General features: G+C 41.5%; 4 protein-coding genes and 1 long non-coding RNA gene across 7 annotated transcripts in view; all 5 read left to right on the top strand.

Moving 5' to 3' along the window:
* Nucleotides 1-5,796: 5,796 nt before the first annotated feature.
* Nucleotides 5,797-6,994, top strand: LOC122032539. Its single transcript, XM_042591849.1, has 3 exons — nt 5,797-6,177; nt 6,301-6,425; nt 6,731-6,994. The coding sequence occupies exons 1-3, from the start codon at nt 5,892-5,894 to the stop codon at nt 6,848-6,850; spliced, it is 531 nt and encodes a 176-aa protein (XP_042447783.1). The 5' UTR covers nt 5,797-5,891; the 3' UTR covers nt 6,851-6,994.
* A 4,445-nt stretch (nt 6,995-11,439) lies between these two features.
* Nucleotides 11,440-12,565, top strand: LOC122032106 (cysteine-rich and transmembrane domain-containing protein WIH2-like). Its single transcript, XM_042591353.1, has 3 exons — nt 11,440-11,654; nt 11,761-11,917; nt 12,373-12,565. Exons 1-3 carry the CDS (start codon nt 11,603-11,605, stop codon nt 12,416-12,418), a joined length of 255 nt encoding a protein of 84 aa, XP_042447287.1. The 5' UTR covers nt 11,440-11,602; the 3' UTR covers nt 12,419-12,565.
* Nucleotides 12,566-18,138: 5,573 nt separating this feature from the next.
* Nucleotides 18,139-20,149, top strand: LOC122032851 (F-box protein At3g12350-like). The gene is made up of 2 exons (XM_042592167.1): nt 18,139-19,207; nt 19,661-20,149. The coding sequence occupies exons 1-2, from the start codon at nt 18,329-18,331 to the stop codon at nt 20,123-20,125; spliced, it is 1,344 nt and encodes a 447-aa protein (XP_042448101.1). The 5' UTR covers nt 18,139-18,328; the 3' UTR covers nt 20,126-20,149.
* A 2,179-nt stretch (nt 20,150-22,328) lies between these two features.
* LOC122032172 lies at nt 22,329-24,996 on the top strand. Of its 3 annotated transcripts, none has more exons than XR_006125977.1 (5): nt 22,329-22,395; nt 22,489-22,534; nt 22,657-22,761; nt 24,264-24,401; nt 24,470-24,996. It is a non-coding gene; the product is annotated as an uncharacterized LOC122032172 (long non-coding RNA). The 3 variants fall into 3 exon arrangements; XR_006125978.1 differs by having other exon boundaries at nt 24,570-24,996; XR_006125976.1 differs by having other exon boundaries at nt 24,264-24,996.
* A 42,202-nt stretch (nt 24,997-67,198) lies between these two features.
* LOC122031965 (eukaryotic translation initiation factor 3 subunit E-like) overlaps nt 67,199-72,089 on the top strand; it is a 7,617-nt gene continuing 2,726 nt past the window's right edge. The window contains exons 1-5 of the mRNA XM_042591196.1: nt 67,199-67,510; nt 67,587-67,741; nt 67,921-68,148; nt 68,240-68,361; nt 69,630-69,849. Of these exons, the coding sequence (XP_042447130.1) occupies nt 67,303-67,510; nt 67,587-67,741; nt 67,921-68,148; nt 68,240-68,361; nt 69,630-69,849 (933 nt within the window). The 5' untranslated portion in view covers nt 67,199-67,302. The remainder of the gene's footprint in view (nt 67,511-67,586; nt 67,742-67,920; nt 68,149-68,239; nt 68,362-69,629; nt 69,850-72,089) is intronic.

Genomic DNA, 72,089 nt, shown 5'->3' on the forward strand with positions numbered 1-72,089 from the left:
TCATTTCACTCATCATCATCTTTAGATTGGCACTATCGCATTGCCTTTTGTTCTTTCCTCACTGCAGATAGCTGATATATTTACCAAGGCTCATTCCACTTCACGCTTCTAATTTTTATCTGACAAATTCTCAATGCTTCTGGCTGTAGCATCATGAGTTTGAGGGGATATTAGATTATATAATTAGAATTATTTATTTATAACCTTGAGAGTAATTTAGTCTTTTACCTTTTTAATTTAACGTTTAAGTTTTTTTGATAATTCATTATATAAGACTTTGTACTCTTTATTTCTTAAATTTTTCTTTTATTCATCAATAAAGACGATTACGTTTCTTTCACATTACTTTCTACACTTTTTTACTTTTTGCCTTATATAATATAGTATAATGGCTTGAAATTAATTAAACCAAGGACATGATATAATTAAACTATTTTTTAAAACAATATTAATTAGATTTAAACTCTCAACTTTCAACTAAAAATATTTTTACTCGATTTCTAATTTTTAATGATCTTCATATCTTAAATAAAAACTTTCAAAAAAATAAATGATAAAAATGTTAATGCAATATTAGTTTTGATTTTCTTTTATCGAAGTAATCAACATAAATAGAAAACATTGTATTTGTAATTTATTACATACTTAAAAAATTAATAGAGGAATAAAATTAATTTTGTGTTCTCAAATTTATAAACAAGTAAATCCTTTGAATTACGCATTAATTTACTAATAATTAACTCGGTAATATTAAATATGGGATGATTATTTGATCGTAAGAAAATTTTTCATCCACTATTAAAATAAATTGGAGAAGTACACATATAGATCAATCTTGATAGACAATATTTTTAGTCCTCAGGACGTAGCACAGCTGGGATGCATGATTTTATGATCGAGAGTTCCAGGGTTCAATCATCGAGATGTCATTATCCGAGGTTAGCATTCTGACTATACGTGTGAGATTCCATATTTTTTGATAGATAATATTTTCAGATCCGCTCCTCGTTAAAAAAAAAATTAATAAAATAATTAGTTGACTAATGATTTTAGCCGGCATTAAGTTTAATATGATTAATAATAATAATAAATAATAAATAATGTAAACAAAATTACAGGGTTCTAATAAGATGTCTAGTTGTCACTCACACATTTAATAAGAGCAATGAAGCCTAGATGAGTATTCAGTTAAAATCATCTAGCCTAATCAAATTGGTTTTTTCCGAATAAATTAAACCGATCAAATTTTTTAAAAAAATGGATCTATATAATAGCAATTAATTGGTTAAAAATCAAATTAACTATTTAAAAAAACAATTGTTTTAAATAAAATTCAATTTCAATCATAAAAAATAATGTTAAAAATTAAACTTAGTTAAAAAAATCGGTTAATTCGGTCTATTAGATTTCACTAAATAAAAAAATTTAAAACTGAAATCGAATCCAATTAACTGATTTTTTAGGATAAAATCATATTTTTAAATAAATCAAACTCAATTTTAAAATTCAGTCAGTATGTTTGATTTAATTAGATTTTTACTTACCCCTAATGAATCTCCTAGGAAAAGTAATATGATTAGGCCTTTCAATGACAAATCAGATAAATAAAGTCCAAGTTAGACTTAGCTACAAGATATTTTAAGGGATTTTCTTCTCAATAAATAACAAATATAAGAATATTGATGGTTTAAGTATTCATATGTACCGAATTAAAATTCTCGATTTAATTAAATTTTTACTTACCCTTAATGAATCTCCAAGGAGAAGTATTATGATTATGTCTTTTCAATGACAAATCAGATATATACAGTTCAAGTTAGACTTAGCTACAAGATATTATAAATAATTTTCTTCTCAATAAATAACAAATATAAGAATATTGATGGTTTAAGTATTCATATGTGTTTTTTTAATTACTCTGAACTAATAAAAAAATTTTATGGAGTTGAATCAGTTATTCATAAGATTAATAAGACTTAGATATAAGTCATCAATTTATTCAAAAAATAAGAGCAATGAAAATGAATAAGATATCTCAACTAAATTTATTAAATTAAGAAGTGATAACTTGTCTTCTAGACAGATAATGTAATTTATGATCACATGACATCAAGCAGGCACATGAGATGTTTCAAAATCATTTTTGTAAATGACACATATGCTAGCCTATTGAACAAGGATTCTCTTCAAGCACTATACCTCCCCGGCCTATCTATTGAACATCAGACTCCCTAACCCAATTTTTAAAATAAAATTTTGCAATAATCAATTTTTTAAATTCAATCAATTCCATTGATTAATTTAAATTAACTAAACTTTTGATCACCCTAATCACAAATAATTAACTAGTCACTTTAATTATTTGGTGCAAGCTACACAAAACTAATATTAATTAGATTTAAACTCTAACTTTCAACAAAAAATATTTTTAATCGATTTTTAATTTTTAATGAGCTTCATATCTTAAATAAAAACTTTCAAAAAAAGAAATGATAAAAATGCTAATGCAATATTAGTTTTGATTTTTTTTTATTGAATTAACCAACATAAATAGAAAACATTATATTCGTAATTTATTATAGACTTAAAAAAATTACTGGAGGGATAAAATTAATTTTGTGTTAAGAAATTTATAAACAAGTAAATCTTTTGAATTAAACATTAGTTCACTCCCGATGATATTAAATCAGGATAATTAATATATTAAATCAGGATGATTAATTCTATTGTACCGAAATTTTTCATCACTGAATAAATTAGGGAAGGACATCAATCTTGGTAAATAATATTTTCAGATCCGCTATTCATTAAAAAAACTTATCAATAAAATAATTAGTTTACTAATGATTTTATCTGACATTACATTCGAGATGATTATTAAAAATAATAATAATAATAATAATAATAATAAATCGATTGTATATAAAATTAAAAGGTTGTAATGTGATGTTACACTCCTATATTTAATAAGAGCAATGAAGCCTAGATGAGTATTTAGTTAAAATTATCTAGTTATTCAATTAAAATCATCTAGCCTAATTGAATTAATTTTTTTTAATAAATTAAACGGATCAAATTTAAAAAAATAATTAATTAAACCTATAAAATATCAATTAATCGATAAAAATCAAATTAATCAATTTTTTATAAAAAAATAAATTGTTTTAAATAAAATTCAATTTCGATATAAAAAAATGTTAAAAATTCAATTTAGTAAAAAAAAACGTTTAATTCGATCTATTCAGTTTAACTGAATAAAAAATTTTTAAAACGGAAACTGAACCAAATTAATTAATTTTTTAGAAAAAAATTAAATCTTTAAATAAACCGAACTGAATTTTAAAATTCGTTTAGTTTGTTCAGTTTAATTAAATTTTTACTTACTCCTAATGAAACTCTGGGGAGAAGTATTGTGGTTAGGCCTTCCAATGATAGATCAGACATATAGAGTTCAAGTTAAACTCAGTTGCAGTGTATTATGGGGGATTTTCTTTTCCATAGATAGTGAGTCTAAGAATGTTGGTTGTTTAAGTCTCCACATATGCTTTTTCGATTTACCCCGAACTAATGAAAATTTTTTATGAAGTTAAATCGGTCATTCCTAAAATTAGTAAGGCTTAGATATATGATACGGTGTATAACGGTGGGATCTGATAAAGTTGGGCAATTAAAAGTCAAAAGGATGTGACAGTCAGAAGTTAAGGTGACAGGACAGTCAACAGGTATGGAAAGAGGAAGTAAGACCGGGTGATGGCGTCAGCAACCTGATTCCCGATCAGGTACTCACAGACCGGAACTTCAGACTTGAGACACCTGGGTAGACAATCGGGATGAATACCTGACCTGAATTTGACAGGTTGGGCTTCCACGGCTTAGTAATTGTACTTAAGCCTAGTGCTCTTAGTAAGCTAAACTCGTGATTAGCTCTTGGGCGATCTCTCCACGACTCCCGGTCCCTCAAGGTTTAGGCCAGGCATTATACCCGACTGGTCATCTTGAGCTGCCCTATTCATACCCGATCGTGATAGAAGGCGCTACATGACAACAAGGTCAGGGTATCATAGTCGCCTGTCAGATAATAACTGTTGTATGTCAGGGAATATTCCAACGGTCTGCAGCCACCTGCGAATGGAACCTTCCTTCAATCTATAGGAGGAGGATGTCACGTGTCCTCCATCACCCGACAAGTCCTAACACCCGACATTATATTCTCTAACATTAGTTATGCTCCGGAAGGTACACACTGTGAGATTCTTTTCCTTACGCAGGTACACTCTCTCGCACATTCGCACTTGTCTTCTACTTTCTTTCTCCTTCGTACATTGTTATTCTGGGGAAAAAGTACCTGACTTGAACGTCGGAGGACCTACTCCAGTACTCCGGGGACTTTTTCCTTGATTTCTGGCCTCTAACGTTCGTGTGCTTGTCTGAGTGTGTGCAGAACTCAGGTACAGCCGACTCAATCATTGTCGTCCATCAGCACCACCTGGGAGTCCATTTTCGGAAGCACCTACGAGAAAGGCGTCTCAGTCGCCCCTCCGTCAACGCTTGCAACAGTTCATCCGACCTTTATCTGACTCAGATTCCGGATATTATCAATATACATTATCAATTTTAAAGAATAAAAGAATAATGGAAACGAATAAGATATCTAAACTAAACTTATGGATTAAGGAATGATAACTAAACCTTAAACCTTAAATCTTAAACCCTAAACTTATGGAATTAAGGAATGATAACTTGTCTTCCAGACAGAAAGAGTGTAATATATGATCACAGGACATCAAGCAGGCCACCTGAGATGTTTTACATCGCCGGCCTAACTATGAACATCTCCAAGGCTCCCTAACCTTATTTTTAAAATAAAATTTTGAAATAATCAAATTTTAAATTCAATCGATTCCATTGATTAATCTAAATTAACTGAATTTTGATCACCCTAATCACAAATAATTAACTAGTCACTTTAATTATTTAGTGCATCAACATAGCTACACAAAACTATACTTGTCGACAATTAGGATCCAGCCAGCCAGCCAAAAAAGGCCACGGCTTATAAGTCATCAACAGGGACAATTGATAAAAATGAAACGTAAGGAATCTGTTATACATCAGTTTGGCTAAACAATTGACTTCACTAAAGTTAAGAAGGTTGGCGAGAAACCACATTGTAATTACAGCCTAAAAACGTAACTAACTCAATCTGCAATCCGACACAAGCTCCTCCAAGTTTTCACAAATTCCACAATTTCCTATTCTTTAAAATATTTTTCACATGGCCGGTATTATATAATTGAGTTACAAATCCGGACGATTTCCTGCTTAATTTCGTTAAGTATATGCCAAGAATTGATTTGCTGGTTTGGTTAATTAGTTCGGAGGAAGGTATGGCTTGTTCAATGGTAGGCAGACCAACACGGTTTCTTGGCCTGAGATCTCGGTTTTTGCCAATATTTGCTTACCTCAGTCGACAACGACCAGACCAGCTGAACAAATCCGCCATCCGCATGATACTAATGATTACATGCTCTTCAGAGTCCATCTCTAAATTTCTAAATTATACGAAGAAAAGTAAATCAGTGAAAGAAATTTTTCTCCCCGATACATCTGCGCTGTTACGGTTGGAAGCCCCATGCAGGTCCGTTCGCAAGCCCACGCGTCAATTAAATCACTCGCGGGTTTTCGACGTCTGTTTGTGCGTTCGGACCTCCCGTTTGACCACTTTAAGTCGAGGCTTCCTCGACCTCACGCTCCCTCCATCCCACAGAACACGCCCTTTCTTCTTAATTCTCTCCGATATATATATATATATATATATATATTCTCGCCTATTCTTATATCCGTTAATATTCGTATAGTCTACGGACGACTGAAAACTGATCTATTTGGCCATGGGCAATTGCCAGACGACTGACGTGGTCGCCGTCATGATCCAGCACCCGGACGGGAGGACGGAGAAAGCCAACTGCCCGCTCTCCGCCAGCCACGTCATGGCCGCGAACCCCGGCCACTACGTCGCCGTCATCATCACCCTCATCTCACAGCGGCGCTCCTCCTCCTCCTCCGCCTCCGCAACAGCTGATGACCGAGGGGAGAAGGTGGTCCGGTACCTCAAGCTGCTCGGCCCGGACGAGCCTCTTCAGCTCGGCCATTTCTACCGCCTCGTCAGCTTCGAAGGTACATCTGATCATGTTCATATATGCTCAGCTGACTTATTGAAAGTTGAAATTGCAAATTAATACAATTTAACGACGACGACGACGAACATCGGTCAACGTTCGTCAACCGTGCTAATTACAGATGTGCTGCGCGAGTTCGGGACGAAGAGGCGAGTACGGCTCAGTAAGCTGCTGTCCAAGAAGAAGGAGATCATCAAGAAATCGTGCGACGGCGAAGCCAATGCTTCAGCTGCCTCGTCGTCTCCGGTGAGTTGTGATATTCTCAATATATGCGAGGGTAATTTAGGCATTTTCTTTGTCGTTTCGTGCAACTGTGGAATTCCTAACCGGGAATTCCGCGTCCGGTCGACCCATGCTCTCCCCCTCTCCTTTTCCGCACGTCATCGTCTAAAACTATTTTATGACGGCCGAACGAACAGAAAATTAAAGGGCACATAAACTAAGCGACTGTTTTGCTCTTAGTTTACTTAACGTATGATTAATTAATTTTGCGTCTTATTATAACTAATAAGAAATGAGTTAATTATGATAAGTAATTGTGTTATGATCAGGAAGCAGAATTAGAAGAGGAGGGAATGCAGAGACTAGGAATATTCCATTGCACGGGGAGCGCAAAGCAGGGTCAATGGAGGCCAACCTTGCAAACCATTTATGAGATAGCGAAACTTTAATTAATCTAGTAGATATAATATGGGGCCAAGTTTGGCTTAATTAAGTCGCTGTGGTTTGCAGTAATTTGGTTTCACGTGTATCATGTATGAGCATATACGAATATGCACAGTGTTTTGATATATATATATATATATGGACTATGGTGCCAGGTTTTTAATTTCGTTGTATATTTTTTTACTTAATCATGGTTTACTTTAAAATATTTGGATTGTATATCATATGAAGAACATCGATGTAGTCATCAGATTTGGAACAAGATCGGACAATTTGGGTAGGAAAAAAAATATAAATAACAAGAAATATCTTCTATGCTAATAGTTCGTGATACAGGGTAATCAGCGAACGTCACGTAGCTAAGAAGGTTAAGACTACATTTGATAGAAGGTGATATGTCATTGTAATATAATCAAAATTTTATTATAATATTGATTATTTTATTTGATACCGTTTTAAAATTGTAATTATAATATAATATGGATTACAAAAGTTAAGAAAGTTTTGTAATCTGTATTAAAAGATCAACATCATATAATCTAATTACATTATGAGATTATTGTTTAACTAAATTTTAAATACCAAATATACCCCTTGATCCCGTCCAGAAGTTGAGTCGGATGGAGACGGGCCTCGATGGACTGGAAGTTGATGGAAGGTCGCCAAAGCGTTAGATCTATCTGGTACCCTCCTGGAAAGGTTCACACGGGTGGCTGACGAAGGAAGATGACGTTGCTGCTCTGCGCACACTCAGACGAGCCCACGAGCCGTTAGAGACCAGAAACCAGGGAAAAAGTCCCCGGGTCAGGCCCTCCGACGCTCAAGTCAGGTACTTTTTCCCCAGAAAACACAGAGAAAGGACGAAAAGTAAGACTGGTGAGAAATGACAAGTGAGCGTACCTGCACAAGGGACAAAGCATCCCCTTTTATACTGCAACGGATGTCTCTGAGATCTGGCGAGTGTCAGGAAATGTCGCCTGTCAGGCTTTGTCTAGCGGTGATTGACACGTGGCTCTTCCTAATAGGCTGGTGGCAAAATCGAATGCGTAGCGAGCCCCAACTGTTAGCATATTCCTTGACACATTGATTGTTCTCTGACATTCTCTGATAAGCGGTTACGATTCCTTGACTTGTTTGTCCTGTAGTGCCTAAACGCTGGGTCTGTATCCTGACCTGCTTCGATATATCCACTACTATCCATGGCTTGTACGTTCCGACCTGCCCGACCGGTCTATTTACCAATCTGCATTTGTCTACTGTAATCCATGGCTTGCACGTTCCGACTTGCCTGACCGGTCTATTTCCTAACCTGCATTTGTCTACTGTAATCCATGGCTTGCACGTTCCGACCTGCCCAACCGGTCGGCTTCCTGACCTACATTTGTCTACTGTAATCCATGACTTGCACGTTCTGACCTGCCCGACCGGTCTGCTTCCTGACCTGCATACTGTTATCCATGGTTTGCACGTCCCGACCTGTACGCTAGGTCTATTTCCCGACCTGCTTCTATTTACTGTTATCCATGGCCTGTACATCCCGACCTGCATGCTAGGTCTATGTCCAAACTTGTTTACTGTTATCCATGGCTTGTACGTCCCGACCTGTACGCCCGGTCTGTTTATTCTACGCCCAGAGCCTTCTTTCCTTTACCTTGGCTTGTGGGTTGTCCTTAACTATACCTGGCCTGTGGGCCCTGTCCTTGACCGCTATCCAGGCTAGCCCTTGTTCGACTTATACTCCCATCCTTGGACCGCCCTATCAGCTGAGACTTGGCCCCTAGCCCTGCAAGCTTGACTTCTGACCAGCCACGGAGGCTGGACTTCTGACCTCCACGTAAGCTTGACTTTTGACATCCACGCAAGCTTGACTTCTGACCTCCACGCAAGCTTGACTTCTGACCTCCATGTAAGCCTGACTTTTGACCGGCCATGGTGGCTTGACTTCTGCCCATCCTAAGGTCTTGACTCCTAACCATATCATCTTACAGACCCCCACGAACATGCACCGTATCACCCCTACTATATTTTTGGCGTCAATCGGTCATCGACGTCGTTTCCGTCGCTGGCCATGGGGTGTCGCTGTCGGTCGCCGCCTTTGGGTACCGTTAGCCGCCGCCGGCCTCGGTCGCCACCTGCTACCGCCGGTCATTAACATCATTGTCGCCACCTCCGGGCACCATCTGTCACTGCCATCAGTCGCCACCTCCAGCTCCGGCAGAGGTGTGGCGGTTGCTGCCATCGGCTATCGCCTCCGGCAAAGGTCGCAGGATATTTGTGATATTTTATAATAATACGATTTAAATCCTTATAAAAAATATTAAATTTCAAACAAAATAATATAATCATTGATCCAGCAGTAAGGGCGGGGGACCCCCTTTGTGGCGAGCTAATGACACGTGGAGGTCAGAAGTCAAAAGGGTCAGCACAAGGTTCGGCCGCTCAGAGAGGGGGTTGGTCGACCGGCCGAACGTGTCCGAGTGGAATCAAAGACAACCCGACGGGGAGTCGGGTTTTCGACGCTCATGGTGAACAGGGTCGCCGGGCCGAGCAGGCAGTCCACTCCGCCGAGGCGTAAAGCATCAAGACTGTGAAGGAACAGTCTCAGCCGAGCACGCGATGGAGTGAAATCTTCCCGGTTGGATCGATACCTACGTCCGGTCGGACCACTGCCGGCTGAGCGGATGGACGGTCGGCTCGAGGAAAGAAGAGACAAGGACAAAGAGACATTGGGGAACATCTTCTGACAACAGACATGTTCGACGACCAAGCCATACGCAGAATCCTATGACGGAAGGTTTTGCTGTCCCATCAAAGATGTGCTCGGACTGTAGCAGTATGGAGTCAGGCATGCTCCTCTGGTAAGCCCATACTAGGGCATGGTACAGGACATGTGTATGCCTCGGTAAGTGTGCATAAGCCTCCCCACAGCTCTATATAAAAGCCCTCAGACTTCGCCGGAGGGGCACAATCACGCGATTTTTCTGGTCTTGGGAGCCACTTCATAGTTTTCCTCTTGCCTGACTTGAGCGTCGGAGGGTCATCGTCGGAAACCCCTTCCCGGCCCGACTTCTTTGCAGGTTCGCCGGAGATTCATACGGCCGGTCAGAGCTCCACGTCACCAGTTCGGAGAGCGCCACGTGCCCAGCGTCCATCGACTCAACGTTCGGACAGGATCAATCATCCTTGTAATAAAAAATTACATACATTACATTACCAGACATAATAATGTAATCAAGATTACATTACAAATTAGATTACATTACAAGTTAGATTACATTATGCTTAACTAAACACAGCCTAATAGTTTTGCCAATGTGACAATCAAAAGTCAAAGCAATTGTATGCTGGTTCCAAGGATTCCCGACTCTCGACTTGGGTACAGATGCCTAACTCATGTTCCAATCCGACTTTCGATGTCTGACTCAAATTCCAAGCACCCTTGGCTAAATAGAAATAGCTTTAACTATAATGAATTAAAACGATGAACTATTAAAACGTGGACAACGTAGACATTATCATGAGAAAGTTGAAAAAACACAACTATTCACTTCTAAACAAATGTATAATAATCATCATTTATCTCATAAAATGTGATAATGATTACAAGAAATGAATGACATGAGAATAATATGGTGGATAGTAATGATTCTATAAAAGATAGTCAATCCTCGTGAGAAAAGATATGTAGATATATAACACATCAAATCCTAATTCCTTTACGCACGCTCCCTCTCTTTTTTAAATACTTAAATTCTTGAGTATCGAAGTAACTACGCTTCTTGACATAGTTCCTTCCAGACTTATAGTACAAAAAACTTTACAAGATGATGTGATTTAATTATACCATAATCAACATCAATACGAACATAAATACGCAAATATATATGCCCATGTTTTTCGATTTAGAATATAAAATTATCTCCATCTATATTGACACGATTATTTAGGGGAAAAATATCACTAAGTAAGCATACTGAAAAAATATTTTAATATAATATTTTTATTATTATTAAATTAAATTAATCTTACTTTATATTTATATATTTATATTGTAGCAATTATAGTTATAAGTCAAATAATATCGAAAATAAACCTATTTTTAAATATAAAATAGAATCAAACATATTTTTAATTATTAATTTTTTAAAGAAATAGGGCGTCAATGATAAAAATAATTTTTAAATTTAAAAATCCTTGAAAAATGGTCTCAACCCATTAAGACCACCACGACCCACCCACACTCCACAATTTCAAATCCCCCTTCTTAGGGGCATCTCCAATGTAAAATTTTTAAAGAGGTTTGAAAAATAAAAAAATTGAACACAAAATTTTAACTATTGTGGATGAAAGGTTTGAGTTTTGTATTTTAAAAACAGTAGTAAATTTATTTTTTTTGAAATTGATATAATATGTATGTAATCATGTAGTTATATGTTATTAATTAGATCATTTAAAATTTATTTAAAATTTTAATTATTAAAATTATTTTAATAGGTTTTTAGAATATTGATGTGACATGATGAAATATATTAAACTCATAAAAACAGTTTTTATAAAATTTAACCATCGAAATGCCCTAAGGATCCCACACTGAATCATGTGCCTTCACGGCCATTTGTCACCTAATCGCGCGTGGCAAAGGTAGGACGTTCCGTTTCCCCACCTCTACTTCCCCTCTTTAACCCTCTCCAGACGTCGTCTTCTCGACTGTTCCACCATCTCTCCCTCCCGCCGCCGCAGATCAAAGGTTCAACGATATGAGCTACTACAACCACCAGCAGCCCCCTGCCGGCGTCCCCCCTCCGCAAGGTACATTTCCGTCTCTATTCATCTATAGATCTCTCAATCGGGTTTCCGAACCAGTTGTCTGAAGGTTGCGGTTAATTTCTTCTCGTCGTCGATTGTGGATGATTAGGCTATCCTCCGGAAGGATACCCTAAGGACGCCTACCCGCCGCCGGGTTACCCGCCGCAGGGATACCCACCTCCCGGCTACCCGCAGCAGGGGTACCCGCCGCAAGGATACCCTCCGCCCCAGCAACAGAGCAGCGGCCCTTCCTTCGTGGAGGGATGGTAACGATCTCGACCTTAATCTTTGCATTTCAGATTCCGTTTGTTCTCCTTGAGCATATCCGTTAAGGATCGGTCGAGGTTTATCTTTGTGCGATCTTCCCACGGACACCAGATCCGCCTATCCGCCGGCCGCTGCGATCTTGATCAGATCCACTCGGTCTCACGGTGGAGGTAGTGGCTGCGTTGGGGAATCCGCGCTATGGTGAACCAGGTTGGTGCGGTTGTGGTGGCGTGTCGGTGCTGTCTCTGTATTCCATGAATAGCGTTCGGTTTTCGTCGCACGTTTCATTAAATTTGTCTATAGAAATATTACTCCTCCGTTTGATTTTTCAATAGAACTGGTATTCAATCTTCGAATTTGGCTGTAGCTTCGAAGGTATTTTAGTGAAGAACTACTTCTATTAAACTAACACATTTCTAATCACTTTTTTCTATCGGTTGTGTGATTGTCGCAGTTTGGCCGCTCTTTGTTGCTGCTGCCTCCTGGATGCTTGCTTTTGATTTGGGAATTTGAATTTGGAACTCGCAAGTCTAGTCCTGTTATCTTCTTTTCTTCAACAAACCCTTTGCTACCTTCTAATTGAATCATTTTGGTAACTGTAAACCTCGGATGTTAGAACCCAATTTCAATTGGTTTTCTTCTTCTCATCGCATTTCATATATTTTTATATTCCAGTTGTTTTAAGAGAATACGTACTTGGATAGTTATTGAATCAAACGTTTTCAGGCTCCAAAGATAAAAGTACTGCAATTTAACTGTAGTGATGCTTTGATCCGTTATTTAACTCCAACCGCATGCTTCTTTCGAGCAGATTGATTGAAGCAATGTACATTAACTACTTAGAAAGCAACTGTTAATAACCTTAACAATTTAAATTTGTAGATTGTAAACATACTGTGGCGAGTCATGATTGTTTCAATATATTGTTTGAAATTGAATTATGTTATCTAATCATGTTGGAACATAACCATCTTTACCATTAACAATACAGTTTTAACAAATAATTTTATTTTTTGAAAACTTTTGGAGATGTTAAATTTTCTAAACAACAGCCCATGCATTTTCTTTTGGAATGGCCAAAGTTTTTCCATAGGCTTATAAATGCTATTTGCTATAGTATGTTGTAACAAACACTCTTTTAAATTGACCCCGTCTCAATCATTATCGAGGCTCTGGGTAAAAATTGATTAAAATATTTATTTTAAAAAATATATAAATTTATAAAATAAACTTTTATATAAAATTTAGTTTTTAAAATTGTTTTAAGATATAAAGTTATTAATTAAAATTTATATAATGTTAAAATTATTTAATATTTTTTAAGATATTATTGAACTAAATAAGGTTTTGTTTATTTTAATTTAAAAAACGGTTAAAGCTGTATTGATTATGAGACATTATCTAAGCTATATTGTTAGTAACATTTTACAAATTATGTATTAAAAAATAATAATTTTTTATATTTTTTTGTAATTTCTTCAACGGAGCATCTAACTTTCTAAATTGATAAAAAGGTATATCACATAATTATAAAATGGTGTACTAATATATCTAATTTTTATATTTTACTCCTTCTGGCAATTATATTTTCATGCTACCTATCTCTCTCCCGCACTTTCTACTCGTGGAAAATTAATCAAATCTCTTTTCTCTCACCTAACAAATTTGATTCAAATTAAATTTTTTCAAAATCTAGATCACCACTAGAAAAGTTAAAAATAACAATAGAGAGTATATTTGAACTCCTTATAATTTTAGAAATTTAAAGGACCTGAAATGATTGTGATCTAAGGTCTCTAAATCGATCAGTAGATTTCAATCAAAATCTACTGATCGACAGACCTCATATTACAATCATTTTAAGTCATATGGATTTCTAAAATTACAAGTAGTCTAAGGGTAAATTAGAGATTTTGAAAAAAAAATATTTTTTTTCTGTTGAGCTTGATATCTCCTCATATCAGGTATGAGGAAAAAAATTTAAAACGAAGAAAAAATTATATTTTTCAAAACGGACCACTCCTAAGAAAGTAAAAAATAGTAATGGAGAACATATTTAGACTTCTTATAATTATAAAAAATCACATGATTTGAAATAGTTGAATCTAATGTCTCTCGGTCGATCAGTGTGTTTCGATCCAAATATACTCTCTATTATTATTTTTGACTTTCTTAGTGGTGGATCAGAAAATTTGAAACAAAACTAAATCACTCTCTTTTTTTATTTTTTTATTTTTTCTTTTTTCTTTTTTTGTTGAGCCTCTCATAACATATATGAGAAAAAGATTTTTTTTTCAAAACCTCTAGAGCATCCTAGAAAGTCAAAAATAATAATGGAGAATATATTTGGACTCCTTATCATTTTAAAAATTCATAGAATTTGAAATGGTTACAATCTGAGGTCTCTAGATCGATTAGTGGATTTTAGTGGAAATCCACTACTTGACCTAGAGACCTCATATTGTAATTATTTCAGGTACTATAAATTTTTAAAATTGCAAGTAGTTTAAATATGTTCTACATTGTTATTTTTAACTTCTTTAGTGTTGAACTAGAGGTTTTGAAAAAACTAGATATTTCTTGTTCTCTTTTTGTTTTCTATTAGATGATATTAGACTCAAATTATGCTTGATATCTCCTTATATCAGGCCCAACGTGAGATTGACCTCTCATAACAATAATAGGTATGAGAAAAAAAATAAAAAAACATGATGGAATAAAAGATATTTTTTTAAAATCAACGAATCGTCAAAGCAAAAAATAATAATAGAGAGTATATTTGGTTTCCTTATAATTTTAAAAATTTATAATATCTGAAATGGTTAACTCTAATATTTCTAGAGCAATGGGTCTCTCCTTCTCTAATATTGAGTTAACCGGATAAAAAATTAAAATCGGATAAAATTGTACAATTATTGAAAAGTTGATTTTATTATGTTGAAATTAAAATGACTGATATTTTATAGTTTGATTTGTTCGGATTTATGCTAAAAGTTAAGTTAGTTTAGAAAAATTTTAATTTGCTTAGTTTCAATTAAATTTCAGTAAATTAAATTTTAAACTGATTGTTTAATCTTAAATATAGTAACACAGACTAACTTGAAAATGTATATATGAAAAAAAAAACCATAATACTCTGGTATTTCCACTTATAACATTATTATTCACTTGGAACAAAATTATTTTGTTCCATATTATATTGACAGCTTCTCTCGTAATCATACCACCAACATCATTCGATTCAGTATAAATGATGACGTAAGGTGGAACGTATTTGAATGGTACTATAAGCAAACTGACCGTCACTTCCAAATTGGCATTGGCTAGCCTTTTCATATTGGAGTGCATAGTTGCATCTTGCACGAACGATGTAGTCAAGACTCTTCCGTGACAGCTTCCTCCGGATTTGATTTTGATTTTAAAATCTGATTAAATTGAATTAATCAAAATTAAAAAACCTAATTAGTAAATTTCTTAGTAAATGAATTAACATATAAATTCTTAATTAATCGGTAAGTCTTTCATGATATTATTATTATTGAAAATTTTGATATTTTATTTTAATTAATTTAATTTGATTTGACTCAGTTAATCGAATATTTAACCCTATAAAATAGACATGTAGTTATTTGAAGAAAAGACAAACACAGCTATCTAAAACCTATGATATTTCAATTATCTCAAAATATATATATATATATATATATATATATATATATATATATAAAGTAAGTGCTCTCGGCCACTATATATAAAATAAAAGTAGAAGACTAATATTCAACAAGAATATTTCAGTAATCTTTATTCTTTTCCAGAATGCAACAACATAATATATGAAGAATAGATTAACTACTTTGCTTCAATATAATTTTTCTATCAAATTGTTGGGTAACGTGGGCTAGTTAACATTAAGTATGAGTTGCAACCCCACTTATAACAGTTTTATTCTGAGAAGGACGGCGAGGAGTCGATGATCCTAATGAATGAAATTGTAATTGTTGCCATATGGACAACTGACTCCTCTTGGAGTATCAGCAACAGAATTCAGTCCGTTATGGATTATGACGTAAGGACATAAGGTGGGACGGATTTCAATCTAGCCATCAGCAAAATGACAACTACCGAATAAGTTGATTATTTTAGAAACTTAATTTTACTTTTTAAAAGTATTAATTATTTTAATTAATTCGATTGGATTTTAAAACTTCTAATTTGAATAAATCCAATAAATCAAATATTAAAATTAACCAAATATAAAGATAAAATATATAATTATTAAAAATTTGATTATTTTAATTGAAAATTAAATTAATCTTTATTTTCTCGATTATGTTTGTTCAACTTTTATTGAAAAATTCGGTTGTTGAATTAGTTTGAAAAAAAATGATTTATTCGATTTTAATTAAATAGATTGAGTCGGTTCAATTTTAAACCTATTATTCAGCTCTGGGCACTAATTTGATTTCTGCAGTATGTTTGCCGTATTTTTATCATTCATACAACTGTTTTAAAAAAAAATATTAATACAATTAAATATCTTTAACAATATTTATATAAAAATCTATTTTTTAAAACAATATTCTAAAAAAATTAAGGTCTTAATGTTTTTTTTTTATCTAGGCCCTCTACGGATCGGCTGTTATCTTCTTTTCGTCAACAAACCCTTTTTACCGTCCTGCTGAGCCTCAGATGTTAGGATCCAATTTCAATTAAGAGAACACTACTTGGATAGTTATTGAACCAAAAGTTTTTAGGCTGGGAAGGAAGTCAAGGAAAAAATGAAGTAATCTAACTGTAGTGATGCTTTGATCGGTTATTTAACTCCAACCGCATGCTTCTTTTGAGTAGATTGATTTAAACAACGCACATTAACTACATAGAAACAAACTGTTAATAAACTTGACGATTAAAATTTGCAGATTGTAAAGATTTGCGAACAGTAGTGTCCAGTATGTAAACCTACTGTGATGGCTTAGTGTTTGTAGTTGAGAAGATATTCTAGGATTTTAGTGAATTAAGTTAGCTCTAGATTTGCAAAGCTGGCCATAATAAACACCTAGTTTAGTAACGCATGCATATGAGCCAAACACGAGGCCTTAGCATGGAGATGACCTCATAACAGAACACATTGCCTATCGTCTCCGGTGGCGGATCCAGAAATTCAAATATAGAAGGACGATCGTGATTTGAACTGAGCGAGATTAATTTTTACGTAAAATAAGGAACGATAACCCTTACCTCTACCGGTGGAATCCCATAATTGATAATACTAGGAGTTCCACAGTCGGTTGGGGGGAGGGGAGGTGAGCGCCGATGCCGTCCCCCGCTGCATCTGTCTCTAATCATCTCTAAAATTAATTAAATAATTAGATTAAAAAATAATTTTTACAAAATAGATTTTTTTTTTAACTTTCAGAGATGTTAAATTCTCTAAACACCCCGTGCATACCTCTTGGAAGGATAGATCAGAGAACGGATCCTTTATATTTACAGTCGAATCATGGTCCCGATTTAGTCGTAATTAGTTGTAATTCCTCCTTAGATTTACCGTTTCCATGTTATAATTTAGGTCAGGTCGGATGGCTAGATGTCGTCGCCAATGAGCAAGTGGTTAGGCAGTCTGGCGTCAAGCCGGGGGGGGAGTCTCTGGATGACCTTCGGCCACTTACCATGATCCAAACTATAACATAAGGAGATAGTGAACTCAGGAATGGATCACAACTAATTATGGCCGATCACGACCACAATCGTAATTGTAAGCGGTTCATCCTCTGTTCCATTTTTTTTAGCCCAGGAGATTTGGACACTTATAAAAAAGTGGACTAAGGGATGAACCACTTGCTATTACTATCATATCTTGGCCGTAATCTAATCGTAATTGATTGCAATCACTCTTTGGATTCACCATCTCCCCGCTCGGCGCAAGGCTACCTGCCATTTGTCCACTGTGACGACTTCCAGTCATCCGTTTACATCCAAACTATAAGAAGGACACTGAACCTAAAAAAGAATCACTATCCATTACTACTGGATCACAACTATAATCTAATCAAATGGTTCATCCCTGAATATATTTTGTTGGGACCAGAGGATCCGCTCCCGATTTATAAATCCTATTTGCGACGATATGTTTGAAGAAACACTCTTTTTAAGTTGTTTGCCGTGCAAGTTCTTAGTAAACTTCGCCCCCACGATTGCTATCTTAAGAGTCAAACCCGAGCAAGTGCGTGCGAACCCATCGGACGATCGATAGCTGCAGACTGACAGGGAGCTCTGTCCCATTTAACAATCAAAGCTTGCCGTTTATATCGGTCTCCCGAATCAGTTAAAGTTCTTGCGCTTTTCTTCCCCAAATCCACAGCTTCCTTCGCCTTCCAATCCGTAACCCTAATCCCGACTCGCCCAAGATCATGGCTTCATCGCCTCCGGATTCGGAGATGTCCTTCTCCGACTTCCCGGAAGATGTCCAGATCAACATCCTCTCGTTCCTCTCCCCCTCCGAGGTCTCCGCCTTCGCCTGCACCTCCCGCCGCTTCGCCGCCCTCTGCGGCGTCTCCGACCCCGACAGCGCCCTCTGGCTCGCCATGTGCGAGCGCCGCTGGGGCTCATGCACCAGCCTCCGCTCCTGGTCCTCCTCGCCCGCCGCCTCCTTCTCCCGTCTCTACAAAGAGCTGGATCGATGGGAGAGCCTTATTGGTTTCTGGCGCAGGATTGGCCGTGGCGGACCGCACCTCGTCTTCTTCGAATGGGGTCCGTCCTACATTGCTGGATCGCGGATCTTCCCCGCGCCTGATGCCTGCGGCGAAGGATATGGCGTTCTCAAGGTGCCCTTCCTCTGGTTGGGTCTTTCCCGGTGCGGCGAAGCGATCAGTTTGCTCCACCCGGGCGGTTGCTCAGATTCGTCCGCGGATCTGTTGGGCACGGTTCCGGATTCCTCGGTCTCACCCTCGGGCTTCTCCGATCGCGACTTGGTTCCCGTGAGCATTAACTTCATGGGTTGCAGCCATTTCGTTGTGGAAGACGGTCACTGCTGCGCTGATGGTAGGACAGAAGATTCGACTGGGTTTCTGGAGGAGATCGAAGCGACATCGCCTCCGGACAGGTTGATGTCAGAGATCTATAAGCACTTCGCTAATCGGACGAGTCCTAGTGGTGATAGGGCAATGAGAAGGCAGAGGAAGAAGGAAAGGGGGCGCTTTGGGAGGCAGCATTATTTGGAGCCGGAGCATTTCGTGAAGATCAATAACTACTATCCCACTCCAGACCGACCTTTGCAGGGCTTGTGGAAGGTGTTTCCTTCTTGTTCCTTCTCTCTTTGTGAAAGTTTTCATTTTTATTCGAGATTGGAGCTTATCATGCGTAGCTTGTTGCAACAAAAAATTATGCAAATAATGTTGGAATCATACTTTTAGTGAATACCTTTGCTTGGAATTACAATCTCGACGTAGAAAATTTTGTGATGTTATCTGACCAGCAGTGATGTGATATTTAAGTCTTTTAGATTTTTTTGGCTGCGTTGCTATATGCCCAAATCCAATTTAGTCGCTTACTTCCACAAGACAAATGCACTAGGCAACAACTCTGGTGCTAGCAAAGAGAAGAAATGACATTTATATTTCGAAGAGTTTACATCTTCTGTGGTATTAGATTTCTTTTCTTTGAAGTGATACTTCAAAATAAAATAGCTGCTTGCTTTTATTGTGATCAGTGTAAGCTTTCCTAAACAAAATTTCCTCCAGCAGGGGATCTCTGAGGACATGCTACTTGAGTTCTACCTTGTCTCCTATGATGACATTGGTGGTATCACATGTCGGAGAGTGAGCGAAGGGGAACAATTCTCTGGTTATTCTCCTGTCTTCTGGACTTCAAACACTACATTTCTCGAGTCACCATTTTCTAAGGAGGAACAAGATCTGTATGGAAATCGTGAACACATACATCTCGTGGCTTCAAACCCGAGAAACGTAGTGAGTGCAGCTGTCTTACGGATTCTTTGCATTAGCTCTTCTTATGACTTGTCAATTCCAAGCTCATCAGCTTCTACGGGTGATTCTAAAAATGTAGAAGGTAGAGTATGGGAATATGATGATGGAACTTTTGGGTTTGGATTTTTTCGAAATAATTATGTTGTTGACTTGAAGCATATTGCTTTAAGTGGGTCTCTACTTGATACTGTAGAATATTTCTCCAACCATTCAAGTTTATAATCCATTTCTGAGTTACTTGTTATACAAACTATACCGTAAGCTAAATATTTACAGTCCTGTGACTCTCCATATTGTGCCATGTTAATGTTTTAAGTTACACACAGCTGCTGATTTAGCAACAATGCCTGTGCTGACTGCTGAGCATAATGAAAGAAAAGGATTATATAGTAAGTTAACTGGTACTTTTACTTTCTTAAACAACAACATTGGCATAGACACAGTATTAAAGGGTATGAATTTAGATAGTCAGCAATAGGAATGCTCTAATATCTATAATTCGATTGAGCTCAGTTTTTTTTTCCTTTTGTTATTATAGTTATTGTTTTGTCTGTCTATGTATTTAATGTCTAACGTTCTATAGAACTCAGCTTTTCTCTTTTTTTGTGTTTCCTTTTTTTGTTGCTGTGTGTATGCGGTGAAGTTAGAGTCCTGATGAATTAAAATTCTAATCAAATTCTAATGACTCTGCCAATGGCTAACTAATACTCATAAGAATGTCTGATATAGAACACCTGTGGAAATTGTGAGATTGAAACAAGTTACAAGAGGTCTTAGACATCAAAGATACACTTCGCATATTGTTGTGCACTTGTCTTTGGTATATTTGAAGATTGTAATGCAACCTCATCAAACTGTTATTGTGCTGGCGGGTACATGTAGAGGGCAGCGTAATCTTCCTGAGTAACTTTTGAGAATGCCAACCAGATATGCAGGATATGTTTTTTTTTTTAAGATTTGGCCTAGAAGATCCGCTTTTTGAACATCAATTCTGCGGATAACTGGTGATATTGGAGAGGTAATATGGGTTTTTTTTTGACTAAACATATAATCCTATTGTGTATGTATTTTAAGGTTTACTTCTTTGTGTAATCCTTTTGTAAATATCTCTTCAAGTTTTCATCAAAGATTCACCCAAAAATAGTTCGATTGAGACTTTGTTACCATAATGTCTGTTATATTCCTTGATTTATTTTTTTTTACGATATGGCAATTCCTAGTAACGCAATCAGAGTGACTGAAACTTCTAGTTCAACAGTAAGCAGAGAAACTTTCTGTCTCCTTGGATAATGGTGTTAATCTGCCTAGTGTGGCTCACTCTGTAGGAGATAAATCTTAATACAACCAGAAGCAACCAAAGAAAAATGTGGGCAGGAAAATGCATTTCAATACATAGACCGAGGTTATTGCTAATAAAATGCGAAGGAACCGTTGAAAAATCAATCTCTCGGTAAGTTTGATCTCAAAAATGTTGAAAAAATAATTTGCATCATATGGACCAAACCATAAATAAGGACCTACAATGTGTTTTTATTTTGATCGTAAGATGTTATTAGATGTTATATTATACCCCATTTAGAGTGGGCTTAGACAAGGTTATGTTTCTATTGAAAGTGTTAGTTTATGAATTTGAACAGTAAACTTAATGGAAGTCTCCTAAAATTACTTTACTTACCATTAAACTAAGAACGCCAAATTTAACCATTTAACAAAGAACTTAAATTATTGCTAGGGGTGGTACACGGTATGACATACTGAATTTTTTATATGATATTGTATATCGTACGTTTCAATATGAAAATATTGACCGATACTATATTAAAATTTGGTATGCTAAAGTTTTATTATACTGGATTTTTGATATGATATAAATTTTATATAGTTTAGATTAAAATATTGGTATTAGTACGATATATATTATATCGAAATATTAAATCTCATATTGAACAGTTTAATATAATATAATATCGTACTAAAATTTTTGATAAACCTTATATTGAACAGTTTAATATAATATAATATCGTACTAAAATTTTTAATATATGTTAATATCGTACTAAATTTTTTTATAAACGTTAATATCAATGTATATTGATATGATATGTAAGATCATAAGATCGATTTTCAAGATATGCAAAATTTTACATGACTTACTTTCTTTCTAAATCGCAAAAGATAATCTTGAAAGGGCTAGCTCGAGGAGAATTATCACTTTTTGTTATAAAGTAACGACGAGTAATTTCATTCGCGGCAGCATTACCCACAAAAACACAGTTAGAGAGCCGCACCTTTTTTACATGGTGGGCGTGCCTTAATGGGTTTCCACAGATGCCTCCTAATGGATCGAATGGATTTACTCTGGTGTTCGACCCATCTGATTCACGACCCGTTTTACATATCATATTATTAAGTTTCTATATTTTTAAGGTAGCAACCTCGCAGAAACCAGAGCAAAACCACGGTAGCACCAAAGCTGCAGGAATGGCTGTCGGGTAGGATTCCTTGCTTTTTCTTTTCACATGTTGTACCTTGTTTTTTCCTTCGATTTCTTAGCTTTGACACTTTTTCGGACATTTTTCTTTCAGTAAGAACAAGAGGATCTCAAAAGGGCAAAAGGAGGGAAGAAGAAACGTAATTTTAACTTCATTTCTCTCGTTCTTTTTTATTTATTTATTTTGGTCTAGGTCGGATGCAATTCCTGTTAATTCCGTTTTTTGTTTGATATGGATAACATGGTCGATTGATTGTTTCAGGGTAGATCCTTTCGCTAAGAAGGGCTGGTATGATATCAAAGCGCCTTCAGTATTCAGCGTCAGGAACGTTGGGAAAACACTTGTATCGAGGACGCAGGAACCAAGGTCTGTTACCATGAAAGAATGCTATGCAATCTTCTTGTTGGATATTTTTTCAATTCCGTGACCTGATATTAGCTTACTTCAGTTTTCACTTAGGTTTATCTTTATTAGCGTCATTGCGTGTTGTTGCTGAAGTGGCAGTGCTGCATTGAGAAAAATTTTCTCTAGAGAGTTAGACCCAACCCAAGTTTTTCAGGTCAAGCAAAATTTAGATAATGCCAGTTATCAGTTTTTAAGCCACCATCAAAGCAGTTAGTAATTGTAATTTTACAAATTTGCTTTTGCAATCTAAAATCAAAATAATCCAAATCTGTGGGTCTGTTCAGAGTGGGATGGATACTATATCTTTGGAACATTGTCTTTTGCCCAAGCAGATAGTCACCCTGATGTTAATCCCTTCAACATTAGAATTACTTGCCGTGCAGGATGAGGATAACAAAAGGCTTTTGTGCCCTATTCTAACCCATGCTTGATTGTCCGGCTCATCTTCCATGATCCCCATTACGCAGTATGGAGAAGATAATCATGCCCCTATTTTGTTCTAGTGATAGTGAAAGGGTGAATTGCTGCCATAGAGCACCCTTTCTACATTCCTAAATACAGGCTTCTTAGGGATCTAAGTAAGGTTTGACCATTCTGATGCAGATGCAGTTCTATGTACCCCACGGTTAAATTTTAGTTACTTCATGGTTATTTTGTTTCTTGATTCACATGGCATATTTTAATCTTTATTTTTTCAATTTCTCATTTCACATAGGTTAGTTCTGTTAATTGTTTTACTAGAGTGTCTATATAGTCTGTATTAAAATCAAAATGTCTATATTCTAAATGGTTAGTTGTATTTATCCAGTTACACGACAGCTTGACTTGGTTCTTCGAGAATTATCACTACTGGAATTTCGACCGCTCTCTGGTTTTACACTTTTTTTCCCTAACATCCATGGTTGTTATACATGCATCTTGTGTAAAGTTTAGTTTTTGTATGTGAATTTTCGTTCTAGGAGTCATGTACAAATGGGTAACACAAATAAAAATATAGCGACCCTTGTTCTGGCTAAAACAGAATGCATCTTGTTGCCATCGGCTGAATCTTGAATCTCATATCTCTAATTAGTTTGTATTGTTGAGGTTGGATATCGACAATGCTGCTACTGCCAGTTGCTTTTTCCATGGATAAAATTAGTTACTAATCCTTGTGACTGTGTATAACTAAGCTGTTTATGGACTAGCCAAGTTCCTTCTGATTAGCACTCTGAGCTTTTTACTCTAATAGTGCAAAATTTTAGGGCTACAAACTAGTTAGTCCTGCCATTTAGCAATTGAATTGATTTGTTATCCATACTCCTATCAATTTCTTTTATTTATTTCAATGTAGTTTGATGATCGTATCAAACCTCCTTGTTGATGCTTTTATAGTTGTCTTTTAGATGCATGTGCAACTGAGATTTGTTTTTACCCAGCTACCTTGTTGCTCATCGTAATATATTCTTTATTCTTGTTTTCAGATTGTCTCTGAGGGCCTCAACCACAGAGTGTTTGAGGGTTCTTTAGTGGACCTTCAGAATGATGAGGACCAGACTTACAGTAAGATTCGACTTCGTGCAGAGGATGTACAAGGAAAGAATGTCCTGACTAATTTTTGGGTATGCCTCTTACATCTTGGCAAACAATCATGTTCTCTTGGTGTTTAACCTGGTTTCTTTTGATCCAGGGAATGAATGTCACTACTGATAAACTTAGATTCTCTTGGCAAACAATCTCTTTGAATTTAACTAGAAATATCGTAATGACAACTATATTGCAATGTAAAGGATGTTACACGTCTTCCATGACCTTTGATGGGTCGTCGCTGATCACTATATCGAACTCCATGGATCATGAGAACAGTTGCTTTCAGATCCCGAGGCAGGAGACGATGGAGAGGACGGCGCAACGCACGGAGGCGGCGGCGGCATCGAAGACCGTCGACAATCTCCTCTCATGCAACGCCCAGACGGTGCTGAGGCATTCTACCGTGGCCAGCAGGACGCCCATCAGTCTCTCCTTTTCGGAAGTGGGGAAAGGAAGGAATGGCCGCACGCCTCGTCAGAACGCAGAACGGCAATAAACGAAAGCACTAGGGAGATAAAGCTGGCGTCGCTTTGAGCGGAGAATTATTACGAGACGCCAATCACGAGCCGATTTTGAGACAGCCGATGCAAACCTAACCAGTTAAATAGAGAATTATTATCTGAGAAAGTTTCAATTTGTCTATAAAATTTTTTGATAGAATTTTTTTAAAACAAAAATTGAATAATCTTTTTTAAAACTTTCTAATTATTTCTAAAATTTAAAAATTAAATGAATTATTTTCTAAAATTGTAATAAATTATAAAAATTAATAATTAGATAATTTTAAATAAATATAATTTGTTTTTTACTTTGTTATTCGACTCATTAAAAACAACTTAATGGTTTCAGGGCTTTTATTTATTTTATTTTTTTATTTAATTATTGTACTATTATGTTAAGTTATTTTTTTATCTGCAATAATAGAAGTATAGATTTACAAATTAGTATGCCTTTTATAAATTTATTACTTTTAAAATAATAAAACTCAATGCTTCCACCAAGCTGTAGACCAGATTTGAATTTATATGCTAATGGATAGTAATCAGATTTATCCTGAGTTAAATATTGTTAACTTTTGGGGCATATGATAGTAATCAAATTTATCATTAGTAATGAGATTATCTTTTCTTAGTAGTAACCAGATTTATCATTAGTAATGAGATTATTTTTTCTTGAGCTTTAGCTCAGAATTATTTTCATCCTTAGACAATTCTACTAGGCAATATAACTGAGACCTATCGAGCAATATGATTAAATTCTACCGAGTAATATAACAAAATTCCACCGAGAAATATGGATAATCTCCTGAGCAATTACATTCTTTGCTGTACAATAATATATTTGATACATTATGCTATAGTAAATACTACATATCAAATATTTTGGAAATCATATTTATATCCCGAGCAATACATTTCCATATGCTATAGTTTGCTACAGTAGTACTCTAGTCCAGCATTGCTACAATGTTACGGAAAATTATATTTATTTCCTTAGCAATAATTCTCATCATGGAAATAATATTTATCTATGCTACAATGATGATACGGTGCCAACTCTGTTATAGTATTCTGGAAATCAAAATGTCTCCTCTCAAGCAATGACATTCATAATAAAATGCTACAATATCAACACTATAGTAATGTTATAATAATGTGAAGCTATAATGTTCTTAATATTTGATCCTATCTAAAAATTAGAGAGATAACATGCTCGACAGGTGACGATGTGATTGACTGACAGAAGACTTTTCAAATGAGAGAAAGATGATGAACTGGAATAGGAAGAGAACTCCAAGGATCTTTCTCTTCTATGCACGCCCAAGACAGAACGTCAATGTCCAAAAATCAAGAAAGGGATCCTTAGCGAAGACCCTCCAACACTCAAGTCAGTACGATGTTCGAGCAGACAAATGGAGAGATGAATAGTAGGATATGTGCGCATAAGACTGTCGTAAGACGTGCGTGTGCGTACCTAGTCAATGGAGATGCCCCCCTTTTATATACCACCTCTCACAACTTTCACAATCATGAGATGACAGAGAATGTCAGAGGTTGTCGAGTAAAAGAAGACATACAGCGTGGGCAATGTACAATAACTGTCCGAGGAATCTTCCATTATCCATATGTGTACCTTTTTTATCTTTTGTAACTTACGCCATTAATGAAGCTAATGAAGGAATATGCAGTTATAAGTTGTTGGTTGATGAGAAGTGTAATCACCTTGAAGAAGATTCTAGTAAATGCTCACATTATAATAGAGGAATATTATCTAACAAATGGTTATTATTCTGACAGATTGTTGTGATTTTTTGACCATGTTGTCTGCTGAGTGTATCCTGACCAGATTTTTAAATCGGTTGACTGTAATCCATTCTTCCTTAAGATGCTCAGTTATGTACTGGATGGTGTTAGAGATATGTTTTAGAAGTAATATGAAACTAACTCCTCTAGGTCCGATCGATTCTTTAGACGATTGACCATATACTAGGATACTTGTCTTTAAGACAGTGGTGTAGCCAGTATACAACACAAAATATATAATAAAAGTCATATATTAATAAAAGTCATATTATCTCCCAACCGATTACAAAATAAGATTTTGATTATTTTCATTGTTGAAAACACTCTCTCTACAGTTGCAATTGTAACAGGTAATAGCAATGCTAAGCAATGCTAATTTCAAAAGTAAATATATCAAATGATACAACCAATGTTTTTTTAATTGAATCATCGTTTTAGCAAGCTGGCTAATCCCCACAACCTTAGAGACTTGATTATTGTTGTGCCCAAAAGATGTCCAGATATCTCCACAATGACATGATATTATCCACTTTGGACATAGACCCTCATGGTTTTGCTCTTGGGCTCTCCCCAAAATGCCTCATGCCAATGGAGATATCCTACTTTGATTGAACCCCAACAATCCTCCCCTCAAACGAAGGACCGCAATTACTCTCATAGTCCGGGCCTCCCTGTGAGCATCTGGTCACCCTGATCTGCTCTGCGCCTCCCCGCGAGTATCCGATCACCCTGACTAGTTTTTAGCCGGAGTCCCCCTGTAAGAGGCTGGATCTAGTCAATCTTTACCTATTTCGAGCCTATTCGGGAGCATCCGGTTACCCAGACCTGCTTCGGCCCTCCCTGCAAGCATCCGATCACTCTGACCTGCTCCAGCCCTCCCCGCAAGCATCTGGTCACCTTAACCTACTTCGGGTTCCCCGTGAACATTCGGTCACTCTGACCTATTTCGAGTCTCCCCGCGATCATTCAGTCACCCTGACTTACTTCAGGTCTCCTTGCAAGCATCCGATCGCCCTGACCTACTCCGGGCACACCCTCGACTTCGTTCAAGACCACCACACATTGTATCGGGTCTGGACCATGGCTCTAATACCATTTGTTGTGCAAAAGGATATCCACATATATTCACATGACATGATATTGTCCACTTTGGGCCTAGACCCTCATGACTTTGCTCTTGGACTCTCCTCAAAAGGTCTCATGCCAATGGAGATATCATACATCTTGTTAACCATATGATTTTATCAAATCTTTCCAATATGGGACTTTGATTGAACCCCAACAATTGTTACTCCGCATATTAAAAATAAATTTATCAAGTTGATGCTCAAGATGCATTAACTCCATCGAGGAAAAATTGGATGGATAAAACTGAGCAAAATGAAATAATTTTCATCATAAGCAGAGAATGAATTTGATAGATCAAGGCAAGCCATATATAATAACAACTCTGTATTCACCTCGTTAAAGCGACTATTCAACTCTTGAAGTTGTAAATTTATTACTTTATAAAATATTTCAACGTGTTAATAGTGAAGATTTGTCCTTTCTTGAATATTTCGTCGTGATCTTCTATTAAAGACAAACAAGTCTTTCATGTGAGGGGTGATTATCTCATATTTAACACAAAATAAAGAAACTTCATTCGGTAACAAATCCCAACCATCATATCTCATGGTTTGCAGTTGATGTTTGCTTGATCTTACAAGCATCATACCATTTACGATGTCTTGATCTTTTTTTTACAAAGCTTGTGACAAATCATTCATGACTCTCAAGATATTTTTCATTAAGTGTGTCTGAAATATAAATTCATATTTTTTAATCAATTTCAACATATTATTTGTTTGAGCCCTTTGTTTGTAATCTTTTCCCTCCCCTTCGACAAATAAAAGGACATCAATAATCGAAGGATACAAGCATATCAAGCTTAATAATGTATTAAGATGAACCATAACGTGTGCTCCTAGCTCTTTTTAATGTTTTCTCTTGATTCATACCTCGTCTAGTGAAGATATCACCATTGCCAATTCCTTTAATAACTTTTTTAAATTGCTTTTTACAACGTATGTCTCTTCACTTGCATAACGCTTTAATAATATTGTTCAATTGTACAATCATATAAAAAAAAAAGTAGAAATCCTCATGTGATTTTTAGCAACGACTACAAGCGTGAGTTATAGTTGATGTGTAAAACAATGAACATAATAAATAGATTTGTTCTCCATTATAATTAAGCTATTTAAGTAATTGAATTCTTCTCTCATATTGTGCTCCATCGTATCCTTATCCCCGCAAATTAGATATAGATAATCCATATTGACACAACAAAGAATCAATTTACCTATTAATTTATTAATAGAATTTCCTATTTGATTTATACACTGTTTACTGCCAATTAGATTACTAATAACTATTTAAAAATTTGATTTTAAATTTATAAGATAGTAAATTTTGCTGTCAATTTATATGGACTTTAAATTTTTAAGATGGTTCAAACAATTTATTTTACAACATCTACAATTTATGCTAATTATCATTTACTAAACAAAATAGATATATTCCTCAATTGACTCCAAACTTCAATTATAATTATTTATTCAAAAAGACTTAGGTGATGTTTGATTTTCTCCTAGGAATCGAAATGTGAATGAATATCATAGTATTGTGAAATAGAAATGTGTATGAGCTTGGGTATCATTTTTAAAAATAATATTTGGTTAGTTGAATATTTTCAATCGGAATGAACCTAAATTTCCTTTTTTACCCTTAGAGAAAAATAAGAAAAAAAATTAGATAGAAGAGAAAGTTGAATGTCATATAAACATATGATGAGAGAGAAAGTGTAATGAGAAAAAGTGTGATGGGAAAAAATGAAGAGAGGGAAAGTGTGATGAGAGAAAATGAGGAGAGAGAGCATGATAGGAGAGATTGAGAAGAAAAAAAGTATGATGAGAGAGAAAGAGTGATGAGAAAAAATGAAGAAAGAGAAAGTGTGATGACAAAAAATGAGAAATTGAGGAGAGAAAGTATGATGAGAGAGAAAGTGTGATGAGAAAAAATGAAGAGAGGGAAAGTGCGATGAGAGAAAATGAGGAGAGAGAATGTGATGAAAGATAATGAAGAGAGAGGAAATGCGATGAGAGAAAATATAGAGAGAGAGTATGATAAGAGAGATTGAGGAGAGAGAAAGTATGATGAGAGAGAAAGTATACTGAAAAAATGAGGAGAGAATGAAGAGAGAAAGAATAATGAGAGAGAGTGTGTGATAAGAGAGAATACAGAGAGAAAATGATAGAGAATGTGTGATGAGAGAGAATGAAGAGAGAGATTGTGATGAAAGAGAATGAAGAGAGAGAAATTATGATAGGATAAAATATGGAGAGAGAATATGGTAAGGGAAATTGAGGAGAGAAAAAATATGATGAGAGAGAAAGCATGATGAAAAAATTAGGAGCGAATGAAAGAGAGAAAATAATAAGAGAGAAAAAGTGTGATGAGAGAGAATACTGATCCAGTGGTAAGAACAGGGACCCTCCTCTGAGGGAAGTCAACGCCACGTGGAAGTCAAAGGGTTAAACGGCCAACCGGAGAAGGGGAGACCGGTCGGCCGAATGGGGTCCCAGCGAAATCAAAAACTACCCGAAGGGGAGTCAGGTCTCCAACGCTCATGGGAAACAGGGTCGCCGGGCCGATCGGGTAGCCCGCTCGGCCGAGACAGAACACCCGACCGGGAATCTCCCGAGCGGACCAGCACATACGACCGCCCGGACGCGAGGGAACTGTCTGTTGGAGTGTATACTGAAAGCCTAAGCTTTGTAAACATTCATTATGTATAAAGAATCACATTTGGTCAAATTGTCTACATTTGTTTGTAGTTGTTCATTTAATTTATATTGTAGATAACATAGTATGTGGCGTCACATGCAGAAGATGATGTTATCAGTACTTTATAAATTATAAACAGTAGCTCACGACCAAAATAGAAAGGAACAAACCATTAGAAGGTCGTAGTGTAATTAGGTATTAGTTTATCTTGACTATATAATTACACTAGTACACTCAGAGTGTATTGAGTAGGACCATTTGAGGTCGTTTCTTTTATACTGACTTTATAAAGGAACAAAGACCTCGGTTATTATGGAAGTGTGTGCTCTTAATCCTAATATAATAACAAGCACATATATTTGATATTTATTTCTTTAATTTATCAATGGGTGAGATTTAGTTCGATGAATCAATAAGCCCGATAAGTTGGGAAATGGTATCACTTATAGTGTGTGTTGTTGATTATAGAAGGAAACTGTGTCCTAGAGATACTAGGTTGATAATGTCCTCAAGAGGAGCTCATAAGGATTGTCATGTTAAACCCTGCAGGTGGACCTAGTCCGACATGACAATAAGGTTGAGTGGTACTACTCTTGGACTTAGATATTAATTAAATGAGTTGTCAGTAACTCACTTAATTAGTGGACATTCGATATCTTAAACACAGGGAGACTAACACACTCATAATAAGAAGGAGCCCAAAAATATAATTTGGGATTGGTGCGGTAGTTCAATAATAGTTCTCTAGTGGAATAAATTATTATTGATAAAATTAAGTTGTGTGTTCGGGGCGAACACGGGATGCTTAATTTTATCGGGAGACCAAAACCAATTCCTCCTCTCGGTCCCTCTCGTAGCCTCTTATTTATAGAGTACTATACCCACCTATATCCACCTTCTATACCCACCAATAAGGGGGCCGACCAAGCTAGCTTGGGAACCAAGCTAGGGTCGGCCTAGGTATAAATTGGGGTGGCCGGCCCTAGCTTGAACCCAAGCTAGTGGGGGCCGGCCAAATTAAATTAAAAAGGAATTTTAATTTTGATTTTTATTATGTGAAAGAAATAATTTATTAAAGAGAATTAAAATTAAAATATCTCTCTTGTAAAAGATCTATGATGTTAGCCTTTTTTGCATGTCACAAGGCTCACCAAATTGATAAAGATTGGAACTCACATAAACTAAATGAAACACGTGTAGTAAGGAGTCCCAAGTCGTATTTTTCCAAGGGTAACTAGTGTATGTGCGTGAATTCTAGATTCAGTTCCAATCATAATCTAATTTCAATTTGAATACATCTTCTGCCAAAATTAGACAACAACAATCAAAATCAAGATCTAAGAAGATTCACTCTCATCTAAATCTGATTAAAATTCATCTCATTAAATTAAAAACAATTAAATTCGGATTCCTTGGTATCATCCAATCAAATGAATCAATTTCTTTATTCTTAACTCACAATCACAGAAATAACTAAATACAAAACTCAAACAGAATTATAGAAACTGAGATAACATCCAATTCATAATCACATTCCACACAACAATCAAGCTCAACATCAAGACTACAATTCTCTACTTCATTCAGCATCGTTAAATAGAGATACACATCCAGAAACATCAAGTTAAACATTCAACAATTCAATTCAATCTCGGCACAAAGTATTCATTTGAAAGACAAAGAATTACTAAATTCAAGCATTAAAACTAAGCATGAACTTGTAGAAACGAAATAGGAAATTCATAGTAAAAAGTAAATTGCATCTAAACTATCAGATCCTCAGATCGGAGCAAGATAATGAATAATTCAAAAGAAAACAAAGATGCATAAAATTAAATTGCAAAACTAAAATCTAAGCCATCTTCAATCCAAACTACTCTTCTAATGAATCTCTCCCTGCCGTCACACAAGGAACCTGAATGAAGAAGGAGCTCTCAACCACTAACTCGGTACAATCTTATCCAGCACCAAAGAAATCCTTCCCGGAAAAGCTGGAAAAGATTAACACTGCCAAGCTTGAAATTCTGCAGATCTGGAATCTGGATTCTCTGGATCGATACTCTCAGATTGAGAGCGAACCACTATCAACAGAGAAACACCTCCGCTGACGGCTGAAACAGAGAATATCCGAACAAATCTAAGCTCCGGAGAGGAAATCGCCGGCGCGTGCAGAGGATCAGAACTTGGAAGCCAACAGATGGGAGCTCCAACGCCAACAAGACTCACCGAAGAGTAAATCTGGAAGAAGATGGGGTCGGAATCCTGGAAGAAGCTCGCCGCTGGACGTGAAGCACAGTGCGGAGGAATCGACGAAGAAGAACACTGTAGCTTCTCAGATTTAAATCAGATCTGGATCTGAACGGACGGCTATGATTAATTCGGAGCTAAATCAACGGTGAAAGTTTGCCCAAAATCCGATCCGAAGGTACTGATCTTAATCTAGAGTCTGGATCTACCCTCCCTTAGGTCGGATCGATCAGATCATCACTGGATGGCACAGATCTGCCGATCTTCAATGAACGGCCCAGATTAATCCGGATGGATCAATGGCTGGATGAACTCAGATCTGGATCAAAACTTCTGGATCTTCATCAATGGCTTAGATCTGCTCCCCATTAGGTTGGATCGGCCAGATCTTCAACGGATGGTCCAGATCTGTCCTATTCTTGATGAACGGCCCATAATGCTCCAAAGCTTGATCTTCTTGTTTGAACTCCGATTCGAGCCCAATTTCGGTCCAAATATATCCAAATCTAAGATCCTTTGATGCCTACAAAATAAGAATCAAATATTAGCATCAAATAACACCAAAAATAATATAATTTGCAATTAAGTCCAAAATCTATGCAATGCACAAAAATGTAATGTAACAATGATTTAAACTATGAAACCAACATCAAAACCATGCATAAATGAATCAAAATAATGCAGTAAAATCATGGTTATCAAATCCCCCACACTTAGTCTTGAACGTCCCGTGAAAGTAAAGAAAACTAAAAATCATCTCCACAAAAATTCCCTAGCAATACCTAGAAGATAGTAAAAAGAATTTAACTAAGACCATCTAAAGATCACAAACAATCATGAATACAATCCAAACAATAATCAGTAGGCATGGTAATTTCAATCCAATTGAAAAATTAAGCAAGTTGCAATCTCACAATGGATTTACCTATTCTAGCTCTCACACTCAAAATTGCATATATGTGGAGCTCACTCAATGTCACTCACAACATTTCACTACCATAAGCTTGCTTATTTTCTAATTCTCCACCACTATAAACATAGCATACATGAATCAAAAGGATTAATCAACAAGAATTGAAATGGAAGCAAAAAGAACAATGAAAGTAGATGAAGTAGCAAAAGAAAAGTATTCAATGAAGAAAATTGAGAAGATGAGAGTATTGAAGGAATTTACTTGATGAGTTGACCCTTTTGATGTAAAAAGAGATGAATACCATTTGTTTTTAACAATTCAACATAGCAAGCTAACCTTTCCTTCAATTAAATAGCAAACCAAAAATTTTGATACTCTTCCTTCACACTTGATACTCTTGATTTGCCAACAATTTGTTTCTGTTTTTCACCATTTTTCCACTTCAATTTCATCATTAAGAAGCTAAATAAATCTCACCTCAACTTGCCAAGAAGAGTCCCCCCCCCCCACACTTAAAGTGATGTCCGTCTCGGACAATAGAAACAACAAATTTTCCACTTACTTGAAACTCTTCTAGCCACTGCTTTCCTTTTCTTCCTTCCTTCTGGATATTTCCTCATTGCTGCAACTTCAATGCTGAATTCTGTTTGCTTTTGTTCTTTAATACCCTACTGTCAACAGATATCAATTCAGCATCAACAGATATCAATTCTGTCACAAAACAATCAGATTCAAAGAGTATTACAGAATTCCATCACAGCACAACAAGGTCCAAAATCAAGGATTAAATTCTGTCTTGCAATAGCTTTCTTCTCAAGATTTCAAATGCAATTGAATGATTTCTATCTGCTGATATTCAGAGCTAAATTGTGGATTTTGCACCATATAGAATTTCATTTTCAAGTGTCTCTTCAACAGATCCATTTCAGTATCCAAGCAGCCACATCTTTTATTTCTGTCTTTCATTCTGCAAATTTTCTGTTTTGTTGTTCTAGCTCCAGAATTCCAGCAATGAACAAACTTCTGAATTGCCAATTTCAAATAAATAATCACAAGAAGAACTTGGCACACACTTGCTATAATTTTTTTCCCGTTTCTGCAGCTTCCAATGGTGGTTGTTTCAGGAAAACTTAAAGAGGATTTAGGTGTCACTTAGATATCTTTCACTCACAGATTTTTTTTTTCTTCCATTTCAAAATCAGCTTCGAGGTCCAGGAACATATATGAAGGAATTAAGTATTTGAATTCTCTGGATAAGGTTTCATAAACTGTAAATTCAGGTAGATGCAGCTGGTATCATAGAGAATTCAGCTTAACAGGACACAAATTCAGCATTTCAGAAAATGAGTAGATGTTCTCCAGAATTAAATCCATCTCAGTTGCATACCTACTGAAACCAGAGCTCAGCATTACCACATCTCTGTTTCTTCTAATCACTACTGATCATAATCAGCATTTAGAATTAAATAAACTGACCAAGATGAACAGCATAACACAAATTCCATCAGAATAGTAAAAACTCCACTGATTACAGCAATGAATTCCAACCTCTGACAATAGCATTGAATTCCAGTGTTTTACAAAATCTGTAAAGTTCAATCAAAATAGCAACATCAACTCAGTAATTTCACTTCCAACAATCAAGAACTCTAATCAGCAACTTTCTGCCAATCCGATATAAATTCTGCATTTCTTGCCATTTCAGTTTAGAATAAAACTAACATTAAAATATCTGATACTCTTCTTCAGCAACAGTACAACAAGAACACGGAACAATTCTTAACAGAACTCCCAATTCCAGAATATAGAGTTTCCAACTTTTCCATATAAAAGAACACTTCAAAGTTCAGATTCTGAATCTATTAAAGGTATATGCAATAATGTTGCCATTAATTTCCTCATCCTCTTGAAAGTCACATCCATTGCACATATGTTAACAACTGAAACGAAATTTATAAACATTAACACAGCTTGATCATAGAATTCAAAATTGCATGATAAATTCAGAACACAATTCAGATTTGCAATTTCTAGAAAATTTGAGTCTCTGCAGCTTATCTTAAATTTTCCATGAAATTCAAGTTACAACAATAAGATGAGGCATGTAGCATTGAGTGTTGTTTCAAATTTAATTCAATTCATTAGCTTTCCATTCCTGTACAGCAGGAATGTTCAGTTTTGAGCATTCTGATGTACCCGAATTATAGCTACAAAAAAAATTCCAGCATCTTAAAATTCTATTATCCAACACGTACACTCATTGAACCTTAACTTCATTGATCATCTACATCAGCCTCAGAAATATGATTCCAGTAGAATGTGTTTCATGTTGTAACTCTAGAATATTGTAACTCATCTCCGAAGTAGACACAACAAGTTACAACTTCTACTTGTATTCCAAGTGCATGATTTTGAATGTAACTTGTTGAATGCAGCAACTTCTTCAGTTTTCAGCAGTCTCTGAATTTTAAACCAAAATTCCAGCAACTAGTTGTTTCTGAAATAGAGTTTAAGAAATGAAATCTGTTGCTGCTGAAGACTTGGCTTGCTGGAACTTCTGCACTGTCATCCTGCTATCTTCAATTTCTGCAGCTTTGCCCATCTCTGTATGGTTGTAGCCACCAACTATTCTCCAATTTAAGCATTGTATTCAGAAATCAGCTTCAATTCCTGAGCAATTCCATTACTATCCAGATCATGTATCAATGCAGAATATTGGTACGCATATTGTCATAACAGCTTAAACATTAAAAATGAAACCCTTCCTGAATTGTTTAACAACTATGCATTTCCAGAGTTCAAAATTTAGCTTTAAAATTCTGCTTACATCAACCTCTAATCACTAGCAGCGCAGAAAAATTTTGCAGATCAGAATTCGAAGTCCAAGTAATCCTTGCACTGAAGTTGAACTGATTAATTCATTTAGTTGTCAGCATGTGTATCACTGTTGAATCTGTAGGTCTCTGAATTTGTCAAGGAAGGAGTACCACTTGACATTAAGAAAACAAAAAGTTTCACTTAGACTCTTTGCAATTGAAATTCTTCAGATTGATGCCAATTAAACACTGCAGTTACAAGGGTTGTATGTTGAAGAATAGTAGGTGATGGAGAGAATGCAGCAATATAATCTTCATCTTGGCTATTTCTGAAACTTTTGTAAAGCTGATTTCTGCGCATCTAAATCTGGCAATGAGACTTTTTAGGAGTCAAATTCTAACTTTCATAGCAAATGCAACTTAATTTCCACTTCAGAGCTGCTTGAAACACAGCAATCAACAAGGAAATAACCAAAACCAATAGCTCTATTTAATCTTGATACATATTCCTTGTGCCACTATTTTTTTTTCTTTTCAGTTGCAGATTCTGTTTTTTTTTTTTTTTTTTTTTTTTCTGTTCTGTGGTGTTCTTCAGTTATCACCTGTTCACAATGCTCACTCCTTTCTGCATTTGAAATCTCATCTCTTTCCAGATTTCCATTTTAGCATTCTACAGCTTTAACATTATGTTTCTATTTCAACAATTCGAATTCTGGTAATCTGAAACTAGCACGGTTCAACAGGGATTCAATTAATTATACTACAAATCAGAACTCCAGAAAACAATTCCAGCAAAGCTTGATGCATTAAACCACTACAAAGTGTGGGGGATTAAACTCTAAGTTTCCTGATCTGCAGGACTGAAGTTTTGAATTTTCAGAAGCAAAGCATGGCTGAATTTGGACAGTGACAGTGTGCAGCAAAATCAGAAGTACTACTTGTATGAACTTGTATCAAATTCCCATCTTGTCTCAGCAAATGACTTCAATTAGAAAGTGTATTGACAGTCCAGAATTTCAGCATCTTGATATTATCAGAATTTTTCCAGCAACTTCAAATTCAGAAATCAGATTCATCATCTTCTTCCTTCATATTTCTCCTAGAGTTTGGAATGTATCAACATAGTACCAAGTCTCAAAATTCAAAGCCATTGTAACTTGCTCTTAACATGATAAAACTCAAGAAATGGAATCATTTAGCATACAATCTTTAGAGCACTTCATTCTTGACAATATTTTCAGCATTTTCTTTTCTAGCACAGTAGCATCCCAACTTGAAAAACCTTAAGAATTTAACTCCATTTCATCTTCCTAAAACTTCATCTTTGGTTTGAATTTGAATCCCGTCCATTAACAAATGAATCCAAGCATTCAAAAGCTCTAAACATCTCCCCCACACTTAAAATCTTGGACATCCTTACTCATCAAGCAATTCATCCAAACTCTCAATGAAATAAAAGAAATATGACAAGCAAAGAGAATTAAGATTTAGAATGCTAGATGAGAATATTTCAAGAAAATTATGAGGAAAGGAATTGGAAAGTATGGGGAACGAAATTGACAAAATCCTCAATTTCCATGCATACTTATGATATTGTGACTTTGAAAGAAGCTAAGCAAGTTCTAGAGTTCAATTATTGCAAGCGCATGCCACACAAAAATAAAATAACGTATAGGCTTAAAGTGGACCTCTCTAGGTATTTTTTTATGCAATCAAGCTCAATTGATCAAAATAGAATCCTCCACCATATTAACCGATATTATGTAAGAAAAGCATTCAATCATGTCACATGACCCAAACTTGATGATCAAATTTAAGAGACTTTTACCATCTTAAAAGTATCACTAGAAAAATTCATCGAGAATTTTATTCAAATGACATGCTATGTATACCAAACTAAATGCAATGTATGAAAGTAAAATGCAAAATAAAATGCAAAATGTAAAAACAAAGTGCAAATGCAAAGTATGAAACTAAAGAAACGTTTAAAAGAGTTTATTAACAAAGCATGAATTAAAATGCAAGATAAAGCAAAATTAGAACCAACTCCCCTTTAATTCTGGCGGTCGAAGAAGATTTAGTAACAAAATCCACACCGGGAATGGAGTACTTTTAGTTGCAATCAATTTCTTTTTATTCTTCATTTTTCCTTTCAAAGCTTTTTCTGGAGGACGGAGGCGATTCAGTTCAAGCATCCACTCCGGAAGCTTGTATTCTCCTACAACATCAATAAAAAGAAACCCCTCCCACACGCATGTGGGGTAAAAAGATAGGAGAATATTAGTGTGGATAGGAAATATGTCAAGAAATGAATCACAACTAATAAAATCAACAAATGGTACCTCTATTGAATTTTCTGTAAAATCACAAGAAAGACTCACCTTGTCAAGTTGATAGGTACCTGGAGTGGTGATTGTTACCTCTTTCTCATCAATATATGGCTCAAGCTCTTTTTCTTGTGAATGTTCATCCTCATGTAGTGATTCTTGGGTGCTTGGCTCCATAGCACAAGCCCCTACACTTACATCTTCAATTCTTGGTGATTCTTGAGGTAATACTTCCAGTAAGCATTCCCCTACACTTAAGTCATCTTCAAAAACATGTTCAGAACCTGAATCACTAACAACATCTTCAACAACAAAATCATTAGGATCAGAAATCTGCATAATTACATAATCATCACAAAAATTACTAGAAAAATCATGTGAAGTAATGGGAGTAGGGTCAGGCCTGACAGAATCGCTACTTTCCATCTCTCCACTGGAGTTTTGTGCTTGCAGCTGATTGATGGTTGATGCAATTTGGTCTATCTGTAATTGTATGTTCTGAATCCTTGAAAATTGTTGCTCTTGATGCTCTCTCATTTGTTGCATAATCTCCTTGAGTTTCCATGTTGACTCATCCATCTGATGATTGTTTTGTTGAAAAGAATTTGGTATAAAATTTGTTGAAACTTCTTGGAACCCATATGAACTCTGGAAAGCTGGATATGGCTCAATAAATTGTCCTTGTGCACTTTCATACCTGAAACATGAATTATCCACCCAATTAGCATTAAAACCATTTGAAAATAAATCATACCTATTTTGTTGATCCATTGTTGGGTAATATTGATACTCAGGCTGAAAATACTGATTACTCTCCATTCCACCTCCAAAATTATGAAAGTATGGATCCATGCTAAAGAAATCTCCTGTTCTTCACTACAACACTAGAAATAAATGTTAGAAGATCCAAGAGCATAAAGTTTCAATCTAATGAAAACATGAACAGTAAAAGCAATTAATAATTCAAGAACAACCCAACATGAAAATACAAAAGAGAAATAGCAATCATATCAATAAAAAAAAATGCTAACCAATTTAAATCACACAATGATCAATCTAAAATAAACACACATTGCTAGTTATGTTCCCCGGCAACGGCGCCAAAATTTGATGTTAGCCTTTTTTGCATGTCACAAGGCTCACCAAATTGATAAAGATTGGAACTCACATAAACTAAATGAAACACGTGTAGTAAGGAGTCCCAAGTCGTATTTTTCCAAGGGTAACTAGTGTATGTGCGTGAATTCTAGATTCGGTTCCAATCATAATCTAATTTCAATTTGAATACATCTTCTGCCAAAATTAGACAACAAAATCAAAATCAAGATCTAAGAAGATTCACTCTCATCTAAATCTGATTAAAATTCATCTCATTAAATTAAAAACAATTAAATTCGGATTCCTTGGTATCATCCAATCAAATGAATCAATTTCTTCATTCTTAACTCACAATCACAGAAATAACTAAATACAAAGCTCAAACAGAATTATAGAAACTGAGATAACATCCAATTTGATCCTGTCCGAACCAAGAGTCAGCGGACGCTGGGCACGTGGCGCTCTCTGCTGGATCCTCGAGTACTCCGGCGAACCTGCAACAAAACCGAGCCGGGAGGGGTGTCCCGGCGACGGTCCTCCGACGCTCAAGTCAGGCGAGGAAGGACAAGAAGGTAGCCTCAAGATGAAGACGTGCATACCTCCGGTGAAGAAATGGAGGCCTTATATAGACCCCTCGAAGAAGCCTGGGCGCGCCAATCAAAGCAGCCACCTGCATTTGACCATGCCCAGGCATGGGTCTGTCAGAAGGGCCATGCCCAGATATGGACCCGTCAGAAAAGGCGTCCATGAGGCCATACTGCTACTGTATCAACCTTTTCATGATGTGACGGCAAGATCCTCCATCGTGCGATCTTATGTACGGCCTAATCATCAGACATGCTTCTGCCGATATTCCATATCCCAAGCCGAGCGCATAGGCCGCTCGGCCACCTTTTTCTCCCCTCGCCCTTATTTTGTCCGGGCGGGTTGCCCGTTCGGCTCTTTGGCCCCTGCCGTTCGGGCTCCCGGTCGGCCCTTCGATCCTCCTGCCTTGGCGTCGAAAACCCAAACCCCTAGATGGGTTATCTAACTCCGCTCGGACATACCCGGATGATCGGCTCGGCCATTAACCGCTTAGTCAGCCCTTCATCGGTTCTCAAGCTGAGACCCTTCAGGAAGTGGGTTCCCCATTCTTACTGCCGGATCACTTGCCTTCCCTTCAAGTCTAGTCGAAGGAGGCCGTGAGTCCGACTGACTGGACTATATGTGTCCGAGCGGGCGGTCATCGCCTTACCGTCGCCTATAATATTCTTTGAGCCGTTCGGCCCTTATGGCGGATTCAGCCGCTCGGCTCTTCATTTTGAATGCCTCGTCGGTCAATGTGGATGCTTGCTTGTCTAAATCTTCTCGAAAATTGTGCAAATCGTTCCCATTAAGTCGCAACACGCGCGGTATGACGCGCATTAATTGCGCCTAGTGGCAAGGCGCCACGTGGCTCTTCCCACGTGGCGGCGATGCTTAGTACGATGGGACGCGATTGCTTTGAAATGGACGGGCGGATGTTGGCCTCGCCTTTCGTGACCTGCATCTGACGGCGGAGGCCGACCAGCCTCGGCAGTATAAAATCTTCTTCTCCTCCCTTCGCCGCATGCTTGCTTGCGCGTTGCCTTCTGCTTCGTTCTGTTGCTGCGGCCTCCGGCGATCTAGCGTCTGTTTTTAGGCGGCGATCACCTCATCGGTGATTCTTTTCACCCGTTTCCTTCCCAGTGAGTCTTCTTCCTTCACTTACTAGGTCTTCTCTGCTCATTTCGCCCCTTTCGTTTCCCTACCTTTGATTTCTTGCTATTCTCTTGTCTCTCCGAGATGGCAAGTTCCTCTGAACCCGTCACTCACGTTCACGGTCCCTGGTATATGACCATGGAGAGTCGGTTTGATGAGGAGGGTGCCCGGCGCCTCGTTCGGACGTATGGGATCCCTGATGACCACGAAATAATTATAGCCAGCCCGTCCGATCGGCCCCATAACCCGCCGATCGGCACCATTTGCTTTTTTCTAGACCAATTCCAGGGCGGCCTTAGATTTCCTACCCATCCATTCATTTTGGAGGTTTGTAATTATTTCCGCATCCCGCTCGGCCAGCTTGTGCCGAACTCCTTTAGGTTGCTGAGCGGGGTGGTTGTCCTCTTTAAGCTGCATAGTATCCCACTTGACCCCAAAATATTCCACTTCTTCTTCTACCCCAAACAATCCGAGTTGGGCACTTTCATTTTCCAGAGTAGAATAGGCTTTAAATTTTTTGATAATATGCCGACCTCCAACAAGCACTGGAAGGAATTTTTCTTCTACATCCGACTTCCCGAGCGGCCGGCATTTCGAACCAAATGGCAGACCATTGTGCCGACTCAGTCGGAGCTCGGCAAGTTCAGAAGCAACTGGTTGTCCGGTCAGCGATACAAGATCGACCAGTTGCTGCTCAAGGGGGTGTTATATATTTTCGGATTGTCTCCCGTTCGGGCAAATCTCCCCTTCCGCATGAGTAAGGATTCTTTACTCTCTTAGTCTTTTTTGTCTAATTGATTTTAATTTCGTTTATTGCAGCTGAAGTCATGTGGCGATCAAAGGCTACCGTCCACCTGAAGTTGAAATCCGTGGAAATCGAAGCGGCTACGAAAAGAGAGCTCGCCGAGCGGGGCCTCATCCCCAGCCGACCGGCAGATGCAGGAGAAAGGGGGGCGCAGTCCGCCCTTGAAACAGAAGCTGCCCCATCCGCTTCAACGGAGGTTGAGGCGGATCTCGTTTCCTCGGCTCCCGCCGAGCTGGGAATCCCCCCGGCCGGGGATCCACCGCTAGAACTTCGGCGAAAACGTCGAAGAGACTCCGGTCCCCCGCCACCCCAAGAGGGGGAACCGCAGGCGCCGATCGGCGTAACTTCGCCCGATCGCACGCCGCCGCAGATCGGGACTCCTGTGACATCGCCCACTGCGCAGCCCAACGATTCTCCTCCCCGGACTCTTCGCCGCTTACATCGGTTGGGCGAAACTTCCACCATAGGGGAGTCCTCTGGCCAGGCGACTGCAACTGAAGAAGCGCCGACCGGCCACCCAACCATCAAGACCACCCTCCGATTCCCATCGGAGGAATATTTACTGTCCGCCGATCGGCCCTCAAGTCCCGTTCACGAAATAACCTTGACGGGTCCGCTTGCCAAGCTTTTTGAGGACGCGCAGATTCAAGCGGCCCTCATGACGCCCAAGCAGCTCGGCGACAACAACATGCAACAGGCCACTCAGGTATTCATTTTTCTTCCTGTTCCATGCCACTATTTGATTCCTGATTTCGTTATTTCCTTTACAGCGCTGGGCTGAGCAAATCGCCACTAGCCGTCGGCTAGCCGAGCTGGAGGGTCTCCTGGAAAAACTTCAATTGTCGGGGGGTCCGTCGGCCGAGCGGGATGCCGATCTGGCTGCGGAGGTGGCCCGACTCGAAGACTTGGTGAAGAAACGGGACGGGGACGTGAAGCGCGCCAGTGGCCGGAAGAGGCGAGCGATTGCTGATCTGGATAAAATGAAAGTCGAAGTCCGGGCCCTAGATCAGCAATCTAAGAAACTAGAGGCCGAGCTGAATGCCGAGCGGGAGATCCGTTCGGCAGAGCGCACAAAGGCCGAGGTGGACTTGAAGGCTGTACAAGACACCTTAACCGCTTCCCGAGCGGCCCTCAGAAAATATAAAGAGGGAGAGCCGAGTCGCCTAGCTGCAGCGCGCCAAGAATACCTCCACTCGGAGAGGTTCGGCGTAAAATTCGGTGGCAACGTCTCTTCCACCTTCGCCGAAGCGGTCAAAGTCACGATGACATACTTGAAGAAAGGGGGCCACCTTCCCGAGGGAATGCATATTCCCGCCTCCGACCTGGCGGCCATGATTGATGATATTCCGGACGCCTTCTTCAACTTTGAAGACCCTGAGTGAGGCGGGTTATTTCAAGTACCTTCTGTATTTCATCCGCTCGGCGGATGTAAAATTTTTGTACCTGCCGTTCGGCATAATTCTTCTAATGAAACTGTTCCTTTGCTTGTTTTCCTACTAATCGTCCCTGATGTTCTTTGGTTTACTTATCGTTGATACTTAGAGTCAGTCCTGCTCGTAAGAGTTCTCCTTCACGCGTCCGATCGGCTTGGCATATTGCATAGAGCCCGAGCGAGGTGGCCTACTCTCTTTGCATGTATCCTGCCTTTGTGAAGTCCACAAACGTCGAGTATCGAAGGACTAACTCCCAATCGGGCCTGAACGTTTTAATATTTGTAGTTTCCACGATTTCTTACTCTGGCATTCGTTATTCCGCTCGGGATGTTTATAGCCGATCGGCGCGGCTCTCGATTTTTAACGACGGTGCTCGTCGGCGCGGATATTTATAGCCGGTCGGCGCGGCTCTCGATCTTTAACGACGGTGCTCGTCGGTCTTCCGCTCGGAGGGTTTATAGACGCCGGCTCGTCTCTCGATCTTTAACGACGGTGCTCGTCGGTCTTCCGCTCGGAGGGTTTATAGACGCCGGCTCGTCTCTTGATCTTTAACGACGGAGCTCGTCGGCGCGGATATTTATAGCCGGTCGGCGGCTCTCGATCTTTAACGACGGTGCTCGTCGGTCTTCCGCCGGAGGGTTTATAGACGCCGCTCGTCTCTTGATCTTTAACGACGGAGCTCGTCGGCGGATATTTATAGCCGGTCGGCGGCTCTCGATCTTTAACGACGGTGCTCGTCGGCGTGATATTTATAGGTCGGCGCAGCTCTCGATCTTTAACGACGGCTCGTCGGTCTTCCGCCGGAGGGTTTATAGACGCCTCGTCTCTTGATCTTTAACGACGGAGCTCGTCGGCGCGGATATTTATAGCCGGTCGGCGGCTCTCGATCTTGCTGGTCGGCTCGTCGCTCGGATATTTATAGACGCCGGCTCGTCTCTCGATCTTTAACGACGGTGCTCGTCGGTCTTCCGCTCGGAGGGTTTATAGACGCCGGCTCGTCTCTTGATCTTTAACGACGGAGCTCGTCGGCGCGGATATTTATAGCCGGTCGGCGCGGCTCTCGATCTTTAACGACGGTGCTCGTCGGCGCGGATATTTATAGCCGGTCGGCGCGGCTCTCGATCTTTAACGACGGTGCTCGTCGGCGCGGATATTTATAGCCGCGCGGCTCTCGATCTTTAACGACGGTGCTCGTCGGTCTTCCGCTCGGAGGGTTTATAGACGCCGGCTCGTCTCTTGATCTTTAACGACGGAGTTCGTCGGCGCGGATATTTATAGCCGGTCGGCGCGGCTCTCGATCTTTAACGACGGTGCTCGTCGGCGCGGATATTTATAGTCGGTCGGCGCGGCTCTCGATCTTTAACGACGGTGCTCGTCGGCGCGGATATTTATAGCCGGTCGGGGCGGCTCTCGATCTTTAACGACGGTGCTCGTCGGTCTTCCGCTCGGAGGGTTTATAGACGCCGGCTCGTCTCTTGATCTTTAACGACGGAGCTCGTCGGCGCGGATATTTATAGCCGGTCGGCGCGGCTCTACGGTTTAACGTCTGGGCTAGACGGCCGTTAAGGCTAATTTTGACACTTCCGTTCGGCGTAGCTCTTTGCCTTTCACCCAGCTTGGATAATGCCCTCCTGGCCGAACGGCTCAGGATCTACTTCGTCGAGTATTTTGGCTCGGATAATATACCTCCGTCCGAATGGTACGGGGCCTTCGATCCTCGAGCGCTTGGCTCGACCCATTTACCTCCGGCCGAACGGCGCGGGGCCTTCGTTCCTCGAGCGCTTGGCTAGACCAATTTACTTCCGGCCGAACGGCACGGGTTATTTGCTTACAAGTCTTAACCATATAAACCTCCCGGCCGATCGGCTCGGGGGCCTTCGCGCTACGATGATAATGCCTTATATTCGCTCCTTTGACTTTTCATCTCTGCATTTCAAGTATTTAGTCGAAAAATGAAATACACAGGGTGATTTACAGTGATACACCTTTCACCCCGCCCGGTAAGGCTGGAGGTGGTTCGCTCCACGGCCTATCTAGCTGCCGTCCTCATCCTCCGGATAATAGCGCTCGGCGGAGCTTTCGATGATTTTGAAAGGGCCCGCCCATGGCGCTTCAAGCTTGCCGACGTCGCCGACCGGGACTTTCTTCCAGACAAGATCGCCGACTTGGAACGATCCGGGAATTACGCGATTGTAGTTTTGCTTCATCCACTGCCAGCCGAACGGACGTCTTTGCCCTTTCCTCTTCTACCAAGTCCAGCTCCATGTTTCTTCGTTCGGTGTTGTCATCATCATAGCTCTGGATCCTGGCTGACTCAACGCCGACTTGATAGCCTCACCGCCATATACCAAATGGAACGGTGACTCCCGTCCCTTCTTTTGGCGTCGTCGGATAGCCCACAAGACGCTCGGCACTTCATCCGGCCAACTCCCTCCCAAATGGTCGAGCCGAGCGCGCGAAGAATCTCCCGGTTGGCGACTTCACTGACCGTTGCTCGAGGATAGGCTACGGACGTGAAATGTTGCTCAATGTCGTAGCTTTTGCACCAATCCTCTAACATCTTCCCTGTGAACCGCCTGTTGTCGGACACTAGTCGGCGAGGATGCCGAACCGACAAATGATGTGTTGCCAAATGAATTTTTAACCATCCGTTCGGTGATCTTTGCCAGCGGCTCGGCCTCCACCCACTTGGAGAAATAATCTACCGCCACTAGTAAAAATTTCCTCGCCCGGTCGCCATCGGAAATGGACCCACAATATCCATTCCCCATTGATCGAACGGACATGAGATGGTTGATGCCTTCATCTCCTCTGCCGGTCGGTGGGAGAAGTTGTGATACTTCGGCATGAAAGGCATGTAGATACTGTCTGAGCGGCATCTGTTTGTAAAGTTGGCCAAAGTATCCGGGGATCTTCTTGGCCAATGAGCGTCCGCCCGGATGACCCCGCATGATCCTTGATGTACTTCCTGGAGGATGTAAGCTGAGTCCTCCGAGCTTACACATTTCAGCAAAGGGCGAGAGATTGTAAAGCTGATCTCCGATGAGCGTGAACCGACCGGCTCTTCTTCTGAGGAGCCGGGCTGCATATTCATCGGATGGTGTGGTGCCCGAACGGAGGAATTCTATAATGGGTGTCCTCCAGTCACTTGGAAATGTGAGGCCTTGCATCCGATCGACATGCGCCACCAGTAGTGTTTTTTCAATTGGTTGCTGAACGGCGACCGGCGTTGTTGAGCTCGCTAGCTTGGCTAACTCATCGGCTGCCTGGTTCTCCGTTCTCTGAATAAGCACCTCTTGGAAAGTAGCTTTGAGTTTTCAAAGGCCTCGGCAGAGTTTGAGCCGAACACGCTTGATTTCAAAGGTGCTTGGAAAGTTCCGAGCTGTGAATCGGAATAGAGTGTCACCCAGTTGCTCCCACATGCCGTGCTGCCTGCAATCCGGCTATGAGGGCCTCATACTCTGCTTCGTTGTTAGTAGCTTTGTAATCTAGCCGGACGGATAGGTGCATCTTTTCTTCCTGAGGTGAGAGTAGTAATATTCCGATCCCACTTCCAAGCCGAGTGGAGGATCCATCCACATATATTCTCCACATAGCTTCAGGCTCTGGCCTTTGCACTTCGGTCACAAAATCAGCCAAGGATGGGCTTTAATCGCCGAGCGGGGCTGATATTGGATGTCAAATTCACTCAATTCGGTCGTCCACTTGATAAGCCGTCCAGACGCTTCCGGATTCAACAGCACTCTTCCAAGTGGACTGTTCGTCCGGACAATAATGGTATGAGCCAAGAAATACGGTCGCAGGCGCCGAGCGGCAAGAACCAAAGCGAAAGTCAACTTCTCGAGCCCGGTGTAACGAGATTCAGCGTCTTTTAAAATATGACTTAGAAAATACACCGGCTGCTCTTCGCCGTTCGCCCTCACAAGTGCTGAGCCCACAGCATGCTCAGTTGACGACAGATACATATAAAGTGACTCACCCCCGATCGGCTTGGCTAACACTGGCAGAGAATTAAGATATATCTTCAACTCTTCAAATGCTCGGTCACATTCTTCATCCCACTGGAACTTAGCAGCCTTGCGCAGAACCTTGAAGAATGGAAGGCTCCGGTCGGCGGTTCTGGAGATGAATCTGGATAAAGCAGTTATCCGACCGGTCAACCTCTGCACTTCTCTAGTATTTCTAGGGGACGGCATGTCTTGCAGTGCTTTCACCTTGCTGGGATTTGCTTCTATTCCCCGCTCGGTCACTATGTACCCCAAGAAACGCCCTCCTTTACAGGCACTTCGTGGATTTAGCTTGACTCCATATTTGCAGTGTTCGGAAGGTTTCTTCCGTATCCTTGAAAAGATCGGCCGCTCGGACGGATTTGATAAGAATGTCGTCCAACATAAACTTCCATTTGCCCGATCCGCTCCTTGAAAACCTTGTTCATCAAGCGTTGATAGGTGGCTGCATTCTTCAATCCGAACGGCATCACATTGTAACAATATGTGCCGTTATGAAGCTTACTTTTCTTGGTCTTCCCGGGCGAGCGGTACTTGATGATATCCTTGGTAAGCATCAAGCATGCAAATTAGTTCGCAACCGGCTGTGGAGTCCACCAACCGATCTATCCGGCAGGATAAAAATCCTTGGGGCATGCCTTGTTTAAATCTCGAAAGTCGATGCAGACCCTCCACTTGCCGCCCGGCTTGGAGACCAAGACTACGTTGGCCAGCCACTCGGGAACTGCACCTCGCGTATGTGGCCGGCCTTGAAGTTTTTCTACTTCCGTCCGGATGATGGCATTCTGCTCGGCGCTGAAGTCCCTTTTTCTCTGCTTCATTGGCTAGGCTCGGTGAAATCCCGGGTAACTCATGTGTCGACCAGACGAAGACATCATGATTTCGTTGGAGGCATTGGATCGGCTTCTCCTTCTGTTCTTCCGCCGGATCGAGGCGATAAAGTCGTGGCCTCCGATCGGGTCGGATGGATCTGGACTTCCTCCTTTTCATCATAAATTAAAGCGGAGGTTTCTCGGTTATGGCATGTACCTCAATTCGGGAGCCTTCCGAGCGGACAAGCCTCCGCTCGGATCATCTCTATATAGCACCGCCGAGCTGATCTCCCCGCACTTCTCCTACTTTGTCCTCCACGGGAACTTTATCTTGATGGAAGGTTGAGACAACCGCTCGAAATTCTCCGAGCGGCGGTCGTCCCAAAATGACGTTGTAGGATGAGGAGAGTCGACCACCACGAAGTTATGCAGTTCTCCTCAGCGGCTCTTCTCCCAGTGAGGTGGCCAGGATTTGTCCGAACCGTTGCAAGTAAACCCGTGAGCGGGGTTGTCATGGGCAGACTCGGCTCGATCAATTTATCGATCGAACGCCTTCTTGAATATGATGTTGACCGAACTTCCTGTGTCAACAAATACGCGGTGAATGGTGTAATTTGCTATTACCGCTTTAATGAGCAGCGCGTCGTCGTGGGGCACTTCTACTCCTTCTAAGTCCTCGGGTCCGAAAGTGATTTCCGGTCCACTCGCCCGCTCCTGGCTGCAACCGACCGCGTGGATCTGAAGTTGCCGGACGCCCGCCTTTCTGGCTCGATTGGAGTCTCCTCCGGTCGGCCCGCCAGCAATAACGTTGATCTCGCCCCGGGAAGTATTGCTCCTATTTTCCTCCTCCCGAGCGGACGGTCGTGACCGTTCTCTGGACGCCCGGCGATTCTCCTGCCTCGGGGATCGGTGCCGATCGGGTGTCTGCTGATGTCGCCTCTCGGTGCGGGTTCGGTCAGCTTCATGAGTCCTAAGTCTCCTGTCGGTGGGAGGAGACCGTCGCTCGGCTTTCCTGGGAACAGGATTGGACACAAAGGGAAGGCTTCGGCAATCCCTCGTGTTATGCGTATCCGTCTGGTGGTAGGAGCAGAACATAGGGGTCCACCTCTTCTTTGGCTTGGGCCGAGTGGCAGCCACCTCTTGTACGTGAGATCTGGCGTGTGGGGATCGGATTGCTTCGGCCCTCGGTCCTCTAGGCGGCTGCTGAGCGGCTTGCTGTTTCCGCTCGGCATGAATAGGTGCCCGCTCGGCTGGAGCTTCCTTTTTCCGAGCGGCTTGCGCTTCTTCCACATTTATGTATTCGTTGGCCCGATGCAGCATGTGATCATAATCTCGGGGCGGCTTTCGGATGAGCGATCGGAAGAAGTCCCCATCCACAAGGCCTTGCGTGAAGGCATTCATCATTGTCTCCGATGTGGCCGTTGGGATATCCATCGCCACTTGGTTGAACCGCTGAATGTAAGCTCGAAGCGATTCTCTCGGCTCTTGCTTGATGGCAAACAAGCTGACACTTGTCTTCTGGTAACGCCGACTGCTGGCGAAGTGGTGGAGGAAGGCCGTTCGGAATTCCTTGAAGCTCGTGATGGATCCGTCCTGCAACCTCCGAAACCACCGTTGAGCCGATCCCGAGAGGGTGGTAAGGAAAACTCTACACTTTACTCCATCGTGTATTGATGGAGCGTGGCTATGTTATCGAACTTACCGGATGATCATCCGGGTCCGTTGTTCCATTGTATTCGCCGATCGTCGGAGGCACGTAGTGTAGGCGGAGGGTCTCGTGGGATAACCTCCGAAAATTGGCGATTGATCCGCTCGGGGAGGAGTCCGCTCGGGGAGCTTTTCCCTTCCTATCATCCCGCCTTGGCATTTCATCTGAGGAAGATCCTCTATCTCTTCGGGCTGGTATGGCTTCAGGGGTGCGAAACAAGGCCCGATGAAATGCGACGTTGGTTGGAGGTGCTTCCGCTCGGCCATGAGACGCAGATGTTGCTTGCTGCTCCGCCCGCTCGGCGGATGCTTTTTGTTTTTGCTCCATGAGTTTGGCGGCTCTTATCTCGACCGGTGTACGAGTTCCTCCGCTCTAGCCTCCGCCCGTCCTCGTCCTCTCGGATCTCCCGACGGAGCTCCACGACGGCGCCAATTTGATCCTGTCGAAAAGCTGAGAAGACGCGCTCTCTGCTGGATCCTCGAGTACTCGGCGAACCTGCAACAAAACCGAGCCGGAGGGGTGTCCCGGCGACGGCCCGACGCTCAAGTCGGCGAGGAAGGACAAGAAGGTAGCCTCAAGATGAAGACGTGCATACCTCCGGTGAAGAAATGGAGGCCTTATATAGACCTCGAAGAAGCAGGCGCGCCAATCAAAGCAGCCACCTGCATTTGACCATGCCCAGGCATGGGTCTGTCAGAAGGGCCATGCCCAGATATGGACCCGTCAGAAAAGGCGTCCATGAGGCCATACTGCTACTGTATCAACCTTTCCATGATGTGACGGCAAGATCCTCCATCATGCGATCTTATGTACGGCCTAATCATCAGACATGCTTCTGCCGATATTCCATATCCCGAGCCGAGCGCATAGGCCGCTCGGCCACCTTTTTCTCCCCTCGCCCTTATTTTGTCCGGGCGGGTTGCCCGCTCGGCTCTTTGGCCCCTGCCGTTCGGGCTCCCGGTCGGCCCTTCGATCCTCCTGCCTTGGCGTCGAAAACCCAAACCCCTAGATGGGTTATCTAACTCCGCTCGGACATACCCGGATGATCGGCTCGGCCATTAACCGCTTAGTCAACCCTTCATCGGTTCTCAAGCTGAGACCCTTCAGGAAGTGGGTTCCCCATTCTTACTGCCGGATCACAATTCATAATCACATTCCACACAACAATCAAGCTCAACATCAAGACTACAATTCTCTACTTCATTCAGCATCGTTAAATAGAGATACACATCCAGAAACATCAAGTTAAACATTCAACAATTCAATTCAATCTCGGCACAAAGTATTCATTTGAAAGACAAAGAATTACTAAATTCAAGCATTAAAACTAAGCATGAACTTGTAGAAACGAAATAGGAAATTCATAGTAAAAAGTAAATTGCATCTAAACTATCAGATCCTCAGATCTGAGCAAGATAATGAATAATTCAAAAGAAAACAAAGATACATAAAATTAAATTGCAAAACTAAAATCTAAGCCATCTTCAATCCAAACTACTATTCTAATGAATCTCTCCCTGCCGTCACACAAGGAACCTGAATGAAGAAGGAGCTCTCAACCACTAACTCGGTACAATCTTATCCAGCACCAAAGAAATCCTTCCCGGAAAAGCTGGAAGATTAACACTGCCAAGCTTGAAATTCTGTAGATCTGGAATCTGGATTCTCTGGATCGATACTCTCAGATTGAGAGCGAGCCACTATCAACAGAGAAACACCTCCGCTGATGGCTGAAACAGAGAATATCCGAACAAATCTAAGCTCCGGAGAGGAAATCGCCGGCGCGTGCAGAGGATCAGAACTTGGAAGCCAACAGATGGGAGCTCCAACGCCAACAAGACTCACCGAAGAGTAAATCTGGAAGAAGATGGGGTCGGAATCCTGGAAGAAGCTCGCCGCTGGACGTGAAGCACAGTGCGGAGGAATCGACGAAGAAGAACACTGTAGCTTCTCAGATTTAAATCAGATCTGGATCTGAACGGACGGCTATGATTAATTCGGAGCTAAATCAACGGTGAAAGTTTGCCCAAAATCTGATCCGAAGGTACTGATCTTAATCTAGAGTCTGGATCTACCCTCCCTTAGGTCGGATCGATCAGATCATCACTGGATGGCACAGATCTGCCGATCTTCAATGAACGGCCCAGATTAATCCGGATGGATCAATGGCTAGATGAACTCAGATCTGGATCAAAACTTCTGGATCTTCATCAATGGCTTAGATCTGCTCCCCATTAGGTTGGATCGGCCAGATCTTCAACGGATGGTCCAGATCTGTCCTATTCTTGATGAACGACCCATAATGCTCCAAAGCTTGATCTTCTTATTTGAACTCCGATTCGAGCCCAATTTCGGTCCAAATATATCCAAATCTAAGATCCTTTGATGCCTACAAAATAAGAATCAAATATTAGCATCAAATAACACCAAAAATAATATAATTTACAATTAAGTCCAAAATCTATGCAATGCACAAAAATGTAATGTAACAATGATTTAAACTATGAAACCAACATCAAAACCATACATAAATGAATCAAAATAATGCAGTAAAATCATGGTTATCAATCTACAAAAGATTAAAGAAAGAGATTAGATCTCTTTCCTTATTTGTAGATTGGTGAGATATTTTATTTTCTCTTTAAAAATTATTCACATGTTGTAAAATTAAAATTATAGAAATTTCCTTTTATCAACCATGAAGAAATTTTTAAAGAGAAATTTTAATTTTTAAAATTTTCGGAAACAAATTAGGAAGTTTTAATTGTTGATTAAAACTTGTCTAATTTACCTCTTTTGATGTGGCCGGCCATTAGAGATTAATTGGGGAAATTTTATTATATTTTTCTCAATTAAATCATGTCAAGGGAATTAAGGAAATTTTATTGTAATTAAATTTCCTAATTTGCCTAGGCCAAGGAATATAAAAGAAGGGGTGAGGGTGCCTTCATGAGATACAACATCTATTAATTCTCTCCCTCTTTTATTCCTTGGAGTGGCCGGCCATCCTCTTCTTCTCTCCCTCTTTGTGGTGGCCGAATCTCTCAAAGGCCTGGAGCTCTTGTGGCGGCCGGATACTACTTGGAGAAGAAGAAGAAGAAGAAGGAGAGAAAGCTAGCATCTCTTGGAGCTTGGTTGGTGTTTTGTTCTTCATCCTTGGTTAAGCTATTTGTGGCCGAACCTAGCTAGGAGGAGAAGAAGGTGGTTGGTGGTTTCTCATCTCGGAAGATCGTTGCCCACACAACGTCCGAGGTTAGAAGAGGAATACGGTAGAAGATCAAGAGGTTTTTCTACAAGGTATAACTAGTAATTTTTCTTTCTGCATCATACTAGTTATTTATGGAAATAATACCAAATACAAGAGGCTTACAATTCTAGAATTTCGAATATGTTTTTCGATATTGTGTTCTTTTGTTTTTTCTTTTCCTTGTGATTTGATTGTTCTTTTCGGTTAACCTAAAGTTATTTTAGGAAATTAAATATTAGCTTTCTATAAAAGGTTTTGTCTAGTCGGTGGTGGTTGCTCCCATATCCAAGAAGGTCATGTGCCTCGCCACGTCAGTACTGGGAACCGGTTATGGAAATTAATATTTAATGGAATTAATAACTTAAGGTGATTTGGGTCGAACGTGTTAAGTTCCGCAGGAGACCCAAGTCAAAACCTAAAAGAACAAATAGATTAAGTTTTGGATCAAACGTGTTAAGTTCCGTAGGCGATCCAAAATTTAATTTAAAAGAACACATGGTAGCTAGGAAAAGGTTCAGACCTTTGTACAAAATTTTTGTACAGTGGAACCTCAAGGTTTTCCGAGTAGCAACCAACACTGTCGACCGGTCGGACGCTCGGCGTGGGGTATGAAGAGACAAAAGGACAAGGGAACATCTTCTGACAGCGGTTATGTTCAACGACCAGGCCATACGCAAGATCTTATGACAGAGGGTTCCGCTGTCCCATCAGAGATGTGCTCGGACTGTAGCAGTATGGTGTCAGGTAAGCTTTTCTGACAAACTCATATTGAGGTATGGGCTGAGGACACGTATTCGCCTCGGTATGTGTGCGTGAGCCCCTTCACAGCTCTATATAAGGAGCCTCACACTTGGCCGGAGGTACGCATTCTCGAATATTGAGAGCCACTTCTTTGTTGTACACTTGCCTGACTTGAGCGTCGGAGGGTCGTCGCCGGAAACCCCTTCCCGGCCCGACTTCTTTGCAGGTTCGTCGGAGGTCTGTACGACCGGTTGTAGATCCACGTCAGCAGTTGGGAGAGCGCCACGTGCCCAGCGTCCGTTGATTCAGCGTTCGGACAGGATCAATTTGGCACCGTCTATGGGAACGCTTCTGCATCCGATCGGAAGCAATGGACGAAGCTGGACGATCGCACTCGGTGATGCTCTCCACAGAGGAGCTCGACGCTTTGATCGAGACAAGAGCAGCTAAGCTTGTGGAACAAAGACAGAAGTCGCAAGCCGAGCGGATTGTGCAGCAAGCGACATCAGCATCAGGGTCGGGGGCCGAGCGGAAGCACCACATGCCACGATTCCATTTCATCGGGCCCTATTCCGCACGCCTCCTGAAGCCGCAACAGTCAATCGTGATCGAGGATCTTCATCAGATGAAGTGTCAATACAAGACAATAGAAAAGGCAAGGCCCCCCCAGCGGACGCCTCCCCTGAGCGGATCAACTGGAAGTTTTCGGAGGCCATCTTGCGGGACCCTCTGCCAAAGCACTATGTGCCCCCGGCGATAGGTGAATACAATGGAACCACCGACCCGGACGATCACCTGGCTCGCCCCCAGCAACATGCAAGATCCCACGCCATTCAAGAAGTATCTGCCGAGCGGCCCAAACCTAAAAAGAAGGTATGTACCCCATGTTTTGCTTATTTCACCGGACAGACACGCATAATACAAGAGATTGTCGGAGCCTTCCCCTGATCGCCCACCCCGTGCCCCGGGGTGGCCACCGTCGATCGCCATCGTCCGACAGGCGACAGCACCCTCGTGAAGCCGATCGGATGATATCCAACAAGCGACATAGACAGACTCCCGAGCGGCATCATACTCCGAGGCGTGAGGACAACCCCCGGAGGTCTAGGGAGCAGCCTAGGACGTCCGCTCGGGAAGAAGAAAATAGAAGCAACACTTCCCAAGGCGAAATCAACATTATAGCTGGCGGGCCGACCGGAGGCGACTCCAACAGAGCAAGGAAGGCGAGCGTCAGACAGCTTTAGATCCATGCGGTCGGCTGCAGCTAAGAACGGGCGAGCGGGCCCGAAATCAGTTTCGGGCCCAAGGACTTGGAGGGAGTCGAAGTGCCGCATGACGACGCTCTCCTCATCAAAGCGGTAATAGCTAACTACACTATTCACCGTGTTTTCATTGATACAGGAAGCTCGGTCAATATTATATTCAAAAAGGCCTTCGACCAACTGCAAATTGATCGAGTCGAGCTGCTGCCCATGACAACCCCCCTCTACGGGTTTACGGGCAATGAAGTTCTGCCGGTCGGACAGATCCAGCTGGCTATTTTGCTGGGAGAGGAGCCGCTCAGAAGGACGCGGACTGCAAACTTCGTCGTGGTCGACTCTCCCTCAGCATACAATGTTATCTTGGGGAGATCGGCGCTCAGCGAGTTCCGAGCGGTCGTCTCCACTTTCCACCAGAAAATCAAGTTCCCAGTGGAAGATAAAGTGGGAGAAGTGCGAGGAGACCAACTGGCGGCTCGGCGATGCTACGTCGAGATGATCCGAGCTGAATTAAATTCCGCTCGGAAGACGCCACGGATCGAGGTGAACGCTATAACCGAAAAACCACTCACTTTGGTTTATGAAGAAAAAGAGGAAGTGCAAATTCACCCGACCCGATCGGAGGCCACCACATTCATTGCGGCCAATCTGAAGGCAAGCCAGAAAGAGGAAGTGATCAAATGCCTCCAGAGAAATTGTGATGTCTTCGTTTGGTCGACGCATGAGCTGCTCGGAATTTCACCGAGTATAGCGCAGCACGAGCTCCAAGTCCGACCGGACGCTCCTCCGGTGAAGAAAAGGAAGAGGGACTTCAGCGCCGAACAAAATACCATCATCTGAGCGGAGGTCGAGAGGCTCCTGGAGGCCGGCCACATACGCGAGGTCCAGTTCCCGAGCTGGCTGGCGAACGTGGTACTAGTCTCCAAGCCGGGCAACAAGTGGAGAGTGTGCATCGATTTCCGGGATCTCAACAAAGCGTGCCCGAAGGATTTTTATTCTCTGCCCCGGATCGATCAACTGGTGGACTCCACAGCCGGCTGCGAGTTGATATGCATGCTCGATGCTTATCAGGGCTACCATCAAGTGTCGCTCGCCCGAGAAGATCGAGAGAAGGTTAGCTTCGTTACAGCCGGCGGCACATACTGCTACAATGTGATGCCATTCGGACTGAAGAACGCGGGGGCAACCTACCAGCGCTTGATGAACAAAGTGTTCAAGGAGCAGATCAGACGAAATTTGGAAGTGTACGTGGATGATATTCTCATCAAGTCCGTCCGAGCGGCCGATCTCTTGAAAGACATGGAGGAGACTTTCCGAACCCTGAGGTAGTATGGAGTTAAGCTGAACCCTCAGAAGTGTCTGTTCGGAGCAAAAGGCGGGCATTTCTTGGGCTATATAGTGACCGAGCGGGGTATCGAGGCAAATCCCAGCAAGGTGAAGGCATTACAAGATATGCCGCCCCCAAGAAATCTGAGGGAAGTACAGCGCTTGACCGATCGGATAACAGCATTGTCCAGATTCATCTCGAAGACTGCCGATCGGAGTCTCCCGTTTTTCAAAATCTTGCGCAAGGCTACCAAGTTCCATTGGGATGAAGAATGCGATCGGACGTTCGAATAGCTGAAGACGTACTTGAACTCTCTGCCTGTGCTAGCCAAGCCAGTTGTGGGTGAGCCACTCTATATTTACTTATCTTCAACTGAGCAAGCAGTAGGCTCGGCATTAGTGAGGGCGAGCGGAGAATAACCTGTGTATTTCTTAAGCCATATTTTAAAAGACGTTGAATCTCGCTACACTGGGCTCGAGAAGCTGGCTTTTGCTTTGGTCCTCGCCGCGCGGAGACTTCGCCTCTATTTCTTGGCACATACTATCATCGTCCGGACAAATAGCCCTTTGGGAAGAGTGCTGTTGAACCCAGAAGCGTCCGGACGACTCATCAAATGGACCACGGAGTTGAGCGAATTCAACATTCAGTATCAACCCCGTTCGGCGATAAAGGCGCAGTCCTTGGCAGATTTTGTCACAGAAGTGCAAAAGCCAGAGCCCGAAGCTATGTGAAAAATATTTGTGGATGGATCATCCACTCGGCTCGGGAGCGGAATTGGCGTGTTATTACTCTCTCCACAAGAAGAACGAATGCATTTATCCGTCCGGCTGAATTACAGAGCCACAAATAATGAGGCAGAGTATGAGCCCCTTATAGCCGGCTTACAGGCCGCCCGGCATGTTGGGGCCGGTCGGGTGACGCTCCATTCAGATTCTCAGCTGGCCGCTCAGCAGCTCTCTGGCACTTTTGAGATTAACAACGCTCGGCTCAAACTCTACGCTGAAGCCTTCGAAAAGCTACAACTTCAGAGAAGTCATTATCCCGAAGATACCTCGAGCGGAAAATCAGGCAGCAGATGAGTTAGCCAAGCTTGCAAATTCAATATCACCGGTCATTATCCAGCAGCCAATTGAACAAGTATCTTTGGTGGCGCACGTCGACCGGATGGAAGGCCTCGCGTTTCCGAGCGATTGGAGGACATCCATCATAGAGTTTCTGCGCTTGGGTGCGACACTATCCGATCGGGAGGCTGCCCAACCATTAAGAAGGAGAGTCGGTCGGTTCACACTCATTGGAGACCAACTCTACAAGAAGGCTTTCTCCCGCCCGCTTTTGAAATGCGTGAGCTCGGAAGACGCGGCATATATCCTCCAAGAAGTGCATCAAGGATCATGGGGAGGGCATCCAGGCGGACGATCGCTGGCTAAGAAGATCCTGCTGGTCGGATACTTCTGGCCAACCCTGCAAGCAGACGCCGCTCGGACCGTCGCGACGTGCCTTTCCTGCCAGAAGTATCACAACTTCTCCCACCGACAGGCGGAGGAAATGAAAGCAGCTACCGTATCTTGTCCGTTTGACCAGTGAGGAATGGATATTGTGGGTCTGTTTCCTATGGCGACCGGTCAGCGGAAGTTTCTACTAGTGGCGATCGACTATTTTTCCAAATGGGTGGAGGCTGAGCCGCTAGCCAAGATCACCGAGCAGATGGTCAAGAAGTTTATCTGGCAGCATATAATCTGTCAGTTCCGTATCCCTCGCCGCCTCCTATCTGATAATGGACGACAGTTCGCCGGGAAGCTGCTAGAAGATTGGTGCAAAAGTTATGGCATTGAACAACACTTTTCTTCCGTGGCGTACCCCCAAAGCAACGGCCAAGCGGAAGTAACCAACAGAAAAATCCTTAGAATTCTGCGAGCTCGCCATAACCATATAGGAGGAAGCTGGGTGGACGAGCTGCCGGGCGTCTTATGGGCTATCCGCACGACCCCAAAGGAAGGAACGGGCGTCACGTCATTCCATTTGGTGTATGGTGGCGAAGCGGTGATCCCGGTTGAAGTCGGCGTCGAGTCGGTCCGGATCTAGAATTATGATGATGATAACGCCGAGCGGAGGAACATGGAACTGGATTTGGTCGATGAGGAGCGAGCCAAGGCGCCCGTCCGGCTGATGGCGTACCGGCAAATAATGAAGCAGAACTACAACCGGCGCGTGATCCTTAGAGCATTCCAAGTTGGCGACCTTGTCTGGAAGAAAGTAAAGTCGGTCGACGACGTCGGCAAACTGGAGGCTCCTTGGGCGGACCCCTTCAAAGTCATCGAAAAGCTCCGCTCGGGTGCTAATTATTTGGAGGATGAAGACGGACGGCGGCTAGATCGACCATGGAGCGCGAATCATCTCCAACCGTACCGAGCTGGGTGAGAGGTGCCCTGATGTAATTTTAAATATGTTTTGGTCGCCTATGTCCTTGTAATGCAAGAAGCAAAATGATAAAAGATGGCAAATAGCTTCGCCGAACGGTAGTGTTAAAATTAGCCTTAAAGGCCGTCGAGCTCCGACGTTAAATATCGAGAGTCGAGACGGCGACTATAAACCCTCCGAGCGGAAGACCGTCGAGCTCCGACGTTAAATATCGAGAGTTGAGCCGGCGACTATAAACCCTCCGAGCGGAAGACCGTCGAGTTCCGACGTTAAATATCGAGAGTCGAGCCGGCGACTATAAACCCTCCGAGCGGAAGACCGTCGAGCTCCGACGTTAAAAATCGAAAGTCGAGCCGGCGACTATAAACCCTCCGAGCGGAAGACCGTCGAGCTCCGACGTTAAAAATCGAGAGTCAAGCCGGCGACTATAAACCCTCCGAGCGGAAGACCGTCGAGCTCCGATATTAAATATCGAGAGTCGAGCCGACGACTATAAACCCTCCAAGCGGAAGACCGCCGAGCTCCGGCGTTAAAAATCGAGAGTCGAGCCGGCGACTATAAACCCTCCGAGCGGAAGACCGTCGAGCTCCGACGTTAAAAATCGAGAATCGAGCCGGCGACTATAAACCCTCCGAGCGGAAAACCGTCGAGCTTTGACGTTAAAAATCGAGAGTCGAGCCGGCGACTATAAACCCTCCGAGCGGAAGACAGTCGACCTCCGACGTTAAATATCGAGAGTCGAACCGGCGACTATAAACCCTCCGAGCGGAAGGCCGTCGAACTCCGACGTTAAATATCGAGAGTCGAGCCGGCGACTATAAACCCTCCGAGCGGAAGACCGTCGAGCTCCGACGTTAAATATCGAGAGTCGAGCCGGTGACTATAAACCCTCCGAGCGGAAGACCGTCGAGCTCCGACGTTAAAAATCGAGAGTCGAGCCGGCGACTATAAACCCTCCGAGCGGAAGACCGTCGAGCTCCGACGTTAAAAATCGAGAGTCGAGCCGTCGACTATAAACCCACCGAGCGGAAGATCGTCGAGCTCCGACGTTAAATATCGAGAGTCGAGCCGGCGACTATAAACCCTTCGAGCGGAAGACCGTCAAACTCCGACGTTAAATATCGAGAGTCGAGCCGGCGACTATAAACCCTCCGAGCGGAAGACCGTCGAGCTCCGACGTTAAAAATCGAGAGTCGAGCCGGCGACTATAAACCCTCCGAGCGAAAGACCGTCGAGCTCCGACGTTAAGAATCGAGAGTTGAGCCGGCGACTATAAACCCTCCGAGCGGAAGACCGTCGAGCTGCAACGTTAAATATCGAGAGTCAAGCCGGCGACTATAAACCCTCAGAGCGGAATATCGCGGAACTCCGACGTTAAATATCGAGAGTCGAGCCGGCGACTATAAACCTTCCGAGCGGAAGACCGTCGAGCTCCGATGTTAAAAATTGAGAGTCGAGCCGACGACTATAAACCCTCCGAGCGGAAGACCGTCGAGCTCCAACGTTAAAAATCGAGAGTCGAGCCGGCGACTATAAACCCACCGAGCGGAAGACCTTCGAGCTCCGACGTTAAATAACGAGAGTCGAGCCGTCGACTATAAACCCACCGAGCGGAAGATCGTCGAGCTCCGACGTTAAATATCGAGAGTCGAGCCGGCGACTATAAACCCTTCGAGCGGAAGACCGTCGAACTCCGACGTTAAATATCGAGAGTCGAGCCGGCGACTATAAACCCTCCGAGCGGAAGACCGTCGAGCTCCGACGTTAAAAATCTAGAGTCGAGCCGGCGACTATAAACCCTCCGAGCGAAAGACCGTCGAGCTCCGACGTTAAAAATCGAGAGTCGAGCCGGCGACTATAAACCCTCCGAGCGGAAGACCGTCGAGTTCCAACGTTAAATATCGAGAGTCAAGCCGGCGACTATAAACCCTCGGAGCGAAATATCGTCGAACTCCGACGTTAAATATCGAGAGTCGAGCCGGCGACTATAAACCCTCCGAGCGGAAGACCGTCGAGCTCCGACATTAAATATCGAGAGTCGAGCCGGCGACTATAAACCCTCCGAGCGGAAGACCGTCGAGCTCCGACGTTAAATATCGAGAGTCGAGCCGGCGACTATAAACCCTCCGAGCGGAAGACCGTCGAGCTCCGACGTTAAATATCGAGAGTCGAGCCGGCGACTATAAACCCTCCGAGCGGAAGACCGTCGAGCTTTGACGTTAAAAATCGAGAGTCGAGCCGGCGACTATAAACCCTCCGAGCGGAAGACCGTCGAGCTCCGACGTTAAATATCGAGAGTCGAGCCGGCGACTATAAACCCTCCAAGCGGAAGACCGTCGAGCTCCGACGTTAAAAATCGAGAGTCGAGCCGGCGACTATAAACCCTCCGAGCGGAAGACCGTCGAGCTCCGACGTTAAATATCGAGAGTCGAGCCGGCGACTATAAACCCTCCGAGCGGAAGACCGTCGAGCTCCGACGTTAAATATCGAGAGTCGAGCCGGCGACTATAAACCCTCCGAGCGGAAGACCGTCGAGCTCCGACGTTAAAAATCGAGAGTTGAGCCGGCGACTATAAACCCTCCGAGCGGAAGACCGTCGAGCTCCGACGTTAAAAATCGAGAGTCGAGCCGGCGACTATAAACCCTTCGAGCGGAAGACCGTCGAGCTCCGACGTTAAAAATCGAGAGTCGAGCCGGCGACTATAAACCCTCCGAGCGGAAGACCGTCGAGCTCCGACATTAAAAGTCGAGAGTTGAGCCGGCGATTATAAACCCTCCGAGCGGAAGACCGTCGAGCTCCGACGTTAAATATCGAGAGTCGAGCCGGCGACTATAAACCCTCCGAGCGGAAGGTCGTCGAGTTCCGACGTTAAAAATCGAGAGTCGAGCCGGCGACTATAAACCCTCCGAGCGGAAGACCGTCGAGCTCCGACGTTAAAAATCGAGAGTTGAGCCGGCGGCTATAAACCCTCCGAGCGGAAGACCTTCGAGCTCCGACGTTAAATATCGAGAGTCGAGCCGGTGACTATAAACCCTCCGAGCGGAAGACCGTCGAGCTCCGACGTTAAAAATCGAGAGTCGAGCCGGCGACTATAAACCCTCCGGCCGGACGAAGGCAATAAAGAGGACTTGTGAGCAAGTACCCAAAGGTACTCGCCGTCAATACCGTTCGACCACCTATAAGTTCCGCTCGGCCCAGTACCCAAAGGCACTTTATCAACATCCAACAAACAACCTCTTCTGTCGAAGCAGAACATATTCAGCCGAGCGGAAAAGTTACGCAAAATACTTTGTAAAAATCCTTTTCGAAAATAAGAGAGGTGTGATAAGAGGCGAGCAGACAACACACATATTGACTAGCAAAAGGACAAAGCAAGCAAAAGGATATCATATTAAAGAAACTAAGGTCGAGCGGGCAAATTACAAAAAAAAGATAGTCTTTGGCCGAGCTGCCGAATTACACATATACTTTCTATTCTAAATACTCGTATAGATCCTTCGGGATGTTGTTGAGGAGCGTTGCCTGGTCCTGAGCGGGGATGACGGCGGAATCGGGAAGTTGCCCTTTGGACTTCAAATATTCTGTCGTGGCGTTCATGGCCAGATCAAAGGCCATGTACACCCGCTCGCAAACTTTCTCCGAAAATTCGGCCGAGCGGATGTAATTCTGTCTCAGGGCGGCGACCCGACTTGGCTCGGCCTCTTGGTATTCTTTGAGAGCCGCCCAGGAAGCTTCAGCGGCCGCCCAATGTTCTTGTAAAGCGGTCTCGAGCTTCGCCACCTCATCCAATCGGGCAATCTTCTCGTTGGCCAGTTGCTCCGTCAATTCCTTAACCTTCTGCTCCAAACCCCGAGCCTCGACATTTTTTTTCTCCAGATCGGAGATAGCCGTGTTTTTCCGAGTGGTGGCTAGGCTTATTTTTTGGTCGAGCGTCTTGACTTGCCGCTCGAGCTCGGCCAAAGTGTGGGCCTGATCGGCCGTCTTCTTCTACTCGGCCGCCAACAAGTCTTGGGTCTTCTTGAGCTCTTTCTACAGCTCAGCATATGTTGGACCCTGAGAGGGGGCGCCGCCCGCACTATTTAATCCTTTTAATTCTGCGTCCACCATCGCCAGACGATTGCAAACGGCAATCTCCTCCACCCACCTCTGCCACGAGCAAAGTTGTTAGTAGCCGATCGGAAAGAATGCATAAAAAACTTGGGAAGAAAACGCACTTTCCCCAGTGGCCTGCTGCATGTGGCCATTGGCCAAGTTGCTGAGAGGAATCATTGCAACGTGTGCCCGAGCGTCGGCCCACATTTCAGCTAAAGGCCCTTTCATGGTGATCAGGTGCTCGGGCGTTGTCGGCCGATACCCGGATGGTGCGGCGCTGACCGGGAGTCGTCTGGGCAGACGCCGGGGAAGGATCGGAGGCCGGCGCAGAAAATTGGGATAAAATCGCTGAACGATGAACTTTGCGGGGAGCAGGTGGAAGGGCGCTGATCGGAACGACCTCAATGGGGTCCGCAGACGCGTCTAGTTGGGAGGGCGTCCGATCGGACGAAATCGCCTCCACCTCTGGTGCTTTGCCTCGAGAAGCGGCGGTGACCCGCTCGGAAGGATGGATCGCAGAAGTTGCCGAGCGGAATGCCGAAAAAATTACAGACTTCAACGATGAAGGGATGAATGGGAATGCCGGCGGTTTGTGTGGCCGAGCGGAGGGAGTGGGTAAGATAATTTTGAGGTCAGAAGGGATGTCAAAACTATTTATCAGAATGTTGGCGTCGCGCCGATCGAAGCGCAACTCCATGGTGGTATACCATGGGGCGAGGGCTTAGTCTTATGGCTGGGAAGAGCTAGCCATTTTCCGAGCGGACGAAATCAAAAAAGGCGAAGAAAGGTAGAGGATAGGAGAAAGAAGACAGCAAACGAAACGATGCCCCGAGGATCGAAACTCGGGAAAGAAATGCAGAGAAAACACAAGAAACAAAGAGAGAAAGAAGGAAAACCTTACAGAGAAGAAGGAGGATCGACGAAGAACGCGGGAGCACCGGAAAGGGAGAATCGAAGTCGCCGGAGCACTGAAACGTCGAAGCTTCTGGGCACGCGAGAGCAGAAATGCGGTGAAGGCGGAGAAAGCGAAGGCTTTATAGGGTTGAGCCCGAGCGGCCTCCACCGTCGGATTCAGGTCGCGAGAACCGAAGCACGCATCGGGCCGTCCATTTCAAATCGCCTCGGTCTCGTTGCCTGCGACTCCGCCATCGTACGATGACGGCAGCAATGCCGCGTGGCATTCCACCACGGGAGAGCATTTAATAAGCGCCTTATCGAGGCATAGATCGCGTGCTTGGCCTTAATGACGGAGATTGACGCGAATTCCGAGGAGATCCGAGGGATGGTGGCGTTGACTGAGGCCGTAGTTAGCACCACATCGATCGAGCGGAGGATGGTTTCTTGGATGAGCCGCTCGGCGAAACAATCGTTCAGTCAGTCGGACTAATCGCCTCCTTCGACTAGACTTGAAGGGGAGGCAAGTGATCCGACGGTAAGAACAGGGACCCCCCTCTGAGGGAAGTCAACGCCATGTGGAAGTCAAAGGGTTAAACGGCCAACCGGAGAAGGGGAGACCGGTCGACCGAATGGGGTCCCAGCGGAATCAAAAATAACCCGAAAGAGAGTCAGGTTTCCAACGCTCATGGGGAACAGGGTCGCCGGGCCGATCGGGTAGCCCGCTCGGCCGAGGCAGAAAACAGCAATACTGTGAACAGTCAGCAGAGCACCCGACCAGGAATCTCCCGAGCGGACCAGCACATACGACCGGCCGGATGCGAGGGAACTGCCGACAGGCCGGACGCTCGGCATGGGGTAAGAAGAGACAAAAGGACAAGGGAACATCTTCTGACAGCGGTTATGCTCAACGACCAAGCCATACGCAAGATCTTATGACAGAGGGTTCCGCTGTCCCATCAGAGATGTGCTCAGACTGTAGCAGTATGGTGTCAGGTAAGCTTTTCTGACAAGTCCATACTGAGGTATGGGCTGAGGACACGTATTCGCCTCGGTATGTGTGCGTGAGCCCCTTCACAGCTCTATATAAGGAGCCTCACACTTGGCCGGAGGTACGCATTCTCGAATATTGAGAGCCACTTCTTTGTTGTCCACTTGCCTGACTTGAGCGTCGGAGGGTCGTCGCCGGAAACCCCTTCCCGACCCGACTTCTTTGCAGGTTCGCCGGAGGTCCGTACGATCGGTTGTAGATCCACGTCAGCAGTTGGGAGAGCGCCACGTGCCCAGCGTCCGTTGATTCAGCGTTTGGACAGGATCAAATACAAAGAGAAAATAATAGAGAATGTGTGATGAGAGAAAATGAGGAGATAGAAAATATGTTAAGAGAGGAAATGTGATGATAGAATGAGGAGAGAGAAAGTATGATGAGAGAGAACAAGGAGAGATAGTGAAATGAAAGAAAAATTGAACAAATATACTAAGGGTATTTTCGTCCAAAACTTAATTTTTATTCCCATTCCATCAAAACTCGAGGGTGTGGGTTTCATCCATACCCAAGTTTTTTTATTTCATTCCAAAATCTTGATTCCATTTCCATCAACCAAACATAAAATTTAGGAATGAATCCATTCCCTCATTTAAGGGTGTCAATTCAGGTGGGTCGGGTTGAGTTTTTTTTTTTAACCCAACCTGAACCCGACCCGAACTCGAGTTCAACCCAAAACACCTAAACCCGAACCCGAACCCGATCAACCCGAACCCGACCCATATAACTAAAAAATCCGATTCAAAACGATTTTTTTTGGACTATTTTCCCTATAATTCTTTACTTTTATCTCAATACTCCATCATTATCATACAAATATGATATTAATATACATAAAAATATCTAAAATTTTAAAATAAAATTTGATTTAACCGGAAAAAACTTACAAAATCCTATATTTAAGTCAACTCGGGTCAACCCGACCCGACCCAAACCAAAAATTTTTAACTCTCTAACCCTCCAACCCGAACCCGATCCGAACCAGAAAATACCCAATCCAAAACTAATTTTTTTCAGATCGACTCAAATTAAATCGTCAGATTTAATTTATTTTTGCACCTCTACCTTCACTCCTAAATCTCTAAATCAAATGTCATCTTGAAATCGAGAAGAGTGGGTTCCCGTATTTAAAAAAAAAAAATCTATTTTTTAAACATATTCGTTCGTTCTTATTATTTTTTTAATTTTTAAGTAATTTTTATTCTGTCTTTCTGAAGAAGTCAGTGTGACTTCTCCACGAATTATACTGATTTTTATAATTTATTTTATATATTTTTTTGCTTCCTTTTAACTAAATTTAAAATATCTTCATAAATGTAAATATGTCATTGCTCAATTAACACGCATAATCATAAGAAAAATGTTTTTTATAAAAAATGTTTTTTTTTTTGTAATTTTTATATCGATTTAAAACATGTATTTCTTTTACATTTTCATATTTTAGAATAATATGTTTTGTAAATTATAAAAATCTCATTTTTTTAGTTGCTACACAGACTGCTTCTACGATGAACTGTTTTTTTACAAATTTTAAAAATCATTTTTTGCATACTCTTAATTTCTTTTGAATTGTTTTTTAGTGAAACAGAAAAAAAATCATCCAGAACCTCAACTATCATATACTTGATTTATTTCAGTATTGGGTGATAAAATATTTATACTTTTAGATTTATTTTGATGAGAAATGAAAAATTATTTAGCGAGTTGATTAGTTGAATTAAAAAGTATAATACTTTTTTTTTTTTTATAAAAACTGAAATAATATAATTTGCCTTTCATCGGCCCCGCAAACCCTAACCTATATCCCTGACAAGCTTCATATCTCCTATCGGCGGGCTCCCATATCTCTGTCGGCGTCTCCCATATCTCCGATCTGCAGAAACAAGCTAGGGCATGGCAAATCACGATCTAACTTCTCGTATCGCACCTCAACTCGATCGTCACCTTGTCTTCCCGCTCCTCGAGTTTTTGCAGGAGCGGGAGCTGTACCCGAACGATGAGATTCTCAAGGCCAAGATCCAGCTTCTCTCCCACACCAACATGGTCGACTACGCCATGGACATCCATAAGGCCCTTTACCATACAGAAGACGTTCCCCAAGGTCCTCTTTGCTTCCGTATGTTTATTCTCTTTTTTATTTTTTAGTTAATGTGGTGTGGAATTTGCGGGTTTTGCAGCCATGGTGGATAGGAGGGTGGAGGTCGTCTCTAGGTTGAAATCCCTTGAAGAATCCGCAGCGCCACTCATATCCTTTCTTCAAGATGCTAACTTGGTTCAAGAATTGAGGCCCGACAGACAGTATAATATCCAAATGCTTCACGACCGCTTTCAGGTTTGATATTTCAAATTCATTTATGCAAAGAGGGACGGTCTTCATCTAAACTACTTGCTGTTGATAAAGTTTGTATATAGGCTACTGCTGTAATTTGTAAAGTTTTAGGCAATGAGCGGCAAAAAGAGTTATTTTATGAGCAGTTGTTGATGACTTTTTTCGCGTTGCCCATTGAATAGATTGGCGCTGATCAGATTGAGGCTCTTTATCAGTATGCAAAGTTCCAATTTGAATGTGGTAACTATTCTGGCGCTGCGGATTATTTGTACCAATATCGTGCCCTGTGCACTAATAGTGAGAGAAGTTTGAGTGCGTTGTGGGGAAAACTTGCTGCCGAAATTTTAATGCAAAATTGGGATGTTGCTCTCGAGGAGCTCAATCGTCTCAAAGAGATAATTGATTCAAAGGTACTATTTGTTATTTAATCCATAGAGTTTGGTCTCAGAAGTGTTATCTTGCTCACTTTAATCCTTTCTGTTTTGTTTGCATACCGTGCAGAGTTTTTCTTCTCCTTTAAATCAGTTGCAGAACAGAATCTGGCTGATGCACTGGAGCCTTTTCATCTTCTTTAACCATGAAAATGGAAGAAATAGTATCATTGATTTATTCTTCCAGGACAGGTGTTCCTTTTGTCCTGCTAAACTTTCTTTTCTCCAATATTTTCTATCTATAATTTGTGTAATTAGCATTAATTCATCTTATTCATTTTTTTATTGATAGTTTGTTAGTCATTTTAATGACTTGTTATTTAGAAGTTTTTTTCCCTATCACAGAACAATTTTTCTCGTGGACAATGATATGCACTTCTATATACCCTTTACCATTGCCCCACTAGTTTATCAATCTTGTTACTCACTTGTGTTGGTTGTACTATATTACTCTTTATTTATCATTTGAATTTCAAAATGAACCTTCTTTTTACTCACTGGTTTTGTTCTTGTATTTTCACTTCTGCCTTGTTTGTACCACTAGTTAATTTTCTGATTGCTTGTATTTACCTGGTTTCATAAATGCTCATCAAAGAAACAAAAGGAAACTTAGAACCAGTGTAGATCATGCTTAGAAACAACTGGATGATAATAGAAAACCTATTTGATGACTATGGGCTTAGTTAGCGAGATGCCTGCAACTGTAACTCAGTATTGGCTCGCTTAACTATTGTTCTAATTAGCTGCACCAGAGTCTATTTTTTTAAGATGATAAGGATATGTTCAAGGGCAACAAATTGATTCTATATTTATGGGAGTTTATTAGAGTAGATGGTGCAAAGAATAGAGATAGACAAAAGGAAATGTTATCTCATGTAATAAAAATGATTTACACGATTGGAGTATTACTAGGCATATATTCTTTCATAGAACTTTGTGAAGTGATAGAATTTTTACGACTGACCCCCCAAAAGTTGCCATTGAAATGCTTGGTCGATTTGACTAAGATATGTATACTTTGGATATCTCTCCACAGTTTCCTTTCATATAATCTATTTTTTTTCCTTTGTGAGATTTCTGAAAAAATCTGTATAAGTGCTACATAGGCGGCTTGAAACTATATCATATTCATGTATCCGAAACAGCATTTCAATGTGCTACAAAGACCAGAAAAGAAACATTTCAAGAGTTAGAGAACATGGAATTGAAAGCTTATTCTTATGATAGGTTTTGTAATTGAAAACAGTAAATAGATAAAAACTCCTTTTTGGTTGACACGTTTCTACAAGGGATTTGGCAAACAATAGCACACCTTCATTGACAAAAGAGAGAACTTACTGAATTGCTCAATTTTAGAATGAAGAATTGTAACATGTAGTTAAAAGCATGAACTTGCTATAATATGAGATGAACAATCTTTATTTTTGAGCTACATATCGTTTTTTTTCCCATCTTGTTAGGTACTTGAATGCTATTCAAACAAATGCACATCACCTTCTCCGATATCTTGCTACCGCTGTCATCGTCAACAAAAGAAGGAGAAATATGCTGAAAGAGTTGGTCAAAGTTATCCAACAAGAGCAGCACTGTTACAAGGATCCCATAACAGAACTTTTAGAATCTTTATATGTTAATTATGACTTTGATGAAGCTCAGAAGAAACTTAAGGAGTGTGAGCAAGTAAGTTCCATCAAGTAATACAATTTATTTGGCCTTAGTAATTCTTATTGGAATATTTATCTTAATCTTGTTTCAGTATTGTAATATTAAGAAATTGCTTTGGAAATACTTTAAAAATGATCATCTTCACTTGCATTGAAAAAATAGTTATAAGATTATGCATTGGTATGATATGCTTTGAGCACATGATGAAGACTGAATTTGCTTAAAATGTCTGGTGGCTTAAACCACTTTGAGAAGACATTTTCTAACGTAGACTTATGTATGGTTGACTTGGAGGGAAATAGGAGGAAAGTAAATATATACAATCAGTGAGTTTGACAATTTTTTTTTCTCTTGAAAAGAAGAGTGGAGTAAATAGTTTAATTATATCCGAATTCTTTATTCCATTTCTTCCGGAATTGGGTTGAACTAGAGTGAAAGGGAAAGGTATATTGCTTCTTCCCTTTCAATTTTATCAAAGTAAAACCTTAGCGGAACTATATGTAAGGAAATTTAATTCTTTTATCCTTCGTTTTTCCCTCTTGCAAATTACTATCTCCAAGTTAAGTTGTGATGCAGCACAGGTTAATGAATTTGTTCATTCACGCATGAATTCTAGAAGAAATCTTCCACAAAATCCACAACTTTACTGTGACTGTCGCCTTGCTTGGCATTGATAACAAATCCAATGGACCTCGAGGCTGAATCAAGCAAACCACTTGGAATGGGCTGAAACTAGTGCTGCGATCCATTGCATGGTCGTGAGCAAATTTTGCCTGACACAACTTTTGATTCGGGCTCGTCACATGGTCTCCCACTAAGCAACGCAGTCTCCCACTAAGCAACGCAATAAATTGTCAAGCGACCGATTCACAATCTCCTTCTGACCATCTGTTTGAGGATAATAAGCACTACTAACATTTAATTGTGTATTAGCCATTCTCCACGAGCTGTGTTAAAAATGACTAAGGAAACGAGTGTCTCGATCTGAAACAATGGACGTCGGAAGGCCATGAAGACGGTAGACATCTCGAAAGAACAGTTGTGCCACAATAACAACATTAGTAGTCTTCTTGCATTAGTAGTCTTCTTGCAAGGAATAAAGTGAATCATTTTAGAGAATCTTTTAATGACAACAAAGATGGAATCACTACCTCGCTGGTACGTTACAAACCCAGCACAAAATACATGCTGATATCAATCCAAAGTCGAGAAGGAGCTGACAAAGGCATGTACGGTCCTGCATTCATGGACGTCCCCTTAGAGACTTGACAAATTTTGCACCGTTGCATATACTTCGACTTCTCGTCGTAGTGGAGGCCAAAAGTAGGAAGTATGAACCAACTGTAACATTCGGTCTCTACCAACATGCCCCTCACCCTGCAAATCCTTGATTAGCTACAAGCGGAGACTACTCTCTCTGTAATGCATAATTAATTACCCTTAAACACTTCCCAACTTGTACATCTTGTATCACATAAAAGTTAGGATCATGATTAATTGAGACACCTTCACTAACAGAATCAAGTGTGACCACCCCGACATGCAAGGTGGGTTGTTTATTTGGAGCAGTTCATCTATGTGGTTAGACATAAAGCAGGGGTTGCTAATCGGTTGGTAGATGCGTTGAGTTGCAAGATACTAATTGACGCAACGCAGGCTATTGAATCCATTGATTTACTCATGAATATCGGAAACAATCTTCTACAACCTTTTTATTTTAAGAGAAATACTAGGAAATAGAAAAAACTCGATGTTCCTATGGAGATGGCGGCTAGAAATAATATTTATCAAAACTGTCTCAAAACAACTAAATATACAACAATCAAGCCTTATCCCACTAGGTGAGGTTGAGTATATGGATTCTTTTACGCTATTGAGCTCTATCTCCAATTATATCATCATCTATATTTAAATAAATTTTATCTTGTTTTATTGTTGTTAATCATGTCTTTTTTGACCTTCTTCTTCCTCGTTTGATATGTATATTTGTCATAGTTTCACATCACCTAACTGGAGTATTTATTGGTTGTCTAATACATGCTCGTACCATCTTAAACATGTCTCTCGGAGTTTTCCCTTAATAAATGTAACTCCGATTTTCTCTCTAATGCTCTCATTTCTTTTTCTTTCCATTCTCCTATGTCCACACATTCACTTTAACATCGTCATCTCTGCAACTCGCGTCCTCTGCTCATGTGCTCGAGTCATAGCCCAACATTCAACTCCATATAACATAGCAAATCTAATTGTGGTTT

Source organism: Zingiber officinale, chromosome 11A, assembly GCF_018446385.1.
Source record: "Zingiber officinale cultivar Zhangliang chromosome 11A, Zo_v1.1, whole genome shotgun sequence".
Taxonomy (NCBI): Eukaryota; Viridiplantae; Streptophyta; class Magnoliopsida; order Zingiberales; family Zingiberaceae; genus Zingiber; species Zingiber officinale.

Bases quoted from the DNA above. Each gene is read 5' to 3' on its own strand.
- LOC122032851 (XM_042592167.1), top strand. From the start codon at position 18,329: ATGGCTTCATCGCCTCCGGATTCGGAGATGTCCTTCTCCGACTTCCCG. The intron at 19,208-19,660 runs GTGTTTCCTTCT...TTCCTCCAGCAG, and splicing joins CTTTGCAGGGCTTGTGGAAG to GGGATCTCTGAGGACATGCT.
- LOC122032106 (XM_042591353.1), top strand. From the start codon at position 11,603: ATGAGCTACTACAACCACCAGCAGCCCCCTGCCGGCGTCCCCCCTCCG. The intron at 11,655-11,760 runs GTACATTTCCGT...GTGGATGATTAG, and splicing joins CGGCGTCCCCCCTCCGCAAG to GCTATCCTCCGGAAGGATAC. The intron at 11,918-12,372 runs GTAACGATCTCG...TGATTGTCGCAG, and splicing joins CCTTCCTTCGTGGAGGGATG to TTTGGCCGCTCTTTGTTGCT.
- LOC122032539 (XM_042591849.1), top strand. From the start codon at position 5,892: ATGGGCAATTGCCAGACGACTGACGTGGTCGCCGTCATGATCCAGCAC. The intron at 6,178-6,300 runs GTACATCTGATC...TGCTAATTACAG, and splicing joins CCGCCTCGTCAGCTTCGAAG to ATGTGCTGCGCGAGTTCGGG. The intron at 6,426-6,730 runs GTGAGTTGTGAT...TGTTATGATCAG, and splicing joins CAGCTGCCTCGTCGTCTCCG to GAAGCAGAATTAGAAGAGGA.